This window comes from Papaver somniferum, chromosome 11, assembly GCF_003573695.1.
Source record: "Papaver somniferum cultivar HN1 chromosome 11, ASM357369v1, whole genome shotgun sequence".
NCBI lineage: Eukaryota > Viridiplantae > Streptophyta > Magnoliopsida > Ranunculales > Papaveraceae > Papaver > Papaver somniferum.
The window spans coordinates 10,843,528-10,915,616 of NC_039368.1; the positions used below are offsets into that span (position 1 = coordinate 10,843,528).

General features: G+C 35.6%; 2 protein-coding genes and 1 long non-coding RNA gene across 7 annotated transcripts; 2 read left to right on the forward strand and 1 right to left on the reverse strand.

The window, feature by feature from the left end:
• The first annotated feature begins 26,090 nt into the window (after positions 1-26,090).
• On the forward strand, positions 26,091-32,489 carry LOC113322032 (protein argonaute MEL1-like). Its single transcript, XM_026570039.1, has 21 exons — positions 26,091-26,728; positions 27,265-27,509; positions 27,615-27,764; positions 27,855-27,988; positions 28,093-28,202; positions 28,350-28,450; positions 28,669-28,804; positions 28,929-29,045; positions 29,149-29,259; positions 29,344-29,415; positions 29,819-29,941; positions 30,026-30,206; positions 30,311-30,432; positions 30,562-30,699; positions 30,784-30,923; positions 31,031-31,093; positions 31,171-31,370; positions 31,454-31,527; positions 31,617-31,711; positions 31,828-31,859; positions 31,995-32,489. The coding sequence occupies exons 1-21, from the start codon at positions 26,180-26,182 to the stop codon at positions 32,183-32,185; spliced, it is 3,084 nt and encodes a 1,027-aa protein (XP_026425824.1). The 5' UTR covers positions 26,091-26,179; the 3' UTR covers positions 32,186-32,489.
• Positions 32,490-40,465: 7,976 nt separating this feature from the next.
• Positions 40,466-43,090, reverse strand: LOC113323679. 4 transcript variants are annotated; one of them, XR_003347770.1, is made up of 6 exons: positions 42,985-43,090; positions 42,511-42,718; positions 42,384-42,425; positions 42,108-42,261; positions 41,706-41,803; positions 40,466-41,047 (listed from the first exon to the last, which is right to left on the reverse strand). XR_003347770.1 is itself a non-coding variant. In XM_026572014.1 (5 exons), the coding sequence occupies exons 2-5, from the start codon at positions 42,639-42,641 to the stop codon at positions 41,792-41,794; spliced, it is 339 nt and encodes a 112-aa protein (XP_026427799.1). In that variant the 5' UTR covers positions 42,642-42,718; positions 42,985-43,090; the 3' UTR covers positions 41,565-41,791. The 4 variants fall into 4 exon arrangements, 3 of the variants coding, with proteins under 3 accessions (XP_026427799.1, XP_026427800.1, XP_026427801.1); XM_026572014.1 differs by lacking the exon at positions 40,466-41,047 and having other exon boundaries at positions 41,565-41,803; XM_026572015.1 differs by lacking the exon at positions 40,466-41,047 and having other exon boundaries at positions 41,565-41,803; positions 42,511-42,665; positions 42,985-43,078.
• Positions 43,091-67,040: 23,950 nt separating this feature from the next.
• Positions 67,041-68,547, forward strand: LOC113320436. Of its 2 annotated transcripts, XR_003346100.1 has the most exons (5): positions 67,041-67,170; positions 67,343-67,485; positions 67,603-67,645; positions 67,749-67,915; positions 68,148-68,547. It is a non-coding gene; the product is annotated as an uncharacterized LOC113320436 (long non-coding RNA). The 2 variants fall into 2 exon arrangements; XR_003346099.1 differs by lacking the exon at positions 67,041-67,170 and having other exon boundaries at positions 67,246-67,485.
• Positions 68,548-72,089: the final 3,542 nt, after the last annotated feature.

Consider the following 72,089-nt stretch of genomic DNA (forward strand, 5'->3'; position numbering starts at 1 on the left):
TTTTGTGTTCAAGTTAGCATAGAGTTTTCCACAGGAGATTTTAAGGTTTGAAGGCATAGCTTTTAGGGTTTATGTCACCCGTATTTATATAATAATAATGCAGCTTAGAATGTTCCAGAACCTTTCTTAGGGCTTTAGACTTAGGGCTTCGGAAGTAGATATGCAAAACTGGGCCGATGATAATGGGTTGTTTTTAACAGATATTGTTATGAAAATATTATGGTATACACAAATTTGATAATGGTCTAAAGAGTGTAAGTATGTAGGTGTACCTCGGAACTACAGGATGAACCCAAATGATCAGAAAAACACTCGTGTCGATATGTACTAAGAGAGTGCAAGAGCACCGCTAAATTATTAGAATATTAGAAATTTGTTTGAACCTTGGTAACTTGGTCTCCTACGGTGATAGAAACTATGGAGAAAGCATTGTAGCCTTTGTTCTTTAAATACCCTAACCTGGAACAGCTTTTGCAAGAATTACTAAGAAAGATGCATGACCAGTTTGGAATACAGAAAATGGGCTATATAGCCAAAATGGCTAGTTTTCTAGGCCATATGGACAGTTAGAATTAGGTCTGGATCAAATGTCCAAAAGAATCTTTCTGGGTCAAATAGACGGTACTACCCTTGTGTAACCGTTCGCCCACCACATTCTCCTTCTCTCTTTTATCAAAACAACCCCGTACTCCTCCCTCTTCAACAAAAAACTGAACCCCAAGTTCATCTTCTTCTTCTGAAAAACTATGTGAGTTTTCAAACTCCTCCATCGTCTCCCCACACCAGAAACTAGTTTCATCCACCATCTGCTAACAATCTTCACTACCAGAAAATCATTTTCCTCCACCGTCTACTAACAATCATCACCAACAGAAATCAGTTTCATCAACCGGTTCACCACCATTAACACTACCAGAAATTTGTTTCATCCACAGTCTGTTAAAACACCATCAACACTAAAATAGGGTTTTCTGAGAATTAGGGTTCCAATTATTTCAGTTTATTGGAAGAGTTAGGGTTTCAGAATCGATCCACAGAATGTCTCCTAGAACTCGTAATTTTTCAAACCCTAACTCTGTTTTGTTCTTAATTTCAGAATTGCATGATTAATTTGTTGAATTTGTTGTTATTATTTTCATTTCAATTAGATTAATATGTTGAATTGCTTGTTTTATTTTCATTTTAATTGTATGAAACTAGGTTGCATCTGGTTATTTAAGTATTTCCACTGTGAAATTGGTTGGAGTGAAATTGGGCCATCTGGGTATCTGATTTGGTTCAACAGGTTTAAACTAGGATGTAACTGGTTTCATCGAGTGTTAATCTACATTGTATATTGTTTCAGAAGATTAAAACTGGATGAAACCAGTTTCGTTCAGGTTTAAAGATACATCTGCGGTAAATATAAGACTATTAGTATGTTGTGAATGGGATGTATGAAAATCTATGTTATGGATTGAACGAAATTGGGTTTGCATTTGGCTACGAAGTGATGCTCAACAGGTGTTTGAAACTGGGTTTCATCAAATTTTAAGTTAGAATGTAAATGACTTGTTGGTGGTATTAAATTAATGATTAAATGGGTTTGCATCTTGTTATTTAATTGTTTTTAATTGTTAAATTGCTTGAAGTGAGATTGGATGTACTTTGGTTTTCATCTTGGATTGAATCTGGTTATATCAACTGTTTCAGCAGGTTTACACTATTATGAAACTGATTTCATCCAGGTTTAGTTTGCAGTGTATGTTGTTTCAGCAGAATAAGACTGGATGAAATCAGATACATCCAGGATTTTGCTACTTTTTAAAGTTAACTTTTGAAGATCTGTATTAAAGTTAGGTCCTATTTTAGCTTCATGCCATAAATCAGTTATTCTGAAACCTGCTGAAACTTGGTTTCATCCAAATTATTGCAGGAAGCGGTAGCAAGAAAAGTAAGAAGAGTGTTGATGCTGAAATTACATCCAAGAATAAGCATAATGTGAAAGTGGGCGGAGAATCTAGCACAGGGGATATGGAACTTGTGGATGCCGAAATGGATGAAGACAAGTTAGAGAAAAAGGAAGGGAAGAAAACGTTCCGATCAAACCTGAAACCGACAGTTGAAGTACTGGAAAAATTGGTATTTACTGAAGCACAAGAGGCTGTGTTAAGGAAGACTAAATTCTGGAAATTTATTGAGGCGATCAAACAAGGTAAGGTGGGCAAGGCTGAATGTAGCAAATATCCAAGGGCATTAGAGTTCATCATAAGAAATTTTGACCCGAAAGAGTTGGCATTCAAGATTGGTGATCAAGTTTTCAAGACCGATGCAAATCATCTTGCTGTTATTTTCAAAATGCAGAGAATACGTATGAGTGAACAAGATAAGAAACTTTATGGACCAAAAGAAGACCCAAGTTTGAAAACTTCTGAATTTTACAAAAAGTACTTTCTTGAGCCAAAGAGAAGTGATGAAGAGGAGAAAAAGAAAGATGAAAAGAAGAAGGATGGAGCCAAATAGAAGAAAAGGAAAGAGAAGAATACTGGGTACAAGTTGGATAAGAAATACATTGTCGAAGGAATACATACTACTATGAATGAAGAAGGAACAGAAGAAGACTTGGCGAAACTTTTGTTGTTGTTCATGTTCTGTACAGTATTCTTCATAAACACTGGAGGTATGTATGTCCATTACAAGTATTTGAACTGCCTACAGTCAATCGACACCATTAACAAAGTATCTTGGCCCGATCTCATTCACGAGCATTTAATGCAAAGTGTTAAAGCTGTATACGAGACACCATACTCTATCAATGGTTGCAGCTTCTATTTGCTGGTGAGTATCGTCTTCTATCTTTTGAATATTTTTTTTCTTACGTTAAATGTATCATGCAGTGAGTAACATCTTATATATTATTTTTTGAATATATTTTTGTTTTTGCAGTTATGGATTTTTGAGCAAATGAAAGGCATTAACAGGAAAGACAACAGTGATTCATGGCTAAGGTTTGCAAGATGGGACTTGTATAAAGTATCTTGCGTAATTGAGGGGAAGCTTGAAACTTTTTCAAACAGTGAGGTAAAAATCTTGTTGTTATTATAACTGGATGAATCCAGTTACATCTTGTGTTGATGTTGTTTAGATTCATTTTTAAAATTCTATCCCCTATTATAACTGGATGAAACCAGTTACATCTTATGTTATAAAATGATGAAACACATTATCTACCAAGTTTCATCATGTGTTATGATAAGATGAAACCAGTTACATCATGTGTTATGATAAATTTTATGTGTTTGCAGGTTGTTGACTTTGTTGGTAGCTGGAGTCAAGAGGAGAAACAACTATGCTTGTTTGGTGATGAAGAAGAAAACACAGATGAAGATGATGTTTCCAAGTTGAAGAATGAACTAGCTGAGAAGGACAAGATTATCCTTCACTTGAATGACGAGTTGGAAGAAAGGAATACAGAGTTGGAAGCAAAGGAGGCTGAGTCTGAAGCAAAGGATAAGACAATCTCAGACTTGCAAAGTGAAGTGGAATCCTTGAAAGCGCAACTCAAGCCTCAACCGGGAACTCAGCAAGCTTCCTCTCAATATATTGTTCTTTACACCACACCTGAAGACTATTTCAACCTTAACATCACTCAAGAGATGAATAAACCTGTGGAGGAGGATGTTCCTAAAGACGACATCACTCAAGAGATGGACAAACCTGTGGAGGAAGCTGACAATATTCCCGAAGCAGAACCTGTAACACCAGTTCCTAGAGTAGGACCTCTAGCACCATTTCCTGCATCATAAATCAACCAAGAAGAAATTGTCGCCGCAGAACCTCTGGCAGTTATTGGATCGCTTTAGAATAGAGTGAAGAACGTATATAAAAGGGCTAGAAATAACAAGTTTGTATCAGATGATGATGAGCGTGCAGAGAAGAACCAAAAGGACGATAAGTTGAGGAAGTTAACAAGGAACAACAAGCTGTGGAAAAATTACTTGATGAGCGGAATAAGACAAGCTGAAGAGAAGTTAATAAAGGAGTACTTTGTAACTGGAAAAGTAAGGTACGTATCCGCATATATTCTTTTCTTTTGTTTTGTTTTTTCATTCTACTTTTCTTATTTCTGTAAAAGTACTGCTAAGTTTATACTAAATTATATGAACTTGTTTAAATGCAGCGACTGCGTTTGGAAGTCCAATAGAGGTGTATGTATCAGTGGAGAACACATCCAGCAACTTGTTTTCAATCAGCCATTGGTGAACACTATTTTGGAGTTTAAAATCGAAAAATGGAGACAATTGTTTTAATATGGCGGTGATACCAAAGGATACTCCAAGTCAATCTTTCTCAGCGCGCTTGCATGGGTAAACATTTTGAATACTACATTTTAAAATGAATGAACTTAGGTCTGCAATTTGTTTTCATATAACTTTTAAGTTAGTGTAGGATGTACCTGGCTTGCATCTGTTGCTTGAAATATAATTCTCTCCCTAGTGTAGGATAAAATTGAGTTTCATCTAGCTATTATATATAGGATGTAACTGGGTTTCATATGATACCTGCAGAAACTGGTTTTCATCTAGCATTAATGATAGGATGTAATTGAGTTTCATTCATTTAAAAAATATGGATTAACTTGTTTTGATTCAAATTTGTATTCAGGCTGATGTCATTGCAGGAGATGAGTTGGACGCTGCAAAAATGATAAATGCTGAACTGCAAAAGATTGATGTCGAAGCGCAACACTTGTTCATCCCAATGCTGAATGAGAAAGAACATTTCACATTGCTTCACCTTGACATCCATGGAAGAACTTGGACACACTACAATTCTCGCATAGGTTCTTCAAACTATTTAAAAGAATCTCAAATGATGGAGGAAAGAATAAATCATCTCTTTCAAGTTCAAATTCAAAGTACTAGTATGGATGACGTTGATGTCGTCGTTCAATCAGATTGTCCACAACAGTGCGAAAGGTAGGTCGTTAACTCTTTGAACTGAGATTATAACATACAAACTGAAACGAAGTTGAACCGACATTACATTTTTTTTCCAGATCGTTAAACTGACATTACATATTCTTTTGTCTTGCAGTGATGATTCGATGATGTATGTTATCTACTACATGGAATGGGCAATGACAGACGGTTACTCCTTTGAAGGCAAAGTTACTATTGGAGTGGAGATGGGCACAAGACGAATCAATCTGTCATATGAAATCCTAACTGATGAGAATAGCTGCTGGAAAGTTTGATGTGTTTAGGTTGTTTAGAATTTTTTTATTAATGTGGTTCATTTGGTAGTACTTTTTTTTTGTTGAACTATGTCTTCGCATACAGTTGTGATCTGTGGATTCGTCTTACACTACGGGAAAAATCATCATTGACGACACAAGATAAGACTTGCAGTACCCCTACGACAACTCCATTTCATGCATTGTGGAACGGGGGTATTGTATAAAGTCCAAGTTTTTCTACAATGGTTGACAAGTGTTGTAAAGGGTGATGTGATTCATGGTTCGACAACAGTTTGTCAATGTTGTGATTCTCTTTCGATTTTTTTTGATAACCTAACACAACTCTTGCTTGTATTGTAGAACAATCGTGGACAACATAAGTAGCATATCGTAGAAACATATGCAACAACAATTACCAGTATAGTCATAATGTCTAACACAACACCCTTAAGGATTGTAATATTTAAATTAACAACTTCTTTTTTCAGTAGATGAATACTAAAATACAACTTTTGTTTGGAGTTGTGTGCATAATACTATTTTGAAAAAAAAAATTAGGGCCGAAACCGAATTGCCGAAAATAATTCACATTCGCATTAACGTACCAGTGTAACACATTTACATTCATTCAAGTTAACCTGCTAGTCTTAAACACACATTCAAAAAATGGCAGTGATATAGATGTTTGTTACAAAAGTGGAGTTTCCAAAACACACTCTAAAAAGATTAGGATGTATATGAGAACATTCACCCTAGTATGCAACTGTGCTGATTCGAATTTGGAATCGTGTAACTTCTCACCATTGACTTGCTGGTATCAGTGATGAGAATCCCAGGCAAACACAAACCTTTCGTGCCCATCACCATCAAGAGGAGATGCTTAGTTTACAGAAAAAACCATTTAAGCAACAGCAGCTGCTGCAAAATGTTGTGCACCAATAATCTTTCCGTTACATAAGTTGTTACTTGTTGCTGCGGCACCACATCCTTCAGATTTTGTGAAAAGTCATGCACTATCAGTTGACATTCCGTAGACAAACTAAGAATATCTCGGCACCAAGGCTCAATGACATGCGGTGTCTGTATTGGAGCTGCATCTCTTGAACGCATAGGAGATTGTAAACCAGATCTCCAAGCCATGTTCATCCAGTTAAGATTATGGACTTTGAACTCGAGACCATGCCTGCTGGTGTTCTAAATCTCTAGCATGAATGGCATCCCTGCACAACCAGAAAAGGTCACGCTCAAACAAACATATCACAATTTTAAAACCCATATTTGCACTTGACCAACCATTAACAAAGAAACTGCAACAGGGTTAAGGCATGCAATAATAAAAAAGTGAAGGAAATAAAAAATATTCCACGAAAACTTTGTAATGTCATTGTCTCACACAAGCCATAAGCGAGAGATGAAGTTGAAACAAACTCGAGCTTAAGCTAATAAGCTCACTAGAGCTGAAAATGTAACAGTTTTGTGAAAGTACTGCAAGGTTAATGTTTATAATTTTTAGCTACTCTAAAATATTCAGACTTAAATCTTCTTCTGAAACAAACAAATTTATTTGCTTTATAGATGACACACATATGTTCATAGTATTTAAAAAACGACAGGGTAGAAAAGAGCAACTGCGCCTCAATTAAAAAACAGGCAGTGCCTCTCTCAATAGTTAGAAGATGTCAATACCATAGGCTATAATTATGGATTGTTAGACTCAATCCATGGACAATCAATAAAAAGACACATTCACTACTTAAAATCAAATGCACCTACAAAAAAATAAAACATGGAATTCATGTATGTGTGTGAACGAAGAACATAGTACAACTACAAATGATGTGATATACGACATTTTAAAATGATGAAAAAAATAAACTGCACTTCCAAAATCTACTCAAAGAATTATACCAACTAACATAGCCAGTGAATACAAACAAAATAAGTATGCGGGCGAGCAACAAACCTGCTTGTGCATCGGTGCTCCACCATATGCAACAGCGACTTTAACACCAGTCTGATAAGAGAACGTTTTCGCTTCATCATGTATCTACAGGAACACAAAACCAAAAATGAGTAATTAGAAATTAGAAAAGTGTATCTACATCACTAATAACAATCATTAAACAGAAACTCAAACAAAGAACTTAGCAATTTTCACCCGGCAAGACAACTCTCTAGATACCCTCCTCTCCTCCTTTAATTTCAGTAGCACTTAATTCGGCAAATTTGTCAGCAACATCAAATGGGTTTGGCTCATAAGTCATTCTCCCACCACCACCACTACTACCACCACCACTAGCACTCCATCTACCTCGTCCTCCACTAGCACCACCTCTAGGTCTAACTCAGGCGGTACCTGAAATTGCAAATCAAACACCATTATGTTAAAACAATGACAAAGAAAAAAAAAAGTAAAAACACAAAGTGAAAAATCCCAAACATTATACACAAATAATACTTACAATCCAAATATTGTCAACACCACCAAGTACAGCAGCAGGAAGCTTTGATCTAAAAGGATTCCAGACTTTGTACCCAATCACTTTACTACCACCTTTCATTCCACCACTACCACGACCTCCTCCTTTGCTTCCTCCTATGCCTCTACCACCACCACGGCCTCTAATTTTTCAAATCAAACATTCCCATCTCTAATCCTTCCCTAAAATCTCAATTTCAATTTCAGTCACTTGATTCAATTACATCCAAGAACCCTAATATCTATTTTGGGAAAGAACAGAAACCCTAGCTTCTCTAATCTTCATTAAAACTCACACATCAATCACTAATTATTCCTCATCATACTGTGTTCACAAAACCCATCTTGTGAACAAAACATGCTCAAGTCGAACACAACATTCATCTATAGCAGCAGACTCAGCTAACTCCATTCACTTCTTCATTTCTTCATCACCAGTTCTGTCATTTACATCCTGAATCTCCAAAACTTGTTGTTTTTGTTCTCAACTGATGGCAACAGTTAACACCACCAGTTACATTCATCTATAGCAGCAACAGCAGTCTTCAAAACTTCAATATCAAACCGAAACCATGAATATCAACATTATACTTCTTCATCTGAACCCTAACAACAAGCACACAACCACACAATTACCACAAAACCCATCTTCTTATGATTGCAATCGAGCTCAGCTTCCCCTTTAATCAATTCAAATCTTCAAATCTATCACAGAATCATACATCCAACACAAACCCTAGCTCTGATTTTATCAATCCTCCAACACAATAGAACCCTAGTTCTTCATAAATCTGCTCATGTCTTCTATCTATCTGAGGGAATCAATCGAACCCATCTCTGTTTTCAGTTGAAGCTCAAAAACCCTCATTTCGATTTCCATCTCCTCCCTGAGTTTTTCATCTGCATCTATGCTTGAATTAACTTCAAAAACTCTTGTCTTCTCTCAAACAGAACCTCACAGACCAATGGTACCATTTACTGCCAGAATTCATCCAAATCACCCATAGAATTTCACTATTTCGGTTGTGTAACTTGAATCAGTGATGGGGTTGATTAGAATTTGGTTCACATCTGGATTTGATTAGTTGCTACTATTGACTGTTGCGGATGAGAGAAATGGGGAGTTAAAGACAGAGATTGAGAGAAGATGATGAAGAAGAGGGGTCGAGAGAAGAGCAGCGGTGGTGATGGAGCGCCGCCGTCATCTGTGGAGTAGAGGTGTTCTTCAGCGGTGGTGATTGAGAGAAAAACAGATAGGAATTGGGTTCGAGTGGTTGAAGGAGGGTTATGCTTCGGAAAAAAAAGAAAGAAAAAAAGAGTGAATCCGAATGAAAATGATGGACGGTTGAGATTGTATTTGAGATGCTCATACGGATTAAGAAAATATCTTGACGGTTGAGATTGTATTTAGGATGCTCATGCGGATTGAGAAGTATGTGTTTCATTTTGTGCTAATACGAGCTCATGTATTCGGTTTGATTATCAACCTTCGACACGAAAAAAATCCAAAAAAAATATGAATAAATGTAGCACATTCTTATCGACATTTTGATATAAAAAATCCAAAAAATGTATAAGAATAAAGTTGAAAAATAAGAAATAAATCCGATAATTAGTGTGTTTCTTTATGCTTTTGTGCTTTCTCTTTGTGCTTCCGGTTTGAATTTCGACTAGTTACATAGGTCATGAAGTAATTTTGACTAGTCATACATGTCATGAAGTAGTTTTAGTTCACATTAATAGCATGATAATCATCGAAATCGATAAATATGAAGCTCAATGACGATTCAAACTTCAAATGTGGTATAACGACATACAAACTATGAACCAAGAATCCCTGAGAGGGTTCTGACTTCAAACTTAGCATGATACATCATCAAAATCGATAAATATGAAGCTCAATGTCGATTCGAACTTCAAACTTGGTATAATGGCCTATAATCTATGAACCACGAAGCTCTGAGAGGGTTCTGACTTCAAAATTAGCATGAAACATCATCGAAATTGATGAATATGAAGCTCAGTGTCGATCCAAACTTCAAGTTCGGTATAACGACAAACTATGAACAAGAAGTCTGAAATTCCAAAAACGATGAATCCAACCATTTACTTGGTAAGATTCCATGGAAATTTCTACGAAACCTAAACACACAAAAACTTGGTAAGAACGATGAATCCATCCATTTACAGTAAGATTCCTTCGGAATATTCTACGAAACCTTACAAACAAACCCTATTTCTGCACATTGGATGCAAACCAGACTCCGAGATCGAACCTGGCAGCAGTGGACTACTCTAAGTCAGAAACTTGGTAAGAACGACGAATCCATCGATTTACAGGTAAGATTCCTTCGGAATATTCTACGAAACCTTAAACAAACCCTATTTCTACATATTGTATGCATACAGGCTCCGAGATCAAACCTGGCCGTGAGTTGACTACTTAAGTCAGAAACTTGGTAAGAACGACGAATCCATCCATTTACAGGTAAGATTCCTTCGGATATTCTAAGAAACCTTAAACAAACCTATTTCTGCATATTGTATGCAAACCAGGCTCCGAGATAGAAACCTGGCTGGGAGTGGACTACTCTAAGTCAGAAAACTTGGTAAGAACGACGAATCCATCATTTACAGGTAAGATTCCTTCGGAATATTCTACGAAACCTGATAACAAAACCTATTTCTGCATATTAGATGCAAACCAGGCTCCGAGATCGAAAACCTGGCCGTGAGGGCTACTCTAAGTCAGAAACTTGGTAAGAACGACGAATCCATATTTACAGGTAAGATCTCTTGGGAGTATTCTACGAAACCTTAAACAAACCCTATTTCTCCATATTGTATGCAAACCAGGCTCCGAGATCGAAATCTGGCCGGGAGTGGACTACTATGAGTCAGAAACTTGGTAAGAACGACGAATCCATCCATTACAAGTAAGATTCCTTCGGAATTTCTACGAAACCTGTTAAACAAACCCTATTATGCATATTGGATGCAAACAGGCTCCAAGATCGAAAACCTGGCCGCGAGTGGGACTACTAAGTCAGAACTGGTAAGACGACGAATCCATGATCTACAGGTAAATTCCATCGGAATATATTCTACGAAACCTAAACAAAACCCTATTTCTGCATATTGTATGCATACGCCAGGATCCGAGATCGAAACCTGGCCGTGAGTGACTACTATAAGTCAGAAACTTGGTAAGAACGACGAACCATTTTATTTACAGGTAAGATTCATTCGGCATATCTTCGAAACCTTAAACAAACCGTATTTCTTCATATTGTATGCAAACCAGACTCCGAGATCGAAAAACTGGCCGTTGGGGGGGAGTAGGACTAATATAAGTCAGAAAACTTGGTAAGAACGACGAATTCATCCATTTACAGATAATATTCCTTCGGAATATTCTACGAAACCTTAAACAAACCATATTCTGCATATTGTATGCATACCAGGCTCCGAGATCGAAACCTGGCCAGGAGTGGACTACTCTAAGTCAGAAACTTGTTTTACGAACGACCAATTCATTTACAGGTTATATTCTTTCGGAATATTATACGAAACCTTAAAAAAAACCTATTTATGAATATTGCATGCAAACCAGGCTCGAAGATCGAAACCTGGCTGCGAGTTGACTACTCTAAGTCATAAACTTGGTAAGAACGACGAATCCATCAATTTATAGGTAAGATTCCTTCGGAATATTCTACGAAACCTTAAACAAACCGTATTTCTGCATATTGTATGCAAACCAGACTCCGAGATCGAAACCTGGCCGGAAGTAGACTACTATAAGTCAGAAACTTGGTAAGAACGATGAATTCATCCATTTACAGATAATATTCCTTCGGAATATTCTACGAAACCTTAAACAAACTATATTTCTGCATATTGTATGCATACCATGCTCCGAGATCGAAACCTGGCCAGGAGTGGACTATTCTAAGTCATAAGCTTGTTACGAACGACCAATTCATTTACAGGTAATATTCTTTCGGAATATTCTACGAAACCTTAAAAAAAACCCTATTTATGAATATTGCATGCAAACCAGGCTCGGAGATCGAAACCTGGCTGCGAGTTGACTACTCTAAGTCAGAAACTTGGTAAGAACGACGAATCCATCAATTTACAGGTAATATTCCTTCGGAATATTCTACGAAACCTTAAACAAACCCTATTTCTCCATATTGTATGCAAACCAGGCTCCGAGATCGAAACTTGGCCGTGAGTGGACTACTCTAACTCGGAAACTTGGTAAGAACGACGAATCCATCCATTTACAAGTAAGATTCCTTCAGAATATTTTGCGGCTTAGTCACCTGAGAATTTTTTTGGACATTATATTTTGTTTCACAAGTCTTATAAAGGGTTGTCTTAAAATTAGTATATTAAAGAACCAAAAACTTGACAGAACTTGTGATAGTGTAGGAATGGTTAGTGGTGTAGACTTTCATGCAGGAGGCTGAGGATCAAATCCCCCCATCCTCATTTCTGCCAACTATCTATATTTTTACTTCAACAACACTTATAAGTGTTGTTATGCATTTTTATTAAGAAAAAAAAAACAACCAAAACCTGTGAACGGTAAGGATGGTTGATGAGCTAGACTTCCATGCAGTAGATTCATGTTCGAATCTCCCTTCTAATCTCATTTTTTCCAACATTCTATATTTTTACTTCAACAACACTTATAAGTGTTGTTATACGTTTTTATTAAAAAGAAAAAAGAAAAAAAACAAAACTTGTGAACTGTAAGGATGGTTGATGAGCCAGACTTCCATGCAGTAGATTCATGTTCGAATCTCCCCTCTAACACTATTTTTCATCATCATATTTTGGTGTTCTTCAACAACTCTTGTAAAATTGTAATAGGCTTAGTCACTACCTTTATGGAACAGAGTTGTTATAGCTAAATTTAGTCACAACGTTTTTGCTTAAGGAGTTGTCGTTTGTTTTCTTAGCGCAACCCCTTGTTTCGTAAGGGTTGGCAGTGATGATATACGACAACTCTTCCTTTGAAACCAGTTGTAAAACATATGACTTTCTACGATGTTTAGCGAAGAGTTGTAAATCTCCAGTTGTAGATGTATATTTTTCCCGTAGTGAATTAATTAAAATATGAACTCTTTTACTGAAAAATGCCTATACTTCAATTTCATGATGGTTGTGTTTGAATATGTTAGCCAAAAATGATTAAATTTGCAGGTTGAAAATGTAACCAGGCTTGGATGAAACTGGTTACATCCTAGCCTGTATAAAACTTCAATTTTTTTGTCAGATTGTAACCAGGCTTGGATGAAACTGGTTACATCAAAGCCTGTATAAAAACTGTTTTCAGAGTGTGCAGGTTGACAAAAAATAGTTCTTTCTGTCCATATGTGATGGATGAAATCCAGTTTCATCCTGGCCAAAAATCTCATTTTTTCCAGAATAGGCAGGATGAAACTGGTTACATCCTGTACAATTAAATTTGAATCTTCGCAAACATTCAAATTTTACAGTGAAAAACTGAAGGGAATGTACAATTAAACAATCAACATAAGACTAAAAGATATATACTATAAAAATGAAGAGAAATACTTGAAAAAATAATTCCATAAGATATATTTTTATGAACAAAAGAAACAATCCACGGTAAATACTATTTGCAAAAATATAATTCAAGGTAAATGAATCTTAAATGTGCAACAAGAGGCTGCAGAGAAGAATAAACTAATAAAGATATCATGGTAAACAGCTAATAAAAGATATCATGTTAAAAAGCTGCACAGAAGAAATGAAGGCTGGAGATGTTCTTAAGCAGGTACTTAACGTTGCTTTTTCGCAGGAGGATGAGGACACGTCGTCTTGTTATGATGTGCCTGAGTATGGAAGTTACTGCACATAATTGGTCTCTTGAAACTTTCACTACCTGTGTTAGTAATCCGCTTCTTCTTCGGCCTACCATGTTTTTTTCCTACGACAGTTGGTGGGTTCACGAGATCTCCAGTAACAACATCAATAGGCTTGTCGTAATCAGGAATGGGCTTGATAGGACGATCATACGAAGCACGGAAGCTAGCAATGCTGAAATACGGATTAATGTACTCGTAAACATTGATGTTATTTGAATGCATACACGCAATAGCGTGATCACAAGGGAACTGCTCAGTAAACCAAACCCTACAGTTGCACTGAAACTTCGCAATATTAACAGCATGCGTGTGCTTTCCATCAAAAACTTCCCACTCCATGTCACCAGACTTGGTTATTCTCAACTGGACACCAGCACGAATGGAAGCCAACACTTTTTTCTCTAGCCTGGGACAAATGAATCCTTTATACGTCGCCCCCTTCCTCTTCCTTGTACTCATCTGTTCCATAATTTTAAGTCTTATCCAGTTAAAAAGTGTTGCAATACGCATACCTTTTGCTTCCTTGATCCAAGAGTTAAAGGACTCTGCAATGTTTGAACACATGTCGCCATAACGACAGCCCAGACAATGTGCATTGGACCAACATTCCACTGGAATCTCACTCAAGAATTTGTGAAGACCATCGCATCCCATATCCTTCAACTTTTGCATACCCTGATCAAAGCCTTCATGAGTCGATGAATAGAAACATTCTTTGAACAAACCCATCGCAGCACAATGCTCACCCTTTTTCTTGTTGGGCTTACTGCGGACATTATTATTCAAATGCTGGTAACACCAAGCATGATAGAAAGTTGGGAAAACATCACGAATCCGTTGGATCAAACCCTCATTGCGATCCGAAATAAAAGTTAGTACACGAGGACCCAAGATAGATTCTAGTTTCTTCAAGAACCAATGCCAATTCTCAACAGTTTCAGCTGATACGATACCATATGCCAGAGGAAATATTCCTACAGAAACAAAACAAACACAAAAAGAAAAAATCATATCAAACTGACTGAAAATGCTATTGTACAGAATGAAACTAGTTTCATTCTCTAGTCTGACTTCACCAGTTAAGGATGAAGCCGGTTTCATCCAGTGATAATCTGACATAAAATTTTTTTTTATGACATCAAAAATAAAAGAAGACGTACCATTATTCGCATTCTTCCCGGTAGCCGCCATAATACAACCCCTAAATTTTTCAGTTAGGAAAGTTGCATCCAAGAACAGTACCGGGCGACAATATTCGAAACCAGAGATGCAAGCATCGAAGTCTAAGAACAAACTCTTAAACTCGCCACCTTCAACAACTAAATCAGCCTTACTACCTGGATCGTGTTTCTTCACGGCTTCACACCACCATCTCAAGTCACTATATGATTTAATGTCCTCGCCATACAATTCCTTGAAACATAATTCTTTCCCGGCATGCGCCTGATCGTAGCTCACTTCCAACCCATAATCACTTTTGAGTTCTCTAACAATATCCCTGGCTTTCTTGTTGGGATTCTGTTCAATCTGCTCAAATATCAAACTCTTGATAAGTTCGCGCGTAACCGGATCAGCCTTTGTTCCATCACTATAACCAGCACAACATTTATGTTCCCCGTTATAGGCCTTGAGGATTAAGTGACCCTTCACATTGGAAGTCTTGGGAGCTGCATGGAACATCCAGTCGCATTCCAATTTCTCCTTGTAATAACATTCCACCGTATATCGTTCTGGATTGCTCTTGATGACTCTCACCCTGCGACCAAAAAAATGGTTATATTTCTCAACAACAAGACGAGCTTCATCTCGTCCTCCATAAAAATCTTGACCAACACCTTTTATAATAAACTCCCATTCAGCCGCCTTGCAAGATCTTTTAATTGCCAACTTTCCATTGTATGTACGTTCTTGAGACATGGGGATATCTTGAGAAGAAACAAGCTCTTGAGACGAAGGAATAGGTGACTGAGCTAAAAGAAACTCCGTCATTGTAGATGTAGGAGTAACTTTACTGCTGCTCGGAATATGACAAGGATTAACCAACTGAGATCTGCTAGGGTCTGGTGCTAAACGAAACTCGCTCATTCTACTGCTGCTCGGAAGATGACAAGGATTAACCAACTGATCTCTGCTAGGGTTTGGTGCTAAACGAAACTCACTCGTAGTAGGTTCACGAACAAAATCAGGAGCACGAAGAGGAACACGTTCAAATGAACGAAGCTCCAAGAAAGACAACTGGTTAACAATACACAATGACAAGAAAGAACATAGCTTCACATTACTGTCAACAACATTGCTTCTTCCCTCATAGTCAAATACAAACTGAATTGAGTCCGGTGAAATGTTATTCCAATAAGAACAAACATGCGACTTCAACTCATAAACTGTTGACTTCACATTAACATGGTATGGACATGCATCCGTCCCCCGGATAACCACACAAAGAAAATGACGATCCATCTACAATAAATATATAAAACAAATCTTATGAATCTGAATGTATAACTGAAGCTCCTCTAAATGGCAGACAGACTACCTTATCACCATGTTCTGCAACAACTCTATAACTGAAGTGTAGGATGAATCCATACAATGTAAGGCCTAGCTTTCACTTTGACATACTACTATTTACCATTTTTTTGTATATACCACTATGTATTTAAATGTATACGCATATCTTTTTCAGTAACCACATCTGAATGACTAGTTGAAAAAGACACCAAAAGTAAAAAAGCATCTCCAAAAGTCCAGTTTTAGATGAAACCAGATGATGGATGAAATTGAGTTCCAAATAGATTAATATTTTAGAAAACAAATTGCAGATCTAAGTTCATCCATCATCTTGTTTCATCTCTCAATTCACATCAAAAAAATGAAATTTGGTTATCAATCAGTTCATCCATGATATAGCAATCTCTCAGTTCACATCAAAACAATGAAATTTGGTTATCACTCAGTTCATCCATCATATAGTCATCTCTCAGTTCACATCAAAACACCGAAATTTGGTTATCTCTCAATTCATCCATCATCTAGTTTCATATCTCAGTTAACATCTAGTTTCATCCATCATCTAGCCCATTTTCTTTTATCACTTTAATCAATTTGGTTTGAATCTGTGTATATTGTTTCAGCAGGTTTAAACAATCAATCGATTGGATATAAACAAATAATCACGTTTACATGCACCAACTAAAACCAAAAGATAATTGGTTATTAATAGAACCCTAGATAATCAAAATCAACAACTAAAACCAAAAGATAGTCAAAAATCCCATAATAATTGATAAAGAAACTTCAAAATCGACATATCCAGATATGCATTACAAAGAATTAGACAAAAACGAAATCAAAATTGGATTAATTGAAACTTGAAACTTACTGATTTGTGTTACTGGTTGTTGATGATATTAGATGACTTGAAAGTGGAGTAATCTAATCTTCGATTCAAGAATCGTTAATCACCATGATTGATCAACCAGATATGAAAAAAGAATACACGAGCTCTGAATTTTCGATCGAATTCTGCAGGTGAGGAATTCTCAGGAGCTCAGGGACGAGGAGTTATGAAAAGAGAAAGAAATTTTCTTTGAAAAGAAGAGTTTAAAAAGTTCGGGGGTATTTTAGGTAACACATATTTTTTTGTTTTAATTTTCCTGGGTGAAATATCCAAATTGGCTATATAAACAATATATTTCTGACTTTTGGCTATATGAACAGTATCAAAAGCTAAGAATCTATTTCACCCAGGATTTTTCACTTTTGGTCTTTTTGACCAATTTTGTGTTCTTAGTAAGTTTGAGACGTGTAGAATTCTTGAAGGAAACTTTCCAAATAATGATGGTGATGTTTTTTACCAAAATTTCGTGAGGGACAAGAAATGATGCAGTGGAGATAACAAAGAAATTTCAAGGGGATGATGATTTCAACCTATCAATCACTAGGTGAGGTTAAATCCTTTACTCCTCCCTATTTCTAGCATCAAAATGTAGTTGTGGAAAATCCCACAATTACATCCAAATAATGATAATAACACAAAGCTTAAATCATATTGATTAACTCAAACATTAATGATATTATTCACCACTTTGACACTTATATGATTTGGAAAAAACTCTTCAATTATGGATTTTTATAATTCTTACAATGCGTTTGAACTAAATTTACACACAACAATGAAAAATATAAAGATATAAACTAAGTTCTAAGTTGAAACGGTTTTCTTTCTCTTTTGATAACTTTCTTAGCTTATCTCTCCTAAATCATTCCTCTCCCCTCTCTATCATTTTTGGGTCCTTATAAAGGCATACTTATCAATAAAAGACAACCCTAGTTCACATGCAAGATCTCAGTTGGATGATTTTATTTCATTTGTACCTTATACGCCAGACTTTTGGGAACTGTCCATGTTTATCGCACTGATGTTTGTCTCTTCGCGCTCCTTCGAGTAAAGTCAGTGTTTCTGTTATCATTTCATGTGACTGTATGTTCTTGCTTCATTATTATTCTCGCATGACCGTTCTTTCGCCTTGTTTTCTGATAATTGCCATGTCTTCGTGATTAGGGTTGTTTTGTTCAAGGCGAAGTTCATGTATTTGTCTTGTGTGATATTTTCCCCCACAAGAAATTTGTTTGGGTTCTAGATTTGAGTTGTTATCATCTTTCGTGGAAACATTTCTACTGGTTGTATAACATGTGATTACTGATTTTTGAATGCATTTGTCTCACCTGGGTTGTTGTCCTTTTTGTGCAACTAGTGATTTCTTCCAGTGGTCTTTTCTGTAAATCGTATTTTCGTTTGTAATTATCTCTTTAGGATGTCTTTATTCTGGTTCTCTTTGCTTTTTTTTTGATCGATCAAAGAGAATAAATTAAAAAGCACACGGGTCGTGTGCAGACGAACACAACTGATATAAAGCGAAAAGCCAACATATAAAGCAACGAGACAAAAATAAATCTAAAATAAAGTTGCAAACCACAACAAAGATCACACTACCTATTAGACAAGACAATAAATATCGTTGCATATTGACAATTAGCATACTCGTCATCATCTTCTATGACTAAATCATCGTGATTTTTCGATAGATCATTGAACATTTATTCACGATTAGTCTTTCTAGGTGGAAACTCTAAGTCCATGAAAAACCAAAATCCACTAGTTTATTTGCAGAGACTTGGTTAGCAACTTTAGGTTTAGTTTTTTTTTTTTTTTTTTTTTTTTTTTAAACTTGAGAGAGTACTCGTACCTGTACAAGTGGATTTTATACTCATTTGCACTACTATAATTGGCTTTGACGAAAAAGTCTTTGTGATTTTAACCTTTGGATCTTCCGACACTAGCTAGGAAATTCCCACGTCTCCTTTTTCTTCGAATCCATGAAACCTGTTATGGGATTCAAAACCAGTGGGAATGGCAGGATCAGAGATGAGGTGCTTGCACTTTCATCTTTCTTTTAGTCGGTGCCTTTATTTCTTTTAGAAGAAGCCCACTCACCAAGAACCTTTTCTTGTGCAATTGCCTCTGTCTTTTTTTTTTCCCATTCTTATTCAACATCAGCATCCAAACTCTTTTCCTCTGCAAAATCAAACTTACATCCAAATGAGTCTTTTCTATCACAAGGTCTTCATCGATTAAGTTTTCGAAAGGAAGTTCAAAGTCAAGAATGCTATAAACTCTCCACCATTTTTTTCCATCTTTCTTCTTTTTTGGGTGTAACCAATTTCCAACTAACGTCTTAAGAACCCTCTCCAAAAAAAAATTTCCTTACCGTTTTCGATAACTTTAGCCATTATAGGGATCTGCTCAATTCTGTCTTGAGTAATCTCGGCTCTATCCTTTGTGTTAACAATCAACTCTGTATTGCAAGCATCAGGTTTCCAAGGATACTCAACGTACCAAAACAATAAATCTTACATTATCCACTTGGATAGGAAATTAAGTTGGGAAAGCGAAATCAACTTCAACTCAACCAAAATCCTGGCATAAGACATCCTAGACTTCAGAGTTGTTGGAGTGTCGGTCATGATTGGATTTCCAACAATGCTTGCAATCCTAGATATTCCTAATTGATTCCAGAAATAAAGAAGAACCTGCGTGAGATTCATCCATACAGGGATTGAGGTAACAACACCAATATTTTGCTCTAGTGAAATAGTGAAATAGATCAAGGTCGGATAACAAAGAGTTTTTGTACTTGGATATACACAAGTGATACAAGTATCATTTTATAATTCTTTTTTCACTTGCTTATCAGAAAAGATACATGCGATTAACTTCTTACTCCCTCCGTCCTAAATTAACAGTCCGCTTTGACTTTGTCAAAATATTAAGAAAATCCTATAAAATGTCATGACTATCCCTTGACTAGCCTATTTAATGTTACGTTATTACCAAAATTAAAATTATTAGTGTTAAAAAATTTAAATTGCATAATATTATTGTTTTTTAAGAAATATTTTAAGAAATAAAAGAAAACTTATACTGCTTTTATTATGAAATCCACAATTTAAGAAATTTTTTTCCTCCATTTGATTTTGGTTTCCCGCACTAAAACCTTGGAGCCTTTCGAATTTTTATTTGAGAGGGAAAAAAATTGAAATTTTATATTATTTCATCTTTAGATATACTCGATCATGAATTTGAGATTTGGTCATAAATTTTTTTGATCCTTTCTCATGTATATAGTCATGTTAACCCGTACCATTAAAAAGTTATGTAAGAATAGGTAGAAGTTTTATTAGGAATTCTATAACTATTCATAAATGTTTTTATTTAAAAAAGTAATGACAATTAATACAAAGATATTGAATAAGTTTTCTTTCCTTATATATGATGATAACATTTAAGATTTTGAATTAAGTTTATATCAAAAATGATTTTATGATTATTAAAACTAAAAGGTATATTTGATAGGTTAAGGGAAAAATATGTTTATAAATAGAGTGGACAGACCAAAGTAAAAATTAGGACAAATAAAAAAAAGACAAAGAGAGTATTATTTTTTGTGCGAATGGAATATAACATTCATAAATACATTTGGTATTGGATTTGAATATTGATTTTAAGTAAATATCCAAAGGATGATTCTGCATAGACCACATTCGTCCAAAACTGTATATATTTGGTATTTGATTTGAATATTGATTTAAGTACGGAAAATGGATCATTTGTCCAAATATTTGTAAAACATGGTTTTAATGGACGAGTAAAAATTAGTATGAGTGAAATGGACACAAAAAAATTTTGTAAGGATAAAACTGGATTCATCCTGGCTTAAACTTAAAAAATAGCGAGGATAAAACTAGATGCATCCTGATGTAAATTAAAAATAAGAAAAAATATTTGAAAATAGGTAGGATGAAACTGTTTACATCTGCCTATTTTTATCCATTTAAACAGTATCAAAATTTATATATCATTTTCACCCCAAAATTTATATATCGGGGATATTTCGGATATCGGCCCAGAACGATACGATAAGAAGGATATCGGGGATACGATATTCGCCCGATAATATCGGCCGTATCGGTAGAATATCGGCCGTTTCGGTCAAATATCGGCCGTATCGGTCGATACGAAATTTTCCTACATTTCCTGATATGAGACGGTATTGGTCGTTTTCTATAAAGTTTAAGGGTAATTTTGGCGAAGAAAGTCTTCCGGGTGGTAGTAGAGGTGCATGTAGCTCTCGAAGCAAGTCTACTAAAGTTACTCTTTTGTTTTTTTTGATAAAATTGATGTTACCTATTATATCTTATCCGAAAATGTGTGGAGAAATGTTTAATATAAAATTATAATCTCTAAATCTAGAACCGATATTTCAACGATAATATCCCCGATATAAAATCATACCAGTGTATCGGTCCCGGCCGAGATGAACCGATATCCGATATTAACTACATTGGATGATACTAAACCCTGAATTATCTCTCCACCTGGTAAGCACTGACGCAAACACGGGCCACGGACACCACACGACATAGACAAATTTCTCAAAATACTAGGACACCGACCCTTATATACATACACAAATTTTAGATAAATTATACTGGTTATAATGTGATATAAACGAATTGTATGATAGCAAGTGTATGATTATGTGCAGAATACAGAAAACTATAATCACCAACGCGTACGTGGCTTGGTGGTAACGTAAGAGTGCATGTGTGCTGTAGGTCCAAGCTTGTGAAAGATTATTACTCAGCCGTGTGCGTTGGATCTCTTTGGGAACACCTATTTGAAGAATTATGACAAATAGCATATTGGCACGCGTCATATGCAGTACAATCGGCACTTCTAGGAAACACATACAAGTCGGATATGGACAAATGCATTATTAGCTTCTTTGATGCCGCAAAAATACTGGACTTATGCTACAATGCTTCATGCCGTCTTGTAATACACTTGTCACTTGTTGGCGGTCTTCAAAATAAGGAAGACAAATAAAAACTCGAATGTGACAAGTCTTCAAAATAAGGAAGACAAATAAAAGCTCGAAAACACGTCAGTATCAGTTAGATTTTGAGTGTAGACGTCGTGTTTTTTCTTTTTCTTTTACTCCAATGGCTAAAGTGTAATTATTTTTATGGGTTACTTATAAGAATTTACCACATTCTGCATTTATGGGTGAACTTTATCAAATATATATCACAGTTTGGGAGAAATTTTTTGGGGAGTTAACTAATTTTTCGCCGATTTTATTGTTGTCCTATTATTTTTGTAAAATATTTTACCGTAACATCTAATTTCCTTGTAAGCTGCACAGATATTGCGGAATGTATTTTTTTCCTTCCTTTTTCTTTGACATACATTGGAATCAAGAGAGTAAAAAATCGAAAACACATCTACACTACCTAGCAATTACGCGTGGATGCCGTGATATGGACAAATGCATTATTAGCTTCTTTGATGCCGCAAAAATACTGGACTTATGCTACAGTGCTTCATGCCGTCTTGTAATACACTTGTCACTTGTTGGCGGTCTTCAAAATAAGGAAGACAAATAAAAACTCGAAAACACGTCAGTATCAGTTAGATTTTGAGTGTAGATGTCGTGTTTTTTCTTTTTCTTTTACTCCAATGGCTAAAGTGTAATTATTTTTATGGGTTACTTATAAGAATTTACCACATTCTGCATTTATGGGTGAACTTTATCAAATATATATCACAGTTTGGGAGAAATTTTTTGGGGAGTTAACTAATTTTTCGCCGATTTTATTGTTGTCCTATTATTTTTGTAAAATATTTTACCGTAACATCTAATTTCCTTGTAAGCTGCACAGATATTGCGGAATGTATTTTTTTCCTTCCTTTTTCTTTGACATACATTGGAATCAAGAGAGTAAAAAATCGAAAACACATCTACACTACCTAGCAATTACGCGTGGATGCCGTGATATGGACAAATGCATTATTAGCTTCTTTGATGCCGCAAAAATACTGGACTTATGCTACAGTGCTTCATGCCGTCTTGTAATACACTTGTCACTTGTTGGCGGTCTTCAAAATAAGGAAGACAAATAAAAACTCGAAAACACGTCAGTATCAGTTAGATTTTGAGTGTAGATGCCGTGTTTTTTCTTTTTCTTTTACTCCAATGGCTAAAGTGTAATTATTTTTATGGGTTACTTATAAGAATTTACCACATTCTGCATTTATGGGTGAACTTTATCAAATATATATCACAGTTTGGGAGAAATTTTTTGGGGAGTTAACTAATTTTTCGCCGATTTTATTGTTGTCATATTATTTTTGTAAAATATTTTACCGTAACATCTAATTTCCTTGTATGCTGCACAGATATTGCGGAATGTATTTTTTTCCTTCCTTTTTCTTTGACATACATTGGAATCAAGAGAGTAAAAAATCGAAAACACATCTACACTACCGAGCAATTTCGCGTGGATGCCGTGATATGGACAAATGCATTATTAGCTTCTTTGATGCCGCAAAAATACTGGACTTATGCTACAGTGCTTCATGCCGTCTTGTAATACACTTGTCACTTGTTGGCAGTCTTCAAAATAAGGAAGACAAATAAAAACTCGAAAACACGTCAGTATCAGTTAGATTTTGAGTGTAGATGTCGTGTTTTTTCTTTTTCTTTTACTCCAATGGCTAAAGTGTAATTATTTTTATGGGTTACTTATAAGAATTTACCACATTCTGCATTTATGGGTGAACTTTATCAAATATATATCACAGTTTGGGAGAAATTTTTTGGGGAGTTAACTAATTTTTCGCCGATTTTATTGTTGTCATATTATTTTTGTAAAATATTTTACCGTAACATCTAATTTCCTTGTATGCTGCACAGATATTGCGGAATGTATTTTTTTCCTTCCTTTTTCTTTGACATACATTGGAATCAAGAGAGTAAAAAATCGAAAACACATCTACACTACCGAGCAATTTCGCGTGGATGCCGTGATATGGACAAATGCATTATTAGCTTCTTTGATGCCGCAAAAATACTGGACTTATGCTACAGTGCTTCATGCCGTCTTGTAATACACTTGTCACTTGTTGGCAGTCTTCAAAATAAGGAAGACAAATAAAAACTCGAAAACACGTCAGTATCAGTTAGATTTTGAGTGTAGATGTCGTGTTTTTTCTTTTTCTTTTACTCCAATGGCTAAAGTGTAATTATTTTTATGGGTTACTTATAAGAATTTACCACATTCTGCATTTATGGGTGAACTTTATCAAATATATATCACAGTTTGGGAGAAATTTTTTGGGGAGTTAACTAATTTTTCGCCGATTTTATTGTTGTCCTATTATTTTTGTAAAATATTTTACCGTAACATCTAATTTCCTTGTAAGCTGCACAGATATTGCGGAATGTATTTTTTTCCTTCCTTTTTCTTTGACATACATTGGAATCAAGAGAGTAAAAAATCGAAAACACATCTACACTACCTAGCAATTACGCGTGGATGCCGTGATATGGACAAATGCATTATTAGCTTCTTTGATGCCGCAAAAATACTGGACTTATGCTACAGTGCTTCATGCCGTCTTGTAATACACTTGTCACTTGTTGGCGGTCTTCAAAATAAGGAAGACAAATAAAAACTCGAAAACACGTCAGTATCAGTTAGATTTTGAGTGTAGATGTCGTGTTTCTTCTTTTTCTTTTACTCCAATGGCTAAAGTGTAATTATTTTTATGGGTTACTTATAAGAATTTACCACATTCTGCATTTATGGGTGAACTTTATCAAATATATATCACAGTTTGGGAGAAATTTTTTGGGGAGTTAACTAATTTTTCGCCGATTTTATTGTTGTCCTATTATTTTTGTAAAATATTTTACCGTAACATCTAATTTCCTTGTAAGCTGCACAGATATTGCGGAATGTATTTTTTTCCTTCCTTTTTCTTTGACATACATTGGAATCAAGAGAGTAAAAAATCGAAAACACATCTACAGTACCTAGCAATTACGCGTGGATGCCGTGATATGGACAAATGCATTATTAGCTTCTTTGATGCCGCAAAAATACTGGACTTATGCTACAGTGCTTCATGCCGTCTTGTAATACACTTGTCACTTGTTGGCGGTCTTCAAAATAAGGAAGACAAATAAAAACTCGAAAACACGTCAGTATCAGTTAGATTTTGAGTGTAGATGTCGTGTTTTTTCTTTTTCTTTTACTCCAATGGCTAAAGTGTAATTATTTTTATGGGTTACTTATAAGAATTTACCACATTCTGCATTTATGGGTGAACTTTATCAAATATATATCACAGTTTGGGAGAAATTTTTTGGGGAGTTAACTAATTTTTCGCCGATTTTATTGTTGTCCTATTATTTTTGTAAAATATTTTACCGTAACATCTAATTTCCTTGTAAGCTGCACAGATATTGCGGAATGTATTTTTTTCCTTCCTTTTTCTTTGACATACATTGGAATCAAGAGAGTAAAAAATCGAAAACACATCTACACTACCTAGCAATTACGCGTGGATGCCGTGTTTTCTATCCGTAATCTTAGCATACATTCGAGTCAAGAGAATAAAAAGTCGAAAACACGTCAAACACGAGCTAGTATTTGCGCGTAGATGCCGCATTTTCTATCTGTATTCTTACTATTTGAGCCTAGATACCATGTCTTCTATCTAACAATGAATGATGCAATTTATAAAATTTTACCCACATATTTCATTTATTGAAAAAATAATACCAAATAACCTAACTATGGGGATGAAAAACAGAGAAAGAAAAAAGACGATGTAGTTTAAAAACGTGAAGTCCGATATTCTACCTTCCATACTAACAAATTCGGTCCGGCACTCCTATAATACTTTTCTCCAAATTACGTCTTCAAAAACACGTATTTCTCTTATTTACAATTTAACCTTCTTCTCTCGTTAAAGCACACTGGGTATCTTAGTCTTTTCACGCATCTTCCCTCTCACGTTAAAAAAGGGAGAGGCAGCACCATCATCAGTCTTTCCAACTACCCATCTCCTCTCAACTCCCTTTCTCTCTCCCTTGGAAATCTCTCAGACTCTCAGAAATCCATCTTCTCTAAAATCTTTCTTCTCTAGTTTTTCTCTTCTTAATAATGTCAAATCGAGGTGGTAGAGGAGGTTTTGGTAATATGAGAGGCGGTGGTCGTGTTGGTGGTGGTGCTGATGGGGGTCATGGAACTGGTGGTCGTGGTGGTGGTAATGGGGGTCGTGGAACTGGTGGTCGTGGTGGTGGTAATGGGGGTCGTGGAACTGGTGGTCGTGGTGGCGGTGGTGGAATTGGAACCGGAGGTCGCGGTGGTGGCGGTGGTAGTGGTGTTTGGGGTGGAAGAGGAAGAGGAGCACCAACAACGCCAGTATCTTCACCTTCACCTTCACCTTCTTCTTCTTCTATTTCTTCTTCAATTCCAGAAGTTGGTTCATCTTCTAGGTCATCAACTAGTGTAGATGTACTTACTCAAGATGTTCAGAAAAATCTTACTATTCAAGAACCTGTTTCTGCGGTAACTGCTACTCCACCGGCTTCATCAAAAGCAGCAAAGTATCCTGCTCGTCCAGGTTTTGGAACGATCGGTGCGAAATGTGTTGTCAAAGCGAATCACTTCCTTGTCAAACTCACTGATAAGGATCTTCACCATTATGATGTATGTATTTCTCCATCTCTGCGTTTTTGAATTGTTTTTTTTTTAGTTCCTTTTCCTTGTTGTTTGATGATCTAAATCAAGATGTTGCTGTCAAAATTGTAGGGTGTGATTTCATTCATATCTTCTCTGTTTTCAATTTCAATTTTATTTTTTTCCCTATGAATGATCTTCTTGTAAATTTTCAAATTATATTTGGTTAATTTCTTGAATTTGATTTTAGGATTGATTTTACCGTCGGAGTCTGTAATAATAGTAGTGCTACTAAATCATCCTGTATTCTCAACACTATTGTTTTATTTTATTTTATATTTATTTTTTTGTGTGGCGGGTGGATGGGGGTGGATTTGATTTGTTTTTCGTTTCATTTTATAATATTTTAATCTATAGAATTCTGTTGAACTCTATACATTTGATGTTTTCAGAATTTCCTACTTTGATGTTTAGAGTTTGGCTCTTAATTCTCGTTGCTGCTTTCTAAACATTTTCTTAATCTATTCAACTTGGGTAATAAAAATGGTTTTGGTGCTGTGTGATAGGTTTCTATTACCCCTGAGGTTACATCCAGAGGTGTGAATCGAGCTGTTATAGGCCAACTAGTTGCTTTATACCGAGCATCGCATTTGGGGAATTTGCAGCCGGTTTATGATGGCCGGAAAAGTCTATACACTGCTGGTCCGTTGCCATTTCAAGGAATGGAGTTTGTTGTTGATTTGGCTGACAAAGAGCAAGCAAAAGGTGGTTCTAAGAAAACTGACAAGGACGAAAAGGGAGCTTTTCCTAAGTATGTTTTTTTTTTCTTTCTGTGTTTTCCTTTTGTTATACCAATTTCAAATTTCGTGCATTGTGTGTATATCCTGTTTTAATCATAACTGATTGGTGATTGCAGAAGAGAAAGAAAGTTTAAAGTTGCAATCAAACTTGCATCTCGACCTGACTTGCACCACTTGCACCAATTTCTAGCCGGTAGGCAAAGAGATTCACCGCAAGAAACAATCCAAGTTCTTGATGTGGTCATGAGAGAAACACCAACTAGAAAGTAGGTTTGTCAACATAATGTTTTATAATCTTTGTATGGCTCGCATGCTGTTCACAAACTAATTAATATGTTGATATGCTTTATACCCAGTCATGTTGTGGTCGGAAGGTCATTCTTTTCACCTCAATTGGGAGTCAAAACGGACATCGGTGATGGTCTAGAGTGCTGGAAAGGATACTACCAGAGCATTCGTCCCACTCAGATGGGGTTATCTCTTAATTTAGGTTCAACTTCTCCCTTCCTATAATACTTATTTCTTAAGGGTTTAATGACATACCGTTTGTGACTTGAGAGTTCTTATCATTATTTTCTTTTATGTCGACTGCAGATGTCTCCGCCACCTCCTTTTATCAATCAATCAATGTTGCTGAGTATGTGATCAAACTTTTGAACATACGAGATACTCAAAGACCATTATCTGATATAGACCGCCTTAAGGTTTGTGTTTCTTTTACTTTTCCGTTTAATTTCCTTGTTTTGTACTTTTTCTTTTACAAAAAATTGTGAGAATTTTTGATACAAGCTAATACTGGCCCCGACTTGTATCTTCTTTATTATATTTCTCGTTTCTTGTTATCCTAATAGATAAAGAGGTCCTTGAGAGGTGTTCGAGTTGAGCTGACTCATAGGAAAGGCAACCGCAAAAAAATCTCTGGCATAACATCTCAACCTACAAACCAGCTAACGTGAGTATGATGTCCTCGATCATGAGAATACATTAAGACTAAAAATTACTTCTATTGATTTCCTTAAGAGTAAAAATTACTTCTATCGATCATGAGAATACATTAAGAGTAAAAATTACTTCTATTGATTTCCTTTTTATGTCATCTTATCTCCAGAGATGTATCTCTTATACTCAAAATAAGTTACTAAATGCTCATTTTGTCTTTGTATGCACAAGATTCCCTGTTGAAGATGGAACAAATGAGTCTGTGGTTCGGTACTTTAAACAAAAGTACGGCATTCAGTTAAAGTATGCTCATTGGCCATGCCTGCAAGCTGGGAGTGATGCAAGACCTGCATACTTGCCTATGGAGGTGATTCCCTTTGACATTCTGTGTTCCTTTCAGTTATAAGATGTGCAATTTTTTATTCTGTATAACAGGTATATGTGTGTTTCTTTCAATTATAAAATATCTAATTTGTTATTCTGTATAACAGGTATGTGCAATAGTGGAAGGGCAGAAGTACCCTAAAAAGTTAAATGAGAGGCAAGTAACTGGCCTCTTAAGAGCTGCTTGCCAGCGACCTAAAGATAGAGAAAGTAGCATTACAAAGGTATTAAAAAAATATGTTGAAGGCGTCTCTTGTTATACTTGATTACGGACTTGCCTTCTGTGAGTGAACAATTCTTCTTATAGATGAACTTTTTTGGTTGCAGAGCGTACAAGAGAACCACTATACGGAAGATGAGTACGCCAGGGAATTTGGTATTCATGTTGAAGGGAGGTTGACATCAATAAATGATGCTCGAGTTTTGCCACCTCCTACGGTAGATATCTTGGGGCCTAAGCATAATGTTAGGTTTAACTTTTTTATCTATTCAACTTTTAACATGTTATCTTTGTCATTTCAGCTTAAGTACCATGATGATGGTCGGGAAGTGAGAATTCAACCTCGTGTTGGGCAATGGAACATGATAAACGCGGTAAAGCTTTACCCCAAAGCTCATAAACTGTATTAGATCTAAATGTTCTAATGTCCCGGCTTTATAGTTTGTTTGATGCATTACCTGAGTCTGATTTATGTTGACCAGTAAGGCAATTTCATTTACTTCAAAACTGAAGGCAGGGCCTTATATTAAGTGAAGTTGCCAATTTGAATTAGTCGTAGGTGTTTGTTGTTGGATGGTTCCAACAACCGGGTGCCATAATTTGTTAACTAATTTGATGCAATGGCTTATACTGTTCTTTATTATTAGGTCTAAGCTGTTACGTTTTCTAACTTTTATTGTCGAGTATTCTGGGCTTCCCGAAAAGGACACGACTTTTTGTTCAGTCGAATGTATCATGAATAATGTTGATAGTAACCTTTTTAATTACTGATGGCAGCGAATGGTAAATGGTGGTAAGGTTGATCATTGGGCCTGCCTGAACCTTTCCCAAAGAACGAGTCCTGATAACGCTAAGTATTTCTTTGACCAGCTGGTTAAAATGTGTCACAGCAAAGGAGTGGTAAGCTTGTTTTCCATAGAACATCCCATGCCTGTTATTATAATACATATCTTCATTACATTAATTTGGTGCGTTTCTTCCTAGGACATTGATCCAGCACGACCTTTACTTCCAATGAGGTCTGGCCGGTCTGGTCACGGTCAAATAGAGCGCGCACTTGTGGATCTTCACAAGGAGGCAACTTCTAAACTTGAAACCATGGCTGGTCAGGGAAACCAGCTTCAGCTTTTACTGATCATATTACCTGATCAAACTGGATCCTATGGTTAGTTGCAGTAACTTCTAATTTCTACGTAGAATTATGCTTTGTTTCAGTTTAGATGTTCTAATCTATTCTCATAAAAACTGTTCTTATATGTTTTGTCACAGGGACAATAAAACGGGTTTGTGAAACTGAATTAGGAATTGTTTCTCAATGTTGTCAACCTAAACATGCTTTGAAAGTTAGTCCGCAGTACCTAGAAAACGTCTCTATGAAGATTAACGTAAAGGTTTGTCTATCCTCATATATGTTTCACTAGCTGAGTTATAATTCTTGAACAAATATATTTTAGTTTTTGATATGATATATTTGTTTGGGCTCACTAATATATCAGTTCGGTGGGATAACATTATGTCAGGTTGGTGGTAGGAACAATGTTCTTGATGCTGTGATTAGGAAACAACTTCCTTTGGTTTCTGATTGTCCTACAATTATCTTTGGTGCCGATGTAACTCACCCATCACCTGGGGAAGATTCCAGTCCTTCTATTGCAGCGGTTTGTTACAATTCCTTCTCTATATCTTAATATGTTGTAATAGGAATTATTGACGGAGATGTTAGACTTATCATCACATTTCAGGTGGTCGCATCCATGGACTGGCCAGAAGTTTCAAAGTATCGTTGCTTGGTTTCTGCACAACCACATCGTCAAGAATTGATTAGTGATCTTTACAAGCAGCAGGAGGTTAACAATAAGCTTGTTCACGGAGGAATGATCCGGTAATAACTAATCTATTTTGGGTAGTGTGGTAAATATATTAACAGGGTTCATGATAGCATCTCTTTTTAATGACTTGATGTGTATAAAAATATTCCGTGTGTTCCAGTGAGCATTTGATAGCTTTTCGGAAATCAACTGGGAGGAAGCCGCATAGGATAATCTTTTACAGGTGGGTATTACTACGCAGGATTTGGCCGAGTTTTTTGTTTTCTTCAGGATTATGAAACTTGTCCAATTTCATTTCAGAGATGGTGTTAGTGAGGGACAATTTGCACAAATGTTGCTCCATGAAATAGATGCTATTCACAAGGCTTGTGCTTCGCTTGAGGAAAGATATCTACCACCTATCACTTTCATTGTTGTACAAAAAAGACACCATACTCGTCTCTTCCCTGCTAATCACATGGATCGTAACATAACTGATAAGAGTGGCAACATCTTACCTGGTATGAACTGTCCATACTTTTGAGTAAATTTGTGTAAGATTTTGAGTTAACTTTGTAATATGAACTATCCCTATTTTCCTCAGGCACTGTTGTCGATTCTATGATTTGCCACCCCACGGAGTTTGACTTCTATCTATGTAGTCACGCAGGAATCCAGGTAATTTACTTAAGTGATTTTCCAGAGATCTAATACTGTGCAAGTTACAACTGACAAAATGAAATGTTTTTCTTTGATTATATATGTAGGGAACTAGTAGACCCACTCATTATCATGTGTTGTACGATGAGAACAAGTTCAGTGCTAATGCATTACAAGTGCTTACTAACAATCTTTGTTACACGTGAGTTTCTTCAAGTATAGAGCTTAATAATTTATCTTCTTATAACTGCTTACCGACATTCTTTTTTGTACATAATTGGTGGTTCTTATACCTTGTATCATCATGTTCTTTTTCAGATATGCCAGGTGCACTCGGTCTGTATCCGTAGGTTCGTTTCTGAACTATTTTATTCTGTTTAGATGGTTATCACATCACTAATGTTTCCTAATATGTTTGCACATTTTTTTAAGAATCACTCTTTTTATAAATCTTTATGATCATATATGTTGAATCTTTTTTGCAGTTCCTCCTGCGTATTATGCGCATTTGGGTGCTTTCCGTGCGAGGTATTACATTGAGGGTGACGCTTCTGAGGGTAGTGATTCTGCCAGCAATCGTGGTGGTGGAGGCGCGAATACAAGGGCCGCAACTGCAGGGGTTCGGCCTTTACCAAAGATTAGAGACTGTGTGAAAGAGCTCATGTTTTATGTCTGATGGCCTCTGCTGCTCCTCTTAGCATTTCTGAAGAATCGACTAGTCACTCTCGAGACTTATTTTTAAGAAATCATTACCCTTAATTTTTTTCCCCTGTGAAATTTTTAAAGTTACAAGACCCAAGTTATAATGCCATTTGGTTTTTAAAGCTAGGAATATTTGATTCTCTATTGGGCATGGTGCTGTGAAAACTATGGTTTTTCACTTGAATCTTACAGTATATGAATAGTGTGGTTTTGTTATCTGGTTCCCTTTTGCTGTGGTATATGAAGTTGAACTTGATCTCATGATGCTTAGTTTTGCACAATGTTTCGTGTCTCATTCAATTGGTTGATGTGGGCTTATTGGTATCTCGATTTTGCATCTTTTCAGTTCCCCTTTGGATTTTTGTTTTGTTTTGTAATTTGAATAATATCAGCTTTGTTACATCTTTAGTTACGTACTAACAAAAAATTTCCATGATCAGTTAAGAGTGTCTCAAGAACGTAAATTTCCTTTCATTCTTGGTATTTCATACGGCCCAAGTGTTTTTGAGTGCAACAACTTCCGTCTAAATTGATCAACTGCTAACTAATTCTTAGTATTGTGTTTCATTCTTTTCTTTGTATTGTGTTTCATTCGTTATATGAAAAGTTTCGATGAAAAGTATTCTTCTGTTCGAATTAAATAGAGTTTAAACATAGATAGGGTTTAAACTTTGATTAATACAAATCAGGACGTAGTTACTTGGGATGTTTTTGCTTTGTGCCACCATCATTGCCTGGTTAAGATGCATCTTAAGCACGTAGTTATTCTTCTCGAGCTCGTTCGACTTCTGATCATGCTGAGCCACAGGTTGTCTCAATTTCTCCAACTCTGGCACTGCGTTGTTCAAGTAATATAAGCACGATCCTCTTGAAGATAATATTATTAACAGTCGCTTTCTCCAGTCATGTTTTAACTTCAAGTTCTCTTTCTCAAGAATCTTTACTGCCTCTCCCCCGTTCATGGTTTTTTCAAGAACCTCCAGCAACCTGCTGGAGGTACGTTCTTTAGCTTCATTCATGCAAGAAGCGGTCGGAGTCTGACGCACAAGTAATTCAACCCATTCTGAGCCGGTTCTTGGGATGCAGTCTTGATCTTGGTGTTTGAGGGTGGGCAACACCAAGATCATGAAGAACATAAAATATCCAAGTGATTTTTTGCAACTATAGATGCCATAGAGCGGTACTCGGCTTAAGCCTTGTAATCCAAATATTTCATAGCAAATTCATCACCCATCTTCCTTATTACAAACCAAGGCCAGTACTCCTTGTTTTCTATTTCTCGCTTTCTTTCCTTGTTGGTTACACTTTCGGTTCTTTTTAATGGTTAACTGCAAGATCAATCTTAGCTTATATAAAGAAAACTCTCTTTATTGATGTTTAGAAAATCTCTCAAAACTAAACACAAAGCTCAAATCTTGCTCATATGATCAACCACAACTTTGGTGATCATATTTATATAGAACTATGAATTCCTTTTCCTAGTCCTATTACCTTATTACATGTCTTTCCTTTTCTTAGAACTAGATGACTTCTAATTCCCTTAGGATTACATCAATTGCCTTTTCTTATCCTAACCAACTTGTTAGAGATTATCTTAGGCTTAATGTTGAAGTTAATCCAACATTCTCCCCCTTAAGCTTCAACCTTACCCTGACATATCTTGTACTCCAATCAGTTGTCTCATTTCTTCAAACTTGATCCGAGCTAATGCCTTTGTCAATATATCTGCTTTCTGCTCAGTTCCTGGTATGTGTTCAACGTTGATGATCTCCTTCTCGATGCATTCTCGTATGAAATGATACCTTTTGTGAATGTGTTTCGTCTTCCCATGAAACAATGGATTTTTAGTGAGTGCAATTGCAGACTTATTATCAATCTTGATGAGAACTTTTGCAAGTTCTCTTCCTTTGATTTCACCCAACAGTTCTTGAAGCCATATTGATTGTTTAGCTGCTTCTGTTGCGGCCATAAACTCAGCGTCACAGGATGACAGAGCTACTGCGTCTTGCTTCTGTGAGCACCATGTAATAGGTGCTTCACCTAGATAAAATATATGACCAGTTGTACCTTTTCCATCATCTTGGTCAATATTATGACTGTTGTCACTATACCCAACAATTCCTTTTGATCCTCCTCGACCATAATTCAATCCACAGCTGATTGTTCCTCTTAGATATCTCAATATCTGCTTTATTACATCACCATGAGACTTGCGTGGACTCGGCATATAACGGCTTGCTACTCCCACAGAGAAAGCCAAGTCTGGTCTTGTGTGTAATAAGTATCTAAGGCATCCAACATTTCTTCTATAACTTGTTGGATCAATCTCAACTTCTTCTTGTGTCTTTGCAACTTTAAGTCCAAACTCCATTAGTATCTTAGTTGGATTACAAGTTTCAAGTCCTGCTTCTTTCAGAATTCTCCTTGCAGAAGCTTCTTGTTTAATCTGAATCCCATCTGGCTTATCAACTAGAAACCAAGTCTTGTTTCTGTTGATTGAAATAATTTCTTCTCTACATGCTTGTGCCCATTTAGTCGAGACCTTTGCTTCCTGAAAATTCCTTGGTTTGTCATTAATGGACAACAATAATGTCTCACATTCCTCTGCTGCTTGAAGAACATAATCCTCCAGATAATGTGGCTTTTTTAATCTGTCTTGTTGATTTTCGCAGTGGAATGGGTTGAGTTATTTCATCGATCTCCTCCTCCTCTTCTTCTTCTTCTTCTTCTTCGTTATTCTCAATGTTTTCATTATTCTCTTCTTCTTCTTGATTAACATCATTGTTTCCATTGGTATTGATGATTATGGGTCCTTCGTCTTCATCAATTACTTGACCCAATCTCATGTGAAACATTCCTGGATCCCTAGTTGGTCCATCATTAGTTTCTTTCCAGTTCCAGTTTGCTTTTTCATCGAATACCACATCTCGACTCACTATTACTCTTTTCGTTGTTGGATTGAATAATCTGTAAGCTTTGGATCCAGGCTCAATTCCTAGATGCCCAAGAGTCTGGGATCAATCATCCAGTTTACTAAGAGTTGCGGAATCAACTTTTGTGTATGTTTTGCAACCAAACACTCTTAAATTCTCTTTCGTTGTTGGATTGAATAATCTGTAAGCTTTGGATCCAGGCTAAATTCTCTTTCGCAAACTTTCATATGGAGTCATGTTTTTCAGAGCTTTCGTAGGTATCCTGTTTATTAGGTATGTGGAGTGTCGTACAGCTTCTCCCCATAGATAATTAGGTACCTGCATAGCCTTTAAAGAACTTCTTGTCATCTCCATTAGAGTCATGTTTCTCCTCTCCACCACTTCGTTTTGTTGTGGTGTAATAGGACCACATAAATCAGCATGAAGAAGCTCTAATGGCTTTGAGGCTCTGAATGTTGTTGCTTTTGGAAAACCTTGACGCGTTTGTTTCCAAACTAAACATGATTCACAGATCCTTGATTCATCGTTTATCTGTGGTAGCCGTCGAACCATCTTGTTCTGAGACATAGTTTTTAAGGTTCTGAAACTTATGTGTCCTAACCTTGCGTGCCACTTCCATGTCTGATCTTCCAATCTTATATTCAGACACATTGGCCTTCCAATCATGAGACTTATCTTGTAGAGTCTATTCTGTGATCGCGAGACTCTAACCAAAAGTCTTCCACTTGGATCATGAACTGTTAGATAGTCTTGTCGCATTCTAACATCACACCCAACTTTTGTAGCTTGTCCCAGACTCAGGATGTTGCTTTTTAAGTTCGGAATGTAGTAGATGTTTGTGACGAGCTTCTGTTCTCCGTTCTTGCTTTGAAATAGGATTGATCATTTCCCTTCAATCTCTACATAAGAACCATCTCCAAATTTCACTTTTCCTTTGATTTTCTCGTTGAGTTCATAGAAATAGTGTCTCTTTCCAGTCATGTGGTTGCTGGCTCCGTTATCTAAATACCAGATTCCTTCTTCTCCATCCTTTGATTCGTAGTTCTTTGGTATTAGTTTTCCTTCGTTTAAGAATACAACTTGGTGCATGAAAAGAGTTGTATATGCTTCCCTTTTCCAATCAAAATTCTGATTTATAATCAAGAGTTTCAAAACAATTAAAAATTCTTTCAAATGTCATTATGGTGGAGTTAACACCATTAAAACCCACAAATATGTAACGGTCAAAGTTAATGATAACAAAATTAATTTTTTCTTTTATGAAAAACTTAATTGATATTAAAAACATTTTTATTGGGAAATCATTTTATGTTTTAAATATATATTCTCAACATTATTACATATACAAACCACTACAAATGGCGAAAAATATTAACCATACGTGGCCTCATGCTCCTCAAGGAAAATGCAACAGAATTATAAGAATGGGAAATACCAACCTATTCCATTATAATCAAGACATCTTGAAATTTAAAAAGTCATATCATCATCTTATACTAAAGCAGAGTATAATGAAACTGGTTAGTACAAATTAATTGGACACCACCTAATATTTTCTTGTTTTAATATTTGATGAACATTTACTTATGAGTTACAGTTACCACAATCAGCAGAGTATATAAAGATCTTATTTTACGTCAAGATCTTAGAACGAAGTAAAATACAAATCCAACTATAATATAATCTTAAACCTATAAGCTAAATGGCTCATACAATCATGGAAATTAATTTGCAACGTCAAACTAAAACATCATTAACATAGTTAATCGAATAGATAAAAATACCCAAAAAAATCTTGGAAAGTGTTTAAAGCTGTGCCAGGAGCGAGATTGTGAATTTGGCAATCGAAAATCCTGAAAATTAATATGAACCTTTAGATCATGCTATTAAGCAAAAGCACGTAACTTACGAACCGAGACTATAAAACAAAATGGAAAAAGTGAGAGATAGAGACTGCCAAGACATCAAATGAGGATCAAAACCACATATTGATTGTAAAAAAGATGATATTAAGAGTGTAGATCAAATGAAGATAATTTCCTTTTACCCCATGGGAAAGTTCAATCTAAAGGCATAACCAAACAACATTCAACACACCGGATAATGATATACGGATACAAATCAAAAAAACATATAAGAAACACTGGATTAGCGTTAAGTGACGGTGATAATCAAACTGCTTCTTTGACCTGATTACTTCTTAGGCCTCCCGTGAATCCTCGAAGTGCAAACAAAACAACCAACCCAACAAACATAAGAGAACATATAATTAAAATGGATATTTCGATTGTTATTTTTGTGGAACAATCTATTTGGATCTATGAGTTGTATGACTAAGTACAATACAAATAGGAAGGACAAAATATATTTTAAAATTTCTCCAGAAAATTGATTCTTAAATTATATAATTTGTTCAAACTTTGTTTAAGAAAAAATGAAAGTTAGGGGGGGAAAAGAGGGACTACGGGACTACCACCTACTTTCTTCTCCGCCAAAAATATCAACTACATGAACTTGATGACTGTTGCTTCAACAATTACTTGTGAGATTGACTTCCTTGTATCATACAAAAAAAAATATAAATAGAGAAAATAAAAATCAAATAACAAAATCGAGACGATGTTGATATTATTCTCTTACCACCGATAAAAAAGATATCATTCTCTTACCGAAGCTGCAACTACATAAAAATCAAATGTACAAAGAAAATATAATAAAAATATAAAAACCAAAAACAATGATAATTATCATCTGCATTACTAAAAAAATTAATAGAAAAACATTTTCAATCAAAATTGTGATATTACATTGTTGATATGATTATCATGATTAATCATAGAAAATTCACTACTGGATTATATCTATATTCGCAGAATGAGTTTAGGGGTACCTTGATATTGTTTGAACGAAAACAGGTACATAATTGAGAGGATCGACCGTACCTGCACAACGAAGAACAATGAAAATAGATCAGAGGGAACCCTATGCAAGAATGGAAAATCTTGAAAGAAACGAGGAAACAAGATTTCACTATATAAGGAGACACCCAACCCAAAAATTCCATAAATAATTTTCTTTTTAGTAATAATATTCGTCAAAGAAATTTTGGTAATTTTTTAATTTTGTTTGACGAAAAAAATATCGAGCAGTCTACTGGACGTCTAAGAATAGAAATGCTCTTTATATTTATTTACTTACTCTATAGAAAATGCTTTATATAGAGACACCATAACCACAACTTTCATAAAATAAAGACTTTGCTATAAAAACAATATTAATCCTTGTCTAAAATATCAAAAGCTTTTATATAATAAAAATATTTATTCCAAAATTCACATAAAAATAATAATGAAAATATAAACTATTTATTCTTTTTGTATATTATTGTCAAAAATAAATAATAAGTACTAAATATATCGTGCATGTTTAGGGACAATAATTACTTTTGTTTTTCTTTTTCCTTTTTTTGGAATGAATAATACTAACAAAAATTATTGAAACTTGTCTTTCTATTCTTCTCACGATTCGTTTTGCTAATCTTCCCACGATTTTTATGTTCTTCAATATTTTCTTGTTTTTTTTGATCATGATTGATTTTTATGCTTTTGCTTTTTCTTTTAATAATTTTGGTTTTCAACTATTTGACAGGATTTGCCGATTTTTCTGCTGAGGAAGTACACTTTGATCATCAACATGTGTTTTTATTTTAAGTTTTAATCAATGATTATCTAAATTTTATGGATAATTTCTATTTTCATCCCATATTAATGTTTGTTTAATTATTAGCAACAACTTCGAATTGGAATTAGGAATTAATTTAGTTTTAAGAAATGTAATTGGACACTGATGTGGGACATTAGACTTTTTTTTTAACATTTTCCGATTGATTTAATGCTGTGATGATAATCATGATGCATAATTTAATGTTTATTGTTTAATCATAATGAATGGTACAAACATGATTTTATTTAATTATTTATTTGTATGTTTTAATGTTAGGATTTAATTATGATTTTCAAATGATTTCTTTTGAATTTATTTGGTAATTTATAGGATTTCTTAAGATTTTGTTAATTTAGGAAATATTTTTCTTGAATATGATTGTCCAGAAAATATATTATAGCCCAAAAGATATTTTCATGGATTATTTTACCCGAACTTTTATAAAATTACCAAAATAAATTAAAACGGTGGGGCCAGAATAACCAGAAGCTCCAGTTAACCACATCGCTCGAAAAAAACTCTATTTTTATATAGAGAATATATACATATAGAAGCCTTTCATAAATTTCAACATCCAAGGAGACTATATGAAGTGAGCTACATAGAAGGCTTTCATAGATTCCAACTTCCATCTCTTGCCATTGTTAAACTGTGTTGGAGGAAACAAAGAAGATACTCCGCTCTTGCCCCTTTTTTTGGGTTTTGTTTCTTTGTTCCTAGAACTACTGACACAAAAGAGGATGTTTTAGCTGAAAAACCAAAACATTTTAGATTTTTTAACTGGGATGACATTTCACCATATTGTATTGTCCACTAATTATTAGTAGATAAATCTAATATTACTATCCTTATTAGATGGCTGTACTATAAATGTATTCCAGGTTTCTAATGCCTAAAGTTAGTTTTTCTTTTTAATGAATCACTAGTTTCCAAAGAGAAAGGAAAAAAAAATTAGCAAAAAGTTATATATAAATTCTCCATAGAACTTCATGATTAAAGAAAGGAACTAAAAACTATGAAGTAGAATTGATATAACCAAGTAATTTGAGAGATTAAAGGTTTGAGTGGAAATAATTTCAGTTCCTTGATGATTTTGCCAAAAGCAAAACCTTGATTAAGCAAGTAACACCCAGCTCCATACTATTCCAGCTTGCCCTAGTTTTTCTAAGGATGCATAGGCTTAAAGGCCAATGGTGATGCATGCGTTTCTCGCAAGCGTTGTCCAGGTATAAAGCAATGCCTCGGACACTGCAACCTTATTTTCAGTTTCTTTACTCCGCTTTGGTCCTGCTCTTGCGGTGTCAAGTGTGTATTAGCGAGGCCCATGCCATTTATATTTGTCGTGTATCAATTACAATTATACGACACACAAAGTACACTTAGATACCTGGACTGTCTTTCTCCATTAACTCCTGAATCCTGATTAGACCACTCTCACTAATTCGTTCGTCACTGTTTATTAACCCCACCATACAATTAAACACTCCATTATGTAGTATCTTCTTATTTTTCTAGTCCCTTATTAATATGGGTTTTGTGGATGCACATGACAACATACAATCATTGGGAAATTGGTAAAACAAACACAAGCTGTTCTAATATGCCGGAAACATAGACACGACCATGTCGAGGTATAGCATGGAAAAGCAAAGGCAACATGCTACAAAGCAAAAAAGAGCAATAAAAATGATGATCAAGTAACGGTGGAAGAGAGCAAGAATGGAAGATTAACAATGTATCTTGGTAAAACAAATGATCTTCTTGTACTGTTAGTAGCTGGCTAGCTACTGTTCAAAAGCAGAAAGATACAGAACTCTGCTGCACGCTTCCCACTTCCCCTCATTTTTCTCCCTCATTACATGTCTTTGATTTAAACCCCTCGTCTGGGTGTGCCCGCGGTGGGTCCGATGCTGAATACACTTGCGACGCGTAATAGAGGAATGTTTTGAAAGGGGGAGTTGGGCTAATTATATAACCTGGTGTCCTGGTGTCCGCCTCTAAGAGTGAGAGCCCAAATGATTTGGCTCCAGAGGTGGATGAGGACTGTTCTGACACCAATGTGAAGTCAAACGATGTGAGCTCAAGAATCGATAACAAAGCAAGTTAGCCAGCTTGAAAGTGGAGAACTAAGATCTTATCAGGAGGTGTAGGACTTCATAGGATGGTTTCTGTGTGCAGACCTGCATTTTAGCAAAATCAGGAGAAGTAAAAGCAGACAATGTGAGATATAAAAAGCTAATAAAATTTAACAAAGTAATCAAATCTAAGACTTAGCAGCTGAACTGAATGGTTCCAAATTTATAACCAAAGTATAAGTAATCAGGTCATAAGATTAAGTTTGTTGTATATCCACACTCTCATCGTCACTGTCTACAGTATTTGGAGTGGAAGTTTCTTTCTCCTTCTAAACAGCATCACCCTCGTTTGCATGTTGTGACAAGGTTTTGCCCACTAGTGTTTGCGATTCTTGTGCAATACACAGACTAATGAAGACAATTTTTTTCTTGTTTCCTAATCAAAGCATCTTGTTTCTTCAACAACTAAAATCACAGACTGAATCTCGAAATGACAGTCTAAACGAATAGAACTAAGAACAGAATAGATATCCTAAAAGTCTTAGGAGCTTAGGATTACTGGGAAAGCTCTCAGATTTCCACAATATTTCCTGTGCTAAGAAGTAGTCTCACGCATTACACATACAGGAGGACTTTTCAATTTTCCCTCAGAAACATTTTATCTTATGCCCTTTTTATTTGTTCACATGATCTGTTAGTTCTAGATTCACAGTACCGCATAACAGAGTTTTGAAGAGGACATGGAAAAGAAAAGAAGACACACTGAGTTCCGCGAAATGAGAAATGAGAGCAGGTTGAGGCACAACTACTTTCCCCCAAGGCACCAGCTGATTAAACTTGAACATCTATTTACACTTCACTCTGAAAAATATGAAGTACAGAGAAATGTCAGTGTAAATGTAATATATGTATAATTATTGATAACAAAACAAACTGAACCTAAGGGAGCTGAGTACAGAAGTCAAGGTACTAAATATAATTCATTCTTTCCTTGAGAAGGCAAAGCCAGATTTAGGTTTATGAGTAAACCAGAACATTTATATTGTAGACTTGTAGTGCCAGCAAGAGAATTTTCAATTGTTAATTGAGTAGGTATGCACTCAAGGAAATGATCATCACTAACTATATACTAGTATAAGCAAAAGCTGCAGAACTACTAACATACCTCTACTCCATTAGCCTCCTCCTCACGGGCTTTATCAGCTTTCATGGGATCAGTTGTTGAGCAATGACTGCTGTCTTTTTGGATCAATCTCCAATGGCGCAGCTCGCTTGGGGGAAGGAGGAGGTAGTCATAATCGGCAATTTTGGGATCGTAACTGCACCAAACAAGAGCTTAGTATACATTAGTATATCAATGACGGAAACCACTGAACATACACAATGATACAAATGTCAACTTAGTGAATCAAAAATGGATGATGATTAACTGCTGAATTACCTAACAGTCTCCAGCCCCATAGCTTCAAAATGTGCCTTAGTACTACAACAAGATAATATTGAGGAGAATCATAAACCATGAACAGCTACTTAAACAATTCAACAAAATTTAAAAATGTAATAATTACCGTTCTCTTTGCCTTATTTTTCTTGCTATTAATTTCTCCCTCCACAGGGCATTTATTTTCCTTTCCTTCTCCTCCTCCTCGGGGGACATTTCCGGCTCCTTATGGAGAATACTAGATGGTTTTGTTGCCATTTGAGAAAATGGAGAGTACCTAACCTGCTGCAACAATTCGAAGGTTCACTATCGTTCTAAGCACCGCCATGAATAATCTAAGAAAGAAAAACCCAAAATTAACACAGTTACACAGAGAAATCCTAAATCAATACATCAAAACCTAAAAATCAAAATGAACAAACTACAATTAGAACAGAGAAACCTTTAATTAAAACAGGAAAAGCCTAAACTCAAAACAAGAGAACCGTCAAATCCAAGCAGAATGACCTAAAATAAAAACAGAAACTCTAATTTTATAATTGAGATCGCTCAGATGGAAGCGAAATACTCAGTTCATTAGAATTAAAGAAGTTTAAATTACCTGTTGGTGGTTTTCGGTTGCGACGCTGGTGGTTTAATTGTTCGCTGCGGTGGACCGGTGGTGGAGTGTTATGTGTGAACAGAAGAATGCGAGAGGCCTGGGAAAATAATGCGAGTCTGTCTGGTGGTGCAAGTAGACTTTAGGAGGAGAAATTTCTTTAAGGGTTAGGATTTCTTTAAAATAGAAGGATCTCTCAAACCTAATGATGACCGTTGGATCATCAATTGTTCTAAATTTAAAAGACTAAAAAAGTGGCGTATTTGTTTTTTTATACAGAAATCTCAGGTCAGGGAGACGTCGGAGGGAAAATATGGGTATAAAATTAACCGGAGGTTACTAATTCAGTATTTCCAATATTTACATTCTTTTTTTTTTTGAAGGATAAGATGGTGAGTGAACACATATGCAATGTCGTGTTCCTTGTAGTAATACCGATTAACTACCGATTAAACTCAGGGAGCTTGTTATTATTATTATATCTCCAAAACCAAAAGAAAGCCCCTCAGCTTTAATCACCAAAATTGGATCATTAAATAATGACAAAGTCACAGGACTATTCTTGATCTAACCTAATTACAGACAGTTTGGCGATGTAAAAATTCTCCCGGTTCTCATTATTGCATCACAAATATTTGACGTGACACTGCGCAGTGTGCGCATGACTCAGAACTTTAGAGCCATCTGCTCTAGCAGTTGGAAAAGCAAAGATATATTTCCAAGATCAAATGTTCTTACTGTTACTCACAACCCTTATCCTGTAACATTCAGATGTTTACCCTGCTTTAAACACCGCAATGAATCATCTAACAAATGATTACCACCAGTGGCGAAATCAGAATTTTAAATTGAGGGGTCTAAAAGAAATTTTTGTCGCGCCCAAATCAACACGGGAAAATACGTACTGCTTCAGTTGAAAGCACAAATGAATTGAGACCATATTACTCTTGCAAGAGAGCAATGTACGGAAATGTGCTGGCTTGTCTCCCGCATCTGCCACACTCTCACTAACCTTACCAAACTTCATAGAATGAATTCTCGTTTGTATCGAATTCTCCTCAATCCTTATTAACACTAGCAAGGAATTCAAGGAATCAATCATTTGATCTGGATTCTACAACAGTTCTATCATTGTTATCAACTTGCCATGAATACAACTGCAAAACCAAATCTATACAAATTAGTACAGTTACTCATAATGAATTCAACATTATTAAGACCACAATTATTGATTTATTTTTATGTGAATGTATTGTTGTTATGACAACCAGATATCAAGCCGACTTGCAAATCTTCAATACAAGAAACCTGTCATTACCTATGCTGTTAAAGACTCAAGCGTTATTAAATTCAGACCAAATTAAGTTAATACATATTAACTAAGCTGCACACCCTAATCACTTATGAAGCGTTTACAAGGTATGCAAAATTTGCATCCATATGCATGATTACCTTTATGAAAAGCTTTAGTTGTGAATCTAATGCATACACATTTATAAAGCATGATCATAATTTGCCAGTAGTAGCCGAACAATAAGCTTAAGCTCCTAATAATAATATAATATCATACTGGACTTCACCAGGTAAACATTTGATGGAGAACGAAATTGAGCATCACTTGCTGCAGCTTCTATTTGATACGATTAAGGACTGAAATATGTTTCCACAGTAATTCTTTCTGTTTATATAGGTCCTTGGCGACAAGTCGATATCGTAACAAAAAATCAAACCCAAACAAGAAGAAAAAACCTATACAACAATCAACAACAATGAACGATCTTTCAAAATATTTACAACCTAATTACGTAACATGAAAACAATTTCTTTTTAGGTATTCCCTTATTTTTCTCTTTTCTCTGCAACCACCGATAGGATTTGGGATATAGAATTTCGGCTTGGTGGACTAATATTTGCTCTACTGGAGCACTAAATTAACCGATCCGGTGGACTAACTAATAATTTTTATTTGACCAAAAGGTAGAATTACTCACATGTTGAATTTTTTGAAAAAAAAGGGGACCACGGCCAGGTTTAGCCCACCTTTGGTTCCACCACTGATTACCACTAAACAATACATAGATAAGTGAAGCTAAAGAGATATTAACATAACTCCGGTCCTTTAGTCACTTTATGGGTAACATCGCTTTTAGATGGAACCCCCCACTAATGCGCAAATTGTTTAGATGGTTTTTAGATAGGAATGCAGTTGTTGGGATAAAGCTGAAAAAAACGTTTGGATATTAAAAATACAAGTGCTTTTTGTTTAAATTTTTAGAATTTTCTACTTCTAGAAATCATTCTAAAATTATATAACCAAACTAACTTCTGATTTTTTAAAAAAGAAATTCAACCGAAAAGCAGCTTCTTAGCTGGTTTGCAAACATAACACAAGAGGGTGGTTGGATATCTCCAGAAGAAGTCAACCGCAGAATAGTACTCCATGAAAACAGATAAAGAGAAAAACAAATCAATAGCAGATGTTAGAAGCAACAACCAAAAAGCTTATTTTTTTAATCTTCTTAAAGTAATTCTCAACCTAAGTTTTGACTTTGTTTATTTCCAAAATCATGATTATTACTTCTCAAGGTGAATCTAAACAACCTTTATATCCAAGTCACACCTCAAGTAAGCCATCGTCAATCTTCGTCGCTCCGATTTAAAAATACAAAGGCCCCCGGTCTCGAATTTTGTCCAACCGTATTTGCAATGCATTATGTTTGGCATTTAAAGCGTCGACAATGGTGCATATGCCTAAGAAAAGAAAAATATATTTGGCTACAACTTTGGTTTATGGAGAATTCATAATGGACATTCAAATACCAAATACTCATTCAAATTGAAACACAATAAAATGAGGTGGATTTGGAAAATCTAAATTGAAACTAGCTATATATATATATACATGGCATAGTTTGTTATTTTTTTATCGGTAAAAAATTTGGTGCTGACCAGTTTTGAACACAAGTTACTGGTATCATCGCCCAACGATTTACCCACCATACTTAAACGACATCTACTATAGAGCATAGTTTGAGCATCTGCCTGTCATCATACCTAGCTAGTGTCAAACTATGCTCGAAGCATGAGCTCACTATTAATTTCTTTTATTTCAATAGAAAATAAAAATAAGTATTGTTTGATAAGATGTACTTTAATCCCCGGTTAGGACTAACTAGTAAACCTTTGCAACCTATATGGGTTAATTTGGAGTAAAAGAGGGAAAATAATACAATTTGAAGAAAAAATGTAAAATAATTATCAAAACAATAGTGTAATGTTGATGAAAAGCCTCGAGGAAAAGGTTTGTTGTATCGGATTATTTCATCTACTCTTTAGGACTATTATGTTTTTCAACTATATCTAAAGACCTGTTGGTTATGGCTTAATTAGTGGACTACAATTAGTGAACTACAAATGGTCCTTTCAACTATATAGATACCTTGTAATATTGTAAACTCGTAGGCAGAAACACGAGCATTAGTAATCTTTTATGGTAGATTATGTGCAACAAGAAGTCCATTTTTAGACTTTATCAACGAAGAAAATATGGTTTCACTCTTTAAAAAATTTATTATGCAAAAGATCTATGAAGTGCAAATTATAGCTCAACATTTTGTTACTTATTATCACTTTGAATCAGTAATTACCTTGTATCAATTATTTAAAATTTGGTTTGGTTTGAAATAACATGTATTTTTTATAATTGAACTTAATGGATCTTTATAGTTTAGATTTATAGGATACACGATGCCCAAACTTACATTGTAAAAGAAATTATTTTTATGCTCGTTCAAGATTAGGAAATACAAACTTAACACCATCTGAACTGCTATTGTAAAAAGGGATATCCACCCCTAAGAAGCATATAAAGAATTTTCTAATAAAAAAGGTGTACGCAATAAAGCACAGTATGAAGAACTTAAACAAAGTCTGGATAATGAATATACCTTAATTACAAAAGAAGAGGATACAATATAACATTTTAGAAGAAAAATAATTTTCTAATTAAACTTCTGACATATTTGAAGACTTTTACTTTAAACGATATAAGATATCAAATAATAGTTTATGGCGTTAGGTATGTTTAGTAGTCGGTTGGTTTGATATTCTATTATTGTTATATTTTTAATCAATATTTTATAACCAAGATTATACTGAAAAGTAAATTGTAATATGTTTAATAGTGTTTACATGATGGCTAAGTAGAAACACTACATATAAACTCATCCGAATATGTTGCACGTCGAATTGGAATAAAAAAAAGAGTAAGTTACCTATAAAAAAATAAAAGTTTCAGAAAATTTCCGATGTAGCTTTAACGCGTACTAACCACTAATCATATCACCCGATGCTTCAGAAAATGAGCCAGAGACAACCATATGCTGAGGAATAATAATGGGTTGTGGTATGTTAACTACATAAGAGTTCCATGTTGTGTTGTTTCTTGTAGAGTTACTAGTACCACTAGGTGGTGGAGGAGGTGGAAGGCCTCTGCACCGGTGAAAAAAGAGAACCTCGTATGTTCCAAACTCGACGCCCCAAGTGTTACAACCGAACATCTTGAATTTGTTTTCTTTCGACTTTCTTCTTTCTTTTCTCACTCTTTATGTTTCTTTCTTTCTCACCTGCTTAATCTGTGGTAGCTAGTTAGAAAACCAAGTATTTATAGGGGAAAAAGGAGGTTGGCGGTTAGAAAAACAAATCCTTTAATTAATTTATTCCTGCAACTCCAGTACTAGGTTACTTTCTCTTTGGCGCTTTCGCATACATATGGACCATGTATATACGCTAGCGATGGACATGAGAAGTGCCTTTTGAGTGGAGAGAAATTTAAGAAAGTGGCAGTAAGTTCCAGCTCTCAAGCGGTGCACATTGTAAATTAAGAGAAAAGCTTTTAATACTCTACGATGATTAGTCTATTCGTTTTCATTAAACTATTCCATGGTCCGCATACATATGGACCATGTTAAATGCTTTTCAATTGATAAAAGAAGATTCAATTCATTTTTATTTTGCTTTATTTAGGCAATATTTTATTTTAAACTTAGAGTATAACTTATGAAATTAAGTATTCTTACTTAAATGCTTTAAGTTTTGATCTATGTTTTTCAGCTGAAATACAATGATTCTTGTCAGCAGAAAGGAATTCAACCTCATGTTTGATAGTGGATTATGTTTAGCATGGTAAGGATTGACTTTAGAATTTATTGAATTAGTTAGTAGTTTTTTGTTGAAAAAATTTCCATTAGTTTGATACATTACCCGAGTTCGTGAATGATTTTTCTCTTGGTGAAATCTGAAAGAAAGAGGAATAACATTAGTTCTCTTGGAGGATAAAAAGGGGTATCTTCTTAGGCAAAGAAATGCCTGAATTATGTTGAGGTGCATTCTGAAGTTGATAATATACCTAACCTAGACTACTATAAATCTCATAAAAAGAAGTTAAGTATGAATTACACTTTGACCCCCCATGATAAGCCTGGAATTCAGAGGTGTACAAAAGAAGGAAAAAAGAAGGATAAAATATCAGATGTGTTTGAAAAAACTCTTATCGTGAATAAAATCATAGATGTTGCATCTGGAGGTAGCATAAAATATAGGAGAAAGTCGGTAGCGAGTTGTATGATTTGGTTATTTATCAACATCAATATATATGACGCAATTTGTTATCTTCCAAGTATTGAGTTTTCACTGTTTCTTGAGAACACATTTGATATTATCAAAAAGATAAATTATGCACCATGGTTGGGTGCATTCTCCTAAATGGATATATAATTAATACGTTTGATCGAAATAGGAACAAATGTGTACCGTTAGATAATGACGTGTTTTTTTTATATAATTTATTTATAAGGTCTTTCGTCATCCTCCTATTTAAAAAAAATAGATATGAGCATCACCGAAAAGTAACATTTTTTGTTTTGTTTTGTTGAGGAGAGAGATTAATGAACTGGTCATTATGATACACACAATATATTATATCAATATTATATATGACAGCATAATGACAGCCGCCTGAGCAACTCCTTCAGTGACAACAACACCTTTAGCTGCTTGAGCAGCACCTTCAGTGATAGCCGTTTGCGCAAGTCCTTCAGTTCCAACTGCCTATGTAGGTCCTTCAGTTCCATCCGATTGTGCCTGATAAAATAAGTACCTTTCTCCATAAATTGTGGGTATTCCAAGACTAAGGAACTTGTAGAACCACTCATATTTAGCTTTGGCATCCTCATAGCCACAATCATATTTCCATCTATCGAATGCGACCTCCTTTATTTTCAACTAATGTGATGCAGCTTTAGAGCTAAGACGAAGTTGTTGTTTGTACATCTTAGCAATCTATCTAAGATAAAGTTGTTGCTTAGAAATCCTTTCATCAACACTGCGAAGTAACTCTTTTGTTTCCCAGGTAAAACTAACATCCTCAGCTTTTACTAAAGAGAGTTCCTCTGCTTTTAGAGCTTCAATATGAAACTCTTGAAGCTTTCTCTCCTTCATTAGGATCTTCTCGGCCTTTCTTTTGACATGAATCGATATGGACAACATAATTATATATGGAACAATATACACATGTGAGCAAAGCATATATATTTCGTTGGAAGGTTGGTTGGTACTTTTCCTTCCGTGTACCCTTGGAAGAATACATGTTTCAAACCTCACAATTAATCTTCTTTGGAAGATTGGTGGTTGGTACTTTTTCGTATAACCTTTAGAACAAACGTTTGTACTAGGGATGAGCAACGGATGGGTGGATGCGGATTTGGTACCACCCGCGTCCAATCCATCTAATTGGTGGCTTTGAGATTTTCACCCACGTCCAATCCATTATTCGTCGGATTTGACACCCGCGGGAGAGAGTATTGCATGCAGATGGATTTTCGGATTCAAAGCAGATATAAATGAAGGCAAATAAATGTGAAGGATGAGCAATATAACTTAGTTTTAAAACTTAAATTACTAAAATATAAGTAATTAACATAACAAAAGTAACATAATGCCTTTCCAACAACCAAAACCATAAGTTTTGTTGACACGAGGGCCTCCGATAAATCCAAAATTAATACTTTTGGAATATCTTCGATGAACTTCAATGCATCTCAATATAAAACTGCATTATATTATGTGCCAATTTTATATAATAACCTTCATATATATATATATATATATATAAATATAATACTAACATTATCCTTAAGGTCGGTTGTCCAACGGATGGATGATGTTTCGCCCGCATCCAACAGTAAAAATGATTGGTTTAAAAAACTTACTTACCACTAAGAAACGGATTGTGTGTCCAAAATGCGGATCGAATTGGATAAAATTCACGATTTGGATTTTGCTAACACCCTAGTTGGAACCTCACAGAACCTCATTTTGTGTCGGTATTTAACTTAAAAAGCTTTAACCCTTGTATTACCCCAAGGCTTGCACAGGCCCAGGATAAACCGGGTCATGACATGGCAGGCCAACTATCCAAACATTCAAGCCCATTATGTGCCTGTCTTTGAGCTTGGGACCGTCCTGGTCTATTTAAATTCGGGCCAATACAGGATTTGGCCTGCTAATACAGGCCAGGCCCGCCCTTTGACACCTCTAACGGCTACCATGTCAAGTTTGTGTGGGAGTGCAATCATTGTAGAGGATTCGTCTGACGAAGAAATCCAAGGAATCACCATGGTCATTTTAATTTTTTATAACTAACCCTAAAGAAAGAGTAAAATAAAGTAAAATTGTGAGTAGAAGAGTCCAAAAGTACCATAAGTACTTGTTGTTGTTAGTTATTGAAGACTAATTAATTATTACTAAGGTAGCCGTGATTATTTTTAGGAATTTTATAGGGGTTTCCTAAACCGACTAGAATTCTTGGTGGCCAAGTTTGTAACCTATATAAATAGGTAATTAGGCCTTGTAGAATTGTTTGTGTGTGTGTGAAGAAAATTGTTTAGAGAGAAAAGAGAGTTCTTTCTTGTATAGCTTTCATAGTAAAAATCTAGGGTTTCCTTGTGAAAGCATATTGGTGAGGAACAAGAGACAAGGTTATCGTCTCGGGTAATTATTGCGGTGTAACCAAGGGTTTGCTGGGATTCACACGAAGTTGTAATCGTTTTTCTTCATAGTGGATTGAGTTGGTGCGGCTCAAAGTGGATGTAGATAATATATACACGTTGTATGTATTGGTCGAACCACTAAAAATATTGTGTCTTGTGAGTTGATTTATCTTTCTCGTATTGTTGCTTGGGCTTGTGCTTGGTTTACTTATTATTCATCATAATATCTCAAGATCCTGTTATTCCGCGGTTGTCAGTGATTCGATAAAAATCCTGACAACTGGTATCCGAGTTCTGGTTAGAGCATTAGGGTTTATCGTAGTACAATTGGAGTGGGATTTATGGGTGATAATAACGAAAGTACGGTAGCTAGAGTTAAAGTTTTTAATGGGAAGAACTTTGCGTTTTAGAAGTCTCAGATGGAAGACTACCTGTACGAGAAAGACCTTGCTGCTCCATTGGGAGGAGTTGCGAAAAAGGGAGCACTCAAGGACGATGAATGGACAAATCTTGATCGCAAGTGTGTATCCATGATCAGTAGATGTCTAATAGAGGAAGTCTACAATAACGTACAATAGGTTACTAGTACGAAGGACCTTATGGATAAACTTGAAAAGTTGTATCAAAAGTCATCAGCCTCGGGGAAGATTATGTTGTGTGAACAACTATTCAATCTGAAGATGCAAGAAGGCGAAGCGATTTCAACACATCTTGGGAAGTTTAAATCAATTATTTCTCAACTTTGAAAAGTTAGTATTACTTTTGATGATGAAGTTCAAGATTTACGGTTGTTGTCGTCATTACCAAAGAATTGGGAAACCGCAAGAAAAATTATTATTAATTTTGCAGGGAGCGAAAAGTTGAACCTTGATGATGTGCAACAAAGGTTAATTGCTATGAGGAAAGAAGAATAGAACAAGGTTACGGTTCTAGTAATTCAAGCTCGGCCTTAAGTATGGAGGAAGAAGATAGAGGCAGGAGATCAAATAGGAACAACAACAACAAATCTAAATGGAAGTCTAGAGGGAAATCTAGGGGGAGATCTCAATCCCGTCCTAGAGGTATTGTTGAGTGTTGGTCGTGTAAGAAAGTAAGACACTACTAGCACGATTGTCTGGAAAACAAAAGTGCTAATAATGGTGGAAACAAAGGTAATCAAGAAGAGGTCAACGTAGTTGCATCTGCGGAACTGGTGAAGGTCCTTGTTGATAATAAGAAGGTGATTACGGAAGGTTTTCTACTAATCTCTGAGGACAAGCAAGATGAGTCTTGGATTCTAGACTAGAGAGCTTCTTTCCATGCAAAGGGTGATAATAGTATTATGATCTCTTATAAAGAAGGATACTACGGCAAAGTATTCTTAGGTGACGCTGAATCATGAGACATCATTGGTTTGGGTGGTGTGATCTTGAAAGTCAACGGTTCGACATGGAAACTGAAGGATGTACGACACGTTCCAAATTTGAAGAAGATCTTGGTGTCTGTGGGCCAAGTTTGTGATGATGACTATGAAGTTTTGCCTATAAAACACAATTGGAAAGTGAAGAAAGGAGTTATGGTATTAGCTCGTGGAGTTAGAGTCGGTACTCTATACCGGACTTCAAATGGAACTACTTTAGCAGTGTCATGGTGAAGAAACTAACTTATGGCATAGAATATTAGGGAACATGAGTGAGAAGAACATGAAGGATATCTACCTAAGGTGAAGTCTGTTGACATGAGTTTTTGTGAAGACTGTGTTCTTGGACAGAAAAAACGGGTTAGTTTCAGCAGAGGCGGCGGAGCTTTGAGAAGTGAGAAACTTTATTTGGTTCATACTGATATATGGGGACAAATTTATGTTGCATCTCACAGCGGGTTCCATTATTATGTCACCTTTATTAATAATCACTTCAGGAAGGTGTGGCTTTACTTAATGAAGAATAAGTTCGAGGTTTATGAAGTGTTTAAGAAGTGGAAAAATTTGGTCGAAACAGAAACTGGTCTGAAGTTGAAGTGTTTAAGGTCAGAAAACGGTGTTGAGTATGACAAAACATAATTCTTAACAAATGGAATTCATTTGGAGAGGACAGTTCCAAGGACGCCACAGGAGAATGGAGTAGCAGAACGTATGAATTGGACTTTGAATGCACGTGAAAGGTGCATGAGGTTGCAATATGGTTTTCCCGAGACCTTCTGGGAACATGCAACATAGACGGCTGCTTAACTAATTAATAGGACACCTAGTACTCAATTAGATATGAAGATACTAGAGGAGGTTTTGACCGGCAAAATGGTAAATCTTTCTTATTTGAAAGTTTTTGGTTGTGTTGGTTGTGTTCATCTTAGTCCCGGTGAGAGGTCTAAGATAGGTTCTCAAGCAAAGAAGTGTATATTCCTTTGTTACGGAAATACCGCTTTTGGGTATAAACTTTGGGACTATGAGGGTCACAAAGTTATTAGAAGTAGAGACGTTACTTTTAATGAGAGTGAGATATACAAGGTCAGGAACACAACACAAGTTGAAAATGTCGGGTCAAGCAACGTCGATAAGGAGTTGTATATCGATATTGATGATGTTTCTGGAAGAAGTGTGGTACAAGAAGAGCACGATAATGCTAATGGCAGATAACTACAGGGTGAAGGAACTTATGCTGCAGTGGGAGTTACTCTTACAATTCCACAAGAAGTACGAAGATCGTTAAGAACTCCGAAACCAAACCCAAATTATGCTTTGAGTTATCTGTTACTTACGGATGGAGGTGAACCTGAAGATATTAAATAAGCACTAGCGGTTGATGATTCAAGTAAGTGGCTACTTGCTATGGAAGATGAAATGAATTCACTTGAGGAGAATGGCACATAGGTGTTAGCAAAATTACCTAGAGGTAAGAAGGCGTTGCATAACAAGTGGGTTTATCGAATGAAGTCTGAAGCAAATGGAGAAATTCGCTACAAGGCGAGGTTGGTTGTAAAAGGTTTCCAGCATAAACAGGTTATTGACTACAACGAGATATTTTCTCCAGTTGTGAAGATGAATACTATTCGAGTAGTATTAAGCCTAGTGGGATCCGAAGATCTATACCTTGAACAGTTGGATATAAAGACAGCTTTTCTTCGTGGTGACCTAGATGAAGAAATCTACATGAAGCATCCGGAAGGATTCATAGTAAAAGGCAAGGAAGAGATGGTGTGCAATCTAAAGAAGAATTTGTATGGTTTAAAACAAACCCCGAGACAGTGGTACAAGAAGTTATATAACTTCATGCATAGAAGTGGTTATTCACGGTGTAATGCAGATCATTGTTGTTACTTCAAAAGGTGCGGTTCTGACTACATCATATTATTACTGTATGTGGATGATATGTTGGTTGTCGGAACATCTCTGCAATAAGTTGAGAATTTGAAGAAACAATTAGCAAGTGAGTTTGCTATGAAAGATCTTGGTGAAGCAAAACACATTCTTGGTATGAGAATCATAAGGGGGAAAGCTAAGGGAACTCTTATGCTTAGTCAGGCTGATTATATTGAAAGAGTGTTGAAAAGGTTCAGTATGGAGAATGCTAAACCAGTTAGTTCTCCACTTGGAAGTCAAATTCGTCTTTCAAGTATGCAGTGTGCGAAGACAGACGAAGAAAAGGAGCACATGGCTAATGTACCGTATTCTTCAGCTATCGGGAGTCTAACGAATGTTATGGTGTGCACGAGAACAGTTATTGCACATGCAGTGGGAGTAGTGAGTAGATATGCAAGTAACCCAGGAAAACAACATTGGGAAGCTGTGAAGTGGATTCTCAGGTATTTGAGAGGTAACACAAACGTACCATTATGTTATGGAAAAAGTGGTTCTATTTTGAGGGGTTATGTGGATGCATATTTCGCAGGTGATGCACATAAAAGGAGAAGTACGACCGGTTATGTTTATACTATGGGGTCAGCTGCAGTAAGTTGGAATTCACGTTTAAAGAATTTGGTGACATTGTCTACTACGGAAGCGGTGATTTGGTTACAAGGATTATTAGCTGAGTTGGGAAAGGAACAAGAAGATAGTGTTCTGTTTAGCGACAGTCAAAGTGCTATACATTTATCCAAGAACTCATCCTATCATGCTAGGACGAAGCATATAAATATACGTTATCATTTTATTCGGGATCTTTTGGAAGAAGAATAGTGGAAGCTCGAGAAGATTCTTGGTTCGAAGAATCCGGCGGATATGTTTACCAAGGGAGTTACATCAGACAAGCTAAAGCTCTGCAAGGCTTTAGTTGGTCTCTCAAAATGAGGATCTGGGAGGGGATCCGCACTGACATGAAGATGTTTTTTGTAGCACCGTCAATCCAAAGTTGAAGAATTGAAGACAATCAATGAGTCTTCAAAGTGGGAGATTGTTAGTTACTGAAGACTAATTAATTATTTTCTAAGTTAGCCATGATTATTTTTAGGAATTTTATAGGGGTTTCGGCTAGAATTCTTGGTGCCCAAGTTTGTGACCTATATAATTAGGTAATTAGGCCTTGCAGAATTGTGTGCGTGTGTGTGAAGAAAATTGTTTAGAGAGAAAAGATAGTTCTTTCTTGTATAGCTTTTAGGGTAAAAAGCTAGGGTTTCCTTGTGAAAGCATATTGGTGAGGAACAAGAGACAAGGTTATCGTCTCGAGTAATTGTTGGTGTAACCAAGGATTTGCTGGGATTCACACGACGTTGTAATTGTTTTTCTTAATAGTGGATTGAGTTGATGCGGCTCAAAGTGGATGTAGACAATATATACACGTTCTATGTATTGGTCAAACCACTATGAATCTTGTGTCTTGTGAGTTGATTTATCTTTCTCGTATTATTATTGTTGCTTGTGATTGGTTTACTTATTATTCATCATAATATCTCAAGATCCTGTTATTCCGCGGTTGTCAGTGATTCGATAAAAATCCTGACAGTTGCCATGATTAACCAAACAAGTACATTCATCAATAAATGAAAGAAAATCTATTTTATGATAATTCTAAAAAAGTTAATGGACCCTTTGCTGAGTTTGTGTATGATAGATATGAAAATTAAGATGTGGGGAGAGAAAATTTTTGATGGGAGCAAATATCGATGGGGGCGTGGGGATAAATAGGAGATCGTCACTTGTTTCTCTTTTTTTTTTACCTTTTTTAACTAATTTATATTTTGATTTTTTATACCCCTTCACCAAATCTAGTCAAATCTATAAATTGGAAAGAAAAACCACAAATTTGGACTTCGGTAATTATTAGGTTAATTAAGGTTAGTTAATACGAAAAATGGGTCATTTGTCCAAATATTTTTAAAACATGGTTCAAATGGACGAGTAAAAATTTGTATGGGTGAAATGGACACTAAAAAAATAGCAAGGATAAAACTGGATTCATCCTGACTTAAACTTAAAAAATAGTAAGGATGAAACTGGATGCATCCTGATGTAAATTAAAAATAAGAAAAAGTATTTGAAAATGGGTAGGATGAAACTGTTTATATCCCGGGTATTTTTACATTTTTATCCATTTAAACAATATCAAAACCTGAATGTCCTTTTCATCCAGGAATTGTTGATTTTGATCTTTTTAACCAATTCTGTGTACTTAATATTGGAACAAGATCGACGAACAGGTTTTGACAAAATCATAGACTGCCAGATCGTATATATTTGATGGTTCACATTTTTGATGATTTGTGACCCAATTTAATCGTAAGTTGTGTTTAACAGTCGTGCATATGTAAAGACAGACATATCATAATATAATGGGGAAGTTTCAATTATGTTTGATCAACAATATGTTCATCATATATTTTGATGGATGTGATGTATGGTCATGGTCGGCGATAGCATGATATATATTGATGGATGAAGATGCTAATAAAGTTCAAAATATATATTTTTGGCATTTCAGTCCTCTAACGGAATCTAAGAATAATTTTTCTTTCTGCTGCTTTATCTTCTTTAACTAGGAGAAGACGAAGTTCTCAGTCCACTAGGTAGATCCATACATCATGATTTTATAAAGTGTTTATTTAAGCCGATCATCCTAAAAAAACACATACAGTTTTAAATCCAAATTAAACTCGAATCATCATCTACCGAAAGATAAATAGACACGAATGAAAATGAGATGTACAGAAGACTGCGGGTATTAGATTTAGTTTACGTTCATGAATTTTCTCACAGCCAAACAAAATCAAAAGCCGAATTATGTGCCACATCACTAGAACCATTAGCCATTAGATAGATACAATCCAGTGGTTGAAAGGATTTGTAAATCCGTTTGTTACGTGATCCCCTCTGTGGATAGCTAATAAGATTTCACTAGATTTGGGAAAGGGTATACAAAGTCAAAATGTAAATTAGTTAAAAGTGGTAAAGAAAAGAGAGACAAATGTCGATCTTCTACTCGTCCCCCACGCCCCCATCGGTATTTGCCCCCATCAAAAAATTTCTCGGGGGTTTAAGGTCTGTTACCAATGGTAGGGCATATATTGCACTGAGATCACAGAGTACAACTTCGATTAGTAAATAAACAAAACCGACTATGAAATTCTCCTAACAGCATTGAATAGATGTGGTTATCAAAGATACGGTTAGTGCGAGTGACGCCAACCATAAGGCTTTGGAATCTTATCGGCGAGACAAGTGTATAGGGGAGTGACAATGGTACGTAGTGCAAGTAACATCAAATTCTCAGTTGCAGCAGCATAGGAGGCTCTTCATCACAATGGTGACAAATCAAGTGATGCAACTACCTTCCCTCACAAGTATGTAACAACCATTCCTTGGCAACTAGTATTCCCGTCAACTATGTGTCTTCCATCAGCAGGAGAGATAATTTAGCCATCACATTTTACAACCAAGGTGCTAGAGTCTTGGAAACAATTTTGTAAAACTAGTAAACAACTTATGGGTCTTTAAGTCTTTGATAGATAACCAATCACTGACAGGTTAGACGATCAATTAAAGTCATTACAGGGTGAGTGGAAAAATCGCCAACCCTGCATGCTAACTAAAATTGTGGAATGTCCTGCGACCTCCAAAAAAGCAAAGCATGTTTCTTAGATCACACTTGTGATAACATTCGTTCAAATACCATGTTAATGTACGTTAAATCATATCGTAGATATTCCCTACATATTTCAAGATGCACGTAACACTGTAACTTAGATACTACCAAAATATACAAAGATCAAGGACCGCAACCAATTAAAGTTTGAATACTGATAATGAACCACAACGACTCTCTGCGTTATAAATATCCAGATTACAGTATGTACAAAAGCATTTGAAGGGGGCTCATTAGCAAAACTACCTCTCTTTCCCAAGGCAACAGGGACGAAATTTGTACATATTCATACAGTTTTATCCTGAATTATGAATTCCAAGGGGAATGTCAGTAAACAAATATATGAATAATTAATGATGAGAAAACAAGCTGAATCTAAGTGAGTTGAGTATGGAAGTCTATACAATAAATATGATTCATTTCATTCCTCGCAAGATAATGGCAAATAGTAGTCCTATGTTGTTAAAGGAAAGCGCACTCTAGGCTCACGAGGCATGCAGGGGGCGCGTAGCTAATAAAAACGCCAAGGCGCTAAATATGAGCAATTTTTTTTTCTGGGTGCCTAGGGCGTGGCTAGGCGCTAGGCAGGCGGAGGGCTTGCCGCCTCACCTCAAACAACATAGGCAAATACAATTCATTCGTTCCTTACAAAGTAATGGCAAATCAAGAACTAGGTTTATGAGTGAAGGAGAATATTTATATCATAGTGTCAGCAAGAGAATTTTCAATTGCTAATAGAGTAGGTATGTACTCAAGGAAGTGATTGCCAATAACAATATAGACAATAAACAAGCAAAACTGAAGAACTATTAACATATCTCCACTCCACACTAGCTTATTTGCGAGACTAGTGGCTTTCATGTTAGCACTTGACCTGCATCCGTCACATACGATAATGTCTCAACTCGCTTGGTGGAAGAAGGAGCCAATCATACTGGGTAATTTTAGGATTGTAACTGCAACCAAACAAGAGCTTAGTATACGTAAGAGCGTGAATAACAGAAACCGCTGGACATAAACAATGATACAAAACATATATAATGAATCAAAATGGATGATGATTTACTGCTAAATTACCTCTCGGGGTTAGGCTCACGTCCTGCAGCTATGGCCTCTTTTGCAGCACTACACAACAAGAGAATATTGAGTTGGATTAATCATAATTAATACACAGCTACCTGTAATAATGTAAACGATTCAACAAAATTTAAACATGCATTAAAATTACCGCTCTATTCGGTTTTTTGCTCTTGCTATTAGATGGTCCCTCCATGAAGCCATTCTCCTCATATCCTCCTTCTCCTCGGGAGAGATTTCAGGCTCCTCATGAATAGATAAGGGGAAATTAGGGGGAGACCCAAAAAAATAATATTTTCATTCTCAGGTCCACAATTAATTTTGTATACCGTGACACCCATAATTATTTCTCTGACACTCAAAATTATCCAAAATTATTAAGAATTAATACATAACTCGTTATGCATACTATTTTTTCAGGCATAACTCGTTATGCAGCCTAATTTTTCAGGGGTATAATTGGTAACGCAACTTGGATATAACATATCTAAAAATCCGCGCCTTGGAATTTTACAAATTTTATATTGTTGGAAATCTTTTTAAGAGAGCTACACAACGAGTACAAACAACAATATCAAATTTTTGTTTTTCACGAAAAAATCGGAGGTGATCATCATTTTAGGCTAAATATTCGACAACTTGATATATAACCATTATGCAGCCACCAAAAAAGATGCATAAGACATTCTGCAGACGCATAACGAATTATGTAACCATTTTCTCGACTGCATGACACATTATACATCTGCCTAACAAAGTTATGTATGTATAACAAGTTATGTAGCTATTGTTTTGGTTGATTTTAGCGCGTACATAAAAAATTGATGTATAGTGCATTATGCATCTATATTTACGGATGCGTATAAGGTTATGCATCTATTTTCTCGATGCATAAAAGATTGTTCAACTATTTTCTCGATGCATAATGCATTATGCAGCCATATTTTCGGATGCATAACATATTATGCATCAATTTTCACGACTGCATAACATGTTATGCAGATATTATTGTAGGTGCATAACAAGTTTTGCTCTCTTTATTTTTATTGGTTTCAATAGTCACAAAAAAGTTACTACATAACGTGTTATGCAACCATTTTCTAAATTGCATAACAAGTTATGCAACAACTTTTGTATGTGCATAACAGGTTATGCAACCATTTTCAAAGCTGCATAACCAATAATGCATCAATCAAGTCTTAGCTTCCTTGTTCAGGTCATGGCAGCAGCAACACCTCTGATTCAATCGACTACTCATACAGCATGCATCCTCTTCCCTCCACTTCCTTGCTTATTCTCTGACCAGCTAACCAACAACAATATCTCATCTATTCTCGACTAGTGCAGCCAACAAACATCTCCACTTCGAATTCAAATCATCCAACAAACAATCGATCTCCGAGTTCCCATTGCAGTCGCAGTTTTATCTCCACATTCTCCATCTTTAATTCGCAGTATGAACCACATTCCTATTTCGATTCCAGTTTCGCCAACTAAACTTATCTCAGTCATTAGAGGACGCAAAGCCAACACAGCTAACTCCAAGTCATCACCGACAACAGTTGTTCACCCACCTTCGACTTCCTAACCTCCAACTGTCGACAGTTTTAACCCTTGTTTATCTTTGCCAAACAACACCATTTATAGTCATAATCTACTGTAGATTGTAGAGAAAAAACATCCATGCCTTCATAGATCAAACCCTTTCGTGCAGACACTAAACCGATGGCAGCGACAACATCTCGAACACAACACCCATCCTCCATTCGATCAAACATCCAACAGACCATTCATCTCCTTTGCGAACAACTCCATTGGACCACTTGACATTTCTCTTCTTCAGTGATGTGCATTTCTTTCCTGCCCGGTAGTAACAACTCTAACCATCTACCCAATCCAGCGAACATACATGAGATCAATCTTTCCACGAATCCCGTTTTTAGTCTGTGCATCAGCTTCTTGTTCACGTCCATGGAAGCGATCTCAATTTCCTCAACTCTACACTTTATGCAGAGCCAATTTTGCTCGCTGCCAGTTCCGCTTCTCGGCTACATCTCAATTCTGTTTCTCCTTTCCAGTAACAACTTACCCTCTCCTTGTTGTTTCTCATCTTCTCCACAGTAAAATCACGGCTAAAACTCCACAGATCCATTATATTCCACCATCTGCATCTCCCATTAAGCATACGTGGAACCATCTAGTACTTGAGAAGGTTGTGTGCAGCCCGTGGCGTAGGTTGTGTTCTTAGAGTGTACTTGAGAAGGAAACCTTCGGCTGAGACACCTGGTACTCGTAAAATCCATGGAAGAAGACTAATAGATACACAATCTGAATTGAAATTGCCATCCGAAAATAGTAAATGCATAAAGATTTACTAGAAGCCTAGAAAATCTCCAATTAATTATAATGTCTTAATCTTGCTTGAAATTGTCCGGTTCACTACCAGATTCTCTTTCTGTTCATCACAACAGTTTCTTGCTTGAAACCCCCATCAACCACTATATTCTTCAATAGCAACAACCCATGGCAGTAACAGCTCCATTAACCTTATCAGACCCTATAATCAACCAAACCCATTTGTTATTTCATCACATAACTTCAATTTCTCCTTCTTTGTTCTATGTTGCAGCTCAACTTCATGTCTTCATTGTAAACTCTAACACCGTAAATCCAATTTTCCATCTACGAATTCAAACCCCCTTCCTATAATTCAATTTTTATACCTTCAGTAAACCCTAACCTTCTATATAATGACCTAATTAAACCCATAAGAACACACTCCTCAATCGTCAACAACATCAGCGATTCAACTTCCAAATCCCACATCGATTTTCAACAGTAAAACCACTTCAAATAATATTTTTACTGGGAAGAAGAAGGTCCAGAAACAGCATCAACAGATCTAGAAGCAGATATCAATGAAGCAGATAATAATCTTTTTCCTCTTCTTCTCAATACAGCGGCAGCCATGGAAAAAAAATAAATCTCGGGAAAACATGATTTTTATATATTTTGGGTTTAAGAATAATTTTCTTCTAGAATTTGGGTGCGCGCCTGTAGTTTTGGGAGCGTGGGTTTCACAGTAAAAACATCAGGGAGAATGGGTCTCCCTGTAGTTTTCACAATAGATAATGATTCCATCCGAGGAAATGGAGAGTACCTATCCTCAGGAGACGTTTCAGGCTCGTCATGAATAAATGATGCTTCTATTTGAGGGAAAGGAGAGTACCTACACTGTTGTAACAGTTCAAACAAGTTCACTATCTCTCTAAACACCAATACGAATCATCTAAGAATGAAAAACCTAAAATCAAAACAAAGGAAATCTGAAACCCAAAAAAAAAACAACATAAATTCGAAACATAAAAGAACCTAAAATCTATACAAAAAACCTAGTTTTATACACATAAGTTATTCAGATGGCTCAGATGAAACCGGAATACTCAGCTCATTAAAAATAAAGAGCCTTAAATTACCTGGTGGTTTGCGCTTGCAACGCTGGTATAATTGTTCGAAGGGAGCGTCCGGTGTATAGTATTTTATGAGCGTGAGAGAAACAATGTAAGTTTCTGCAAGCCGGTGTAAATTGCTTTTATAATGGTGAAGAATCTAGCGAATGATGTGTTGGAGAAAATGAGTTTATTTATTGGTTTAATAGTCTTGGTTTGGATTTGATTTTATGACATATGAGTCACCAAGGATGATTGCTCATTTTCTTACGAGTGAATGAAAGAGGACCTTTAGTTCCACATTGCATATACTAAAGGTAAATGTCCTCCATAGATGCTGAGTATCTTAGTTACCAATATGGATGGGCGGGTATGAGCGGGAAGACAATATTTTTTCTCGCTAAGGCTTTGGGCTCAGGGCTCGGGTTTGTGCCTGCGCCGTGGATGTATGTCAACCAAGATTTATTTCTTTTGGTCAAAATTATTTTGAGTTATCTTAAAGAATTTAAAATAAATTTTTGATTATCTATTAATTGATTTGCTTAACTTGGGAAAAATTATTTACTTACCAAAATGAGTTTTATGACTTATGTCAACATTATGACAGAATATTTCCTAAACATTTTTAATTAATTCCTGTCATAATTTGTGACTTAATTTTTCCTTAATTAATGCACTGAATTAACTCTCTCTTTGTTGCCTATAAAAAAAATGAATTTCTCACTTGCAAAGTGTGTCCAGAAGAGCTACTATCCTCTTCTTTTCGTCTCTCTCCCTCTGTGTGGTTTTTATTCTTTGTGCCATTGCTGTTGAGTTCGAATGAGTGGGCAAGTATTGTAGTGCTAACAATATTTGCAACGGGAAGTTTTATCCTGGATACAACTTGACCACATGGTATAGGAATCACTCATTCTTGAGGCGTACCGGTCAACTATCGTGTTAAGGACAGCGTGTTGAACACGTGACTCTGTCCTCTATTTGCTGATTCCATTAAGTGTTTAATTAAACGTTTCAGAATTTTATTTCTAACATTTTCTTTGAGTATTTTATTGTTACAGGTTGCAACAATGTTAACACGATAGTGTTTTTTATCTGTAACAATGGGTAAGAACGATGTTGATGGGTCTGCAAAATTTTCTGGGGAGCTCATCTGTTTTGTCAAACCGATCACTTCCATTGTAAAGGATATAAGTATTAATAAATTTTTTTTATTTGATTGTCCATTGTCTTTAATTATTGCACTCAACAATCATGGATATTATTTGTGGAGTGAAAAAGCAAAAAATGATTTTTTTGGGTCAGCTGAAGAGTTTCGAGTTTATCTTTTAACCTAGAAAGAATTTTGATAAACCTTTTTGGAATAATGTAGTAGACATCTTTATAGTTACCCACGTAAAATTTCAGAATTTTTGGAGTTGTAAAACTATTTTTTCGATATTTTAAAAAACAGAGAAATGTTCCTGAAAATTTCTGACGAGCAGAAATTTGTTGTTGACAATATTAGTTTTTATGGGGTAACCATGAGTTTTTTGAAATGGTGGTTCAAACGAAGTTTGTAAATCGAGATGTTATCTTCAAAATTCATATTTTATTTTTTGATTCGGAATTGTGTTTTGTGAATAAAGGTTCCATCTACAAGGGACATGGCTAATAGGCGCATGTGGCTGAAAATAAATCTTCCAAAGATGGAAAAGGTGAGAACGTCGAATGTATTACTATGCATAGGTCTTGTAAGAAAGGTATGTTTCGCAGACCTAAATCTAGCATTACTTTAATTAAGGGTGATTGTTATGTTTGTAAAATTCCTGGTCAAATGACAGTAATTGTAGACAACGTAAAACCTTAATAAGTAGAAAGTTAATGCTAATTTAGTTGAAACAAACTAGTACGAGTTCAGTAGCATGATGTCAGAAATTATTTTAATAACCAATGTGAGATATTTGTGGGTAGATTTTGGAGCCAACAAGCATGTTTATTGAAACATAGGCCTGTTCACCTTCTATCATAGGATAGAGGATGTCGAGAAACTCTATATGAGTAACTCATTTGCGACAGAGGCTGCATAAAAGAGAAAGGTCGAGCAGCAGCTCATATTTGTATTATTCTCACGTTGAATGAAGTTTTCATGTTCTGGGCATATGAAAGAATCTTGTATCTTGTTCTGTTGTAGATGATGAAAGATTTAAGATTTTAATTAAATCTAGAAAACTTGTTGTAACTAAGGGGAGTGATTTTTAGGCAATGGTTAATTGACTTGGGGTCCATATAAGCTTAACGAAAAATCCGATGAAGTAAACATAGTTGATTCATGTGCTTTCTTTTGTGTGTTTGAAAGTTTTGCATGATAGACTTGTAAATGTAAATTATAAGTCAATGCATAAACTAGCTAATGTAGGTTGCATACCCAAATTTAGTTTGGAATAGGAACACAAATGTGAAATATGCGTAGAATCAAGAATGTTAGAAAACCTTTTAGCAAAAATGTTCACAGAAATTCTAAAACCTTAGAATTAATTCACTCAGACCTAGTTGACATGAAATCGGTTCAAACTAGAAGTGGTAAGAAATGGTTTGTTACTTTTATAGAAGATTGTACGAGGTATTGTCATTTATATTTGCTTAGAGGTAAGGATGATGCCTTAGAAGCCTTTAAGATATATAAACTAGAAGTTGAAAACCAATTAAATGATACCATTAAAACAATTAGGTCTGACCGTAAGAACCGTATTTACTCCGGGACTTCGTATATTTTTGTTCCTTCTAGTGGTACTGGGTTGCACGAGAGCCAGTTATGAAGCATATTACTGCTAGAGGTTTGGGTATAAAAACATCTCACTTTGATGACGCATTCAGTTGGGACTCCCTATTTATGTGGCTGCGCCCTATTTATTTATTCTGTAACCTTGTTTCCCTTCGCACATTCTCATTTATTGTATAAATACAATAACGCCACATTTTTCCACCAGGGAAAGTATGTGCGGCATGCTGCATTGCTTACAAAAACATCTCACTTCGATGACAGAAGGGCATTCAGTGGCATTGGCTTGCAGATTAGCCTCCAGATTATGCCAAGTTATATATGTTGGAAATCTAAGGCAATGGATGCTATAAATACGAGTAGAACTTGATCGAGGCGTGAACATGTCACTGTCCTTGAAAATAGATTTCGCCTCCCAAGATGCAATGCGATCTAACGGCGTCTATTCCCCAGGATTCAACAATCACAATCCGGTTAGAGTGCACTCTCTGAAACTGGATTCTAATGAACAAAATGAAGTATGTTTTCTTGGCAATCAAACTGTCACAACAGTGGTGCGGATTTAGAGAGAACGAATGAGACAAATTGCTCCTTTCACATATTCCAGTTAAGAAGTCTCACTGTTTATATCGGAGTTCAACATATTATGAATCGATGTGTCTCTTAGGATTAAAACCCAACTACACATCTGTTCATTCTTATGCAACGGTTGTCTTTGGTGGTAACCAATCAACACAACTCCTCACCAAATGGTGCAATTCTCTTTATCACTCTTCTCTGTAACCAACCGATTCTACCTATTTGAACGGTAGGGAATTAAGTTTAGTAAATGCCTGTAACTTAAATGGACAGATACAAAACCACATTACAATATGTACTTGAAACACATGAGTAAATCTCCAACAATATATATAGTTCTTTTCATGCTTAGTAATTTATGCAGCATGGGGATGATGGAAACTTGCAGAGAAAATAGAGTTCTGGGGCATATATATGGTATATATGCTCAGCCTCTGACCTCTGAACAAAATATTGGGAATTCAAAACAATGGGGTATTTGCACTCCGTTCTTTTCTTTTTCACAGTGAGTTTTTTTATTAAAGAAATAAGTTTGTGCACAACTATCGAATCTGAGTTCTGAAGGTCTGTTGCTTAACAGTTAACAACTGCATTTTCTTAAGGCTCCAATTCTGCATGTTTAGTTCCAAAATGGAATAATTTTTTTCCCAGGTGCGATAAATAATTTGATGAAGTTGTGTGAATCTCTCAGTATTGTCAGCTGCATTACCTTAAAACTGTAATGAGGGGAGATACTTCTGAAATGAAGAATAAATATTCGTAGAAAATGAGAGGAACTTCCTCACATAAATCAAATGTTGGCTTACAACCATGCGAGTCTCAGGAGACACTATCTCTGTCAGGCCTCTCCAATACCCACGATAAATTCACCCCCAACCTCTGCTTCAGATCTCTATTACTCTTTCTACTTAGGGAAAATCCAAAGATATCGGACAATCATGGCTTGAACAGATTGTACACTGAGGTAAGCAGAGTATGGGTTTATAGGAACGTATGGGCTTTTCTCATCAACGGGCCTTAGCAATCTTGATCCTACGAGAGATTTTTTTCCCATTATAAAAACAAGTTACACCGGCATGCAGAAACGCGCAAATTATTCTCTCACGCTCGCTCTGCTCTATCACATAATACCACTTCTGCAGCTCCCTGCGAATAATCAAACCACTTCTGCAGCTCCCTGCGAACAATCAAACAATCAAACCAGCGTCGCAACCGCAAACCAACAAAAGGTAATTTGAGGTTTAATGAGCTGATTTTGATACTATTTCGGTTTCATCTCAATATAATTATGTGTGTGAATTAGGTTTTTCCCGTTTTGATCTTAGGTTTCGAAATTTGTTGGATGATTCGTAGTGGTGTTTAGAGAGAGATAATACTGAACGTTTGAATTGTTGCAAGCAGCAGCAGGTTAGGTACTCTCAATTTCCTCAAATGGCTAGTATCCATGATGAGCCGAAAATTTCTCCCGAGGAGGAGGAGCATATGAAGAACATGGCTAGATACAGGGACCATTTGATAGCAAAAACAATTGAGCGAAGAGAACGGTAATTTTATTGCGTTTTTAGATTTTGTTAAATCCTCTACATTATTATAACTTATAATTTCTAAGTAGCTCTGTATGAACTGATTAATCCACCTCAATATATTCTCTTGTTGTGTAGTGCTGCCAAAGAGGCTATAGCTGCGGCGGCGCGAGCCCGAAAGGTAATTAAGCAGTAAATCATCATCCATTTTGATTCATTATGTTTTGTATCAGTGGCCAGCGGTTTCTGTCATTCACACTCTAATGTATACTACGCTCTTGCAGTTACAATCACAAAATCACCCAATATGATTGGCTCCTTCTTCCCCCAAGCATACTCAATTAACCAATATCGTATGACGAGCTCAGGAGATGGTCATTGCACGTCAAGTGCTCCCAAGGAAGCCACTAGTGCCAATAAGGAAGCTAATGGAGTGGAGGTGTGTTACTAGGTAATTCATCAGCTTTGATTATTTACAGTTAACTAGACGCAATCATTTTCTTTAATACGAACGAATGAATTATATTTTCCATTACTTTGTTAGGAATGAATGAATCATACGAGTATTGAGCGTTATCATTATTTCCGTAATCAGCTAACTTAGATTCAGCTTGTTTTCTCATCTGTAATTACTCATATACTTATTTATTATACTGACATTCCCCTTGGAATTCATAATTCAGGGTAAAACTGTTTGAAAATGTTTAAAGTCCATTCCCTGTTGCCTTGTGAAGGAAAGGTAGTTATGCACCAGTCTTCTCTCATTTGGCAGAAGTCTGCTCTGGTTTCTTTTTTGTCCCATTCAAATTCTTTTGTACATACTGTAATCTGGATATTTCTAACGCACAGAGTCCGTTTTGGTTCATTATCAGTATTCAATTCAGTCTCGTGTTTAACTATTTTCTACCGAATGTATGCATCACATGCTTTGGTGATTGGCGTAAGGATGGATCTTAATCCATCACAAACTGTTATTGGTTGCGGTCCTTGATCTTTAACGTTACAATATTTTACATACATCTTTAAATATATGTTAGCATCGCCAGTGGCAGAGCCAGGCCACGGTTTTTTATTTGAAATGATATTTGTTCCCAATAATTTTGGGTTTGGTGGATTATTTATGGATCCTAAAAAATTAGTACAAGAACTTTATACAATAAGAACACTTAATTAAAGATCGACAAGGAATTACTATCATTTGATTGATTAATATGTTCCAACTAAATTTGGTATTTCAATATCATAAATTTGTACAAGATATTAACACGACCCTATATTACAAAAAATTTGAGAAGGTTTCTCTGCCCTTGATTACAAGTCAGTCAATTGGGATGTAAGATTCATAAACGTTTCTTCGCTACAAGGAATCGTAACACCTCCCATTGGATAATCAAATCCAAATTCTTCTCCTGCTTGGTTTAGAAGTTCTTGGATACAAATTTGATTCAAAAACGATATTGGAACTACGAATCTCTTCTTGAATTGAGTCTCTCCAACGTAAACAGCAAAATGTCCCTTGGAAATCACCATCTCATCATTCTTTCCTTTAGAAAATGATTGTCGGAGAATTTTTGAAGCCAAATTGAAACCCATATCTTCTGCTTAAAAGAGAACTAGGACAATTAGGTTATCTGGACGTACAATTAATTAAACGATGTCAGAGAAAGAGGTTTAAGATGTGAAAATTTTACTGTTTTGGTTGTATAATTTCTTGAATGTGTTTACGTATATATAGTTGAGATGGTAGACAGTAGAAGAAACCATTATTTTGGTAAGAGGCCTACCTAAAAGTTGTTAAATTGGAAGATGGGAGAAGAAAATATGTGTATATGGTGGGTTCATAAAACATCATTATGTACTATCACATGGTTTGTTTGTTTGGTTCCAAAGAAATCTAATACGATCAGTGGACAGCGTGATCTGGTTATCTGCAGACTTCAGTTTTGAACACTATGTCTAACAAATCTAATAGGGATCTCAAAATAGCTTTGTTGCTGGGTTGTTGAAACACACAATGGCCTAGTGGCTAGTGGACTACTTGATAGAAGCGGAAGAGGGTTTGGTTCCACGCTAATAATCAACGTCTTTGTGTTTTCACGAACTGCGTAAAGTAAGTTGTATTCTCGTGGTTTCAATACTGTATATGGCATACCATTAATTGGTGAGAGACCTTCAACCACCACATGTTCCATATCTATCGTACACAGACTCAGTCAGGGGTCCATTAGTTTGTCTTCTTGATATAACTGGTCTAAAAATGGTGAATTGGAGTTACTAGAAAATAGGTAGTTTTCTAATAGATGTATTTACGTTGGTTTGTTTGTTTTCTTCTGGGCAACATAGTACCGATGGTAGAACTTTTGGAACCAACCTCTGCTCAATATACATCAAAATGGTCATACATCACTCTTTTATACTGTTTGACTCTTTTAAGTTGTCTATCTGATTCAATGACACAAATTGAGTAAGAACATTTCTGTCATTACCGTTGCAGGCTGGAGAGAGCTTAGCGAAACATTTCAGATCCATATCTCATATAATACCCGTGGATTTTTAATCGGCGATGATGAAGAATTAGTTCAGATCCATATCTCATATAATGCCCGTGGTTTTTTTATCGGCTAGGATGAAGAATTAATTAAATTAAGAAGCATCGCCCAAAGAGAGTCAAAAAATAGGATACAGAACCGAAGTCGCAAAGATCGAAAGAAAAAAAAAAAAACAAGCTAGGGTAGATTAAAGAATTTCGAGGTCCAATATACAATTATGTTGTCAAGATTATAGCATTGGAGAAAGAAGGGAAAAAGCTAGCCCAAGTAAAGGCCTTCAGCGTTACTTCCACAATGATCGTTTCAGGAGATCTTTCCTTGTTGTTGAAAGTCCTTTCATGGATATTAAAAATAATTGATGGACAATTTTAAACTGCATGATCACTTAATTAAAAATGTTGAAGTAAAGAATAACTATTCAGTTGAAATGTCTAAATTCTACTAATTTTTGTATTTCACTTAATATTATCAATTTGTACAAGAGATTACATGACCCTAGTTTACAAAATCGTGAGAGATTTTCTCTGCACTTAATTACAAGTCATTTAATTGAGATGTAAGATTCATAAATGTTTCTTCGCTACAAGGAATTGTAACACCTCCCATTGGATAATCAAACCCAAATTCTTCTCCTGCTTGGTTTAGGAGTTCTTGGACACAAGTGTGATTCAAATATGATATTGGAACTACGAATCTCTTCTTGAATTGAGACTCTCCAACGTAAACTGCAAAATGTCCTTTGGGGATCACCATCTCATCATTCTTTCCTTTGGAAGAAGATCGTCGGAGTATTTTAGAAGTCAAAGTGAAACCCATGTCTTTTACTTAAGATTAAGAGAAAAAGGAAAGCTAGTTGAAAACTAGAAAAAGAAGTTTAAGATGTGAAAACTTTGTTGTTTTGGTTGTTTGAGTTCTTGAAATGTGCATTCGTATATATAGTGGAGACGATGGACAGTTGAAGAGACCATTCGTATATATAGTGGAAATGAGGAGAGGGGAGAGAGACAACTTACCCAACTTTAATTGCGATAATGGAGAGTGGTGAAGCAAAATTTGCTTGTCTATTAACAATTTGGGTTGATAATGAGCCTAATCACATGATTTTTCCTCCTTTGCAGTACTCCTTGTGTGGTCAAGTAAGTAGTTGGAGTCGTATGTATTATTATTATGTTTCAACATATTATGCCCTTACCGTTATGAGGTGCGGAAATGAAAGGAGTGATGATGAAAGAGTTGTCTTTCAATAAGGGGTGGGCTCATCGTCTTAGCTATATATGACGGAATCGAATTTCACATTGGATTGTTGCCTTGCTTAATATTAACAATTTGTGGCCATTACTAAATCAAAACCATTCCCTATATATAGAACCCAAGATTTGCTAAATATACAATCAAACAAGAGGACCCTTGAGTGAAAACTTTTAGTTAAATTAAAACATTACTCTAAATATTGCAAGCATCAAAAAATTCAATTAAGGATGGCAGTTAAAAGATGGAGAATAAATCAGATGAAATAATTTACATAAGCATTTTCTTTTCGTGCTTGTCATTAATATTGTATGAACTTCGGCGAAGTTAGTTTTCACCAAAATATTATATTTACATGATCCTAGTGTAAAAAATTTGAGAATTCCGTGTTGTCATTTGATCACAAGTCATTTAGCTATCGTAAATTATATTTACATTATATTATTGTATGTACTGTTTTTGGATGGTGGATTGAAAAGTAAACCTATGAATTCCAAATTATAGTCATACGAAATTGTTAGCCCATACTTTTAAGATAGCTTATAAGAAGCTAACCCTTATATGAAAATATTTGACCAACTAAATCTATTACTCTAGAATCTAGATATTGCACTCATCAAGAAATGAAATATTAATTTAAGATGGAGAATAAATCATTTGCAACAATTTACATAAAAAATTTCTTTCTATACTTCTCATTAATGTCAGTTATGAATTTCAGTAAAGTTTGCTTTTACAGAAAAATTATATTTACATGATCCTAATATACAAAACTTGAGAATTCGATGTTGTCATTTGATCACAAGTCATTTAACTGGGAAACAAGAT

Coding starts and splice junctions, on each gene's coding strand:
- LOC113322032 (XM_026570039.1), top strand. CDS start 26,180: ATGTCAAATCGAGGTGGTAGAGGAGGTTTTGGTAATATGAGAGGCGGT. Junction 30,433..30,561: donor CTATGAAGATTAACGTAAAG/GTTTGTCTATCC, acceptor ACATTATGTCAG/GTTGGTGGTAGGAACAATGT. Junction 31,094..31,170: donor CATAGGATAATCTTTTACAG/GTGGGTATTACT, acceptor ATTTCATTTCAG/AGATGGTGTTAGTGAGGGAC.
- LOC113323679 (XM_026572014.1), bottom strand. CDS start 42,641: ATGGCAACAAAACCATCTAGTATTCTCCATAAGGAGCCGGAAATGTCC. Junction 42,426..42,510: donor AAAATAAGGCAAAGAGAACG/GTAATTATTACA, acceptor ATCTTGTTGTAG/TACTAAGGCACATTTTGAAG. Junction 42,262..42,383: donor ATGGGGCTGGAGACTGTTAG/GTAATTCAGCAG, acceptor TGTTTGGTGCAG/TTACGATCCCAAAATTGCCG.